Genomic DNA, 62,273 nt, shown 5'->3' with positions numbered 1-62,273 from the left:
AACATAGAGAAGGAACAAACAGTCAACCAATGCAGAGACAGGAAACGGCAAGCAAGGAAAGTGAGAAGAGGATCAGAAACCTCTGGGACAGCTATAAGAGATCGAACATAAGAATTATAGGATTGCCAGAGCGCGAAGAAGAAGAACTAGAAATTGAAAAATTAAGTGAAAATATAATAAAGCAGAACTTCCCAAACTTGGGGAAGGAAATAGACTTACAGGTCCAGGAAGCACAGAGAATTCCAGAAAAACTGGACCCAGGGAGAACCACTCCAAGACACATTATAATCAAATTGTCAAAAGTTAAAGATAAAGAGAGAATCTTAAAAGCAGCAAGAGAGAAGAAAAGAATCATGTACAAAGGGGTCCCAATTAGACTATCAGCTGACTTCTCAAGGGAGACCCTGCAGGCAAGAAGGGACTGGCAAGAAATATTCAAAGTAATGAAAATCCCAAACCTACAGCCACGAATACTCTATCCAGCGAAATTGTCATTCAGAATAGAAGGGCAGAGAAAGTGCTTCCAGGACAAAGTAAAACTGAAGGAGTTCATCAGATCGAAACCACTGTTATATGAGATGTTAAAGGGACTTGTTTAGGGGAAGGAGGATCAAAATTATGAACCTTAAAATGAAAACTGCAACACAAGAACCAACAACAGAAGGTAGGGAATTGAAACAAAGGCAAACTAAATAGGCAACAAGAGTGGAAAAAGAACTATAGGTATGGGGAACATATTGGGGGGAGGTCGGCAGGGAGGGGTAAGGGAGGGAGATGGTGCAGGAATTAAGAAGCATAGTAGGAGGGAATGCTGTAGACAGGAAGAGGTTGAGAAGAACTATATGCACAAACAATGGGCATGGACTAAAAGGGGGGGACAACTGGAGGGAGGGGGGCCACCGGGTGGAGGGGAGCAGAGGAAAGAGAAATTGGGACAACTGTAACAGTATCATCAATAAAACATATTTTTAAAAAAAGATATATGTACCTCTATGTTCATTGCAGCATTACTAGTAACAGCTAAGATATGAAAGAAACCTAGATGTTCAACAATAAAAAAATGGGTAAAAAAGATATATATACATAATAAAACATATATATCTTTATATATAATAGAATGTTATTCAGCAATAAAAAAGAATGAAACCATGCCACATGGGAGAGCTTGGATGGTCCTATAGGGTATTATACTAAGAGAATAAAGTCAGACAGAGAAAAACAAATACTGTATGATCACACTTACATGTGAAATTCAAAGAAAAACAAAATAAATGAATAAACAAAACAGAAACAGACCCAGAAATAGAGAGAACAAGCTGATGGTCGTCCAAGGGGAGGGGTGGAGAGGTGGGAATTAAACAAGAGAAAACATAAATTTGTACAAAAGTGACATGGAGTAAAGAAGTCATACACAGATGAATAAAAAAAACAATGAAATAACAAAAGAATTTAACCTTAAAAATGCATCTTAATTAGCAACTAAGAGAAAATAAATCTCAGAATGATAAACATAAAGTTTCCTCTCACTGACCTACAGCAGTTAAGATCAATACCATCCTGAATTATAATACCAGGTCATAAATAATAAGATGTGGTTTAATAATATTATGATAAGGCATAAACTAAAGTTCGACAAGAATATCAATGATTTCTCTTGGGATTTCTGCTTTGTGTTAATATATATTTCTATGTGCACAATGGATCTTTTTAGCCCCACCTTAATTTCAAATGGCTGCTGTTTCTGTGAAAGTAGTGTAAACCTGAGTCTATAATTCTGCTTCTTAGTTGGTCATTTTATTGTGCTGATGATAATATTTTAATTAACATTTGGTATTCCTAAACACTATGAAGAGTCATAATCTTCTCTTTTCAAACCAGAAGATAGTTATTGTCACCTCCCAGTATGCAACATGCATCAGGGAATAATGATGTCAAATTATTGCATCAATTTCTGTTTTAAAAAACTCTGGTTAAAGATAGCAGATTGAAGAGAAGCATTTGCCTTAATTTTTTATTGAAACTGTCGCTACAATGATAATTAAAAATTGGCTTCAAAATGACAAAAAGGATGGCAGGGGAGAAAATAAAGAGATTTCAACCAAAATCTATAGAACAAAAATTAGTGAGAGAAAGAATAAATTGCTATTTTAGGTGGAGGTTGCTCCCAGAGATCAGGAAGCAATCACGGGCCACCACCAAGCACCCTGGTTTCCCATAGCTATTAGATTATCTATGTTAAGCTTTAACCTCTTACATTTTCTCTCAACTTTATTTTTTCATTTTAATCTCTTTACAAAATTTGTGGGTTATATCCTCAGTTTTATTTTGCAACCATTAAAGTTTTTTTTCTGAAATCATTTTAAAAACATCTAAGACCACTATCTCTTTCTATTGTTGTTCTTTTTTCTTGGCACCATGGGGTACAATCTGGTTACTCAAATCTCTCTAAAATGTTATCTTGGGGAAGGTCTGCTCCTATTTCCTACCTTATCTTTATTTCTCACCACTGTCCCCACCTATGCCACGTAGCCAGTTACATTACTTTACATGCATCCTTCTCTAAATCCCCGTAAGCACGTCATTGCATCCACCTGTATCTGTATCCTACCCACTTCCTCCAGAATATCTTGTCATTACATTATATTATGATATGATGATTTTCTTTTTCTACAGCATACAGTTTTTCTGTGCTCTACACCCTTTTCTTACCCTGGCTGGTTTGGCTCAGTGGATTGAGCGTCGGCCTGCGAGCTAAGTGTCGCTGGTTCGATCTTCCAGTCAGGGCACATCAGAGAAGGAAAACTCTGACTCCAAAAAACCTCCGCTGCCTTGTGGCATACCTCTTCAGGGGAAAGGCTAAGGGAGTAAACCCCGACAGAAAATCCGGAGCCGGAGTCCCTAAGGCGGTTTGACGTTGTAGTCAACACTGGCAACTCCTGCGGCGCACCTGAAGCCAAGCTGTATTGACTCCGTCTTTCCTTTGGACCCTTCAGCTGCGAAGAGAGGGGGGGTCTGCTGCATGGGCAACAGCAGACCCTCCATATCACCCTGCCCAGGCTCTGTAGCTTCAGCTTCACTGGAGAGGACACTCCAGCGTCATCGCAAGATGTCGATTCAACACGGGAGGAGACAGATACCATGTCACTCCCGAGTCGGACTGCACAGCCATTCTCGGCGGTGCAGATAGACTCTTAAGAAGCTACACCATCGTCTCTCGAGACGGACGGCTGCCGCCGCCGACGATACCCTTTTCTGCACCACATTTGTTTTATATATTAATACCTTGCAAATATTTTCTAATCATCTAGTATGGTTTTAGTTTTGTGTTTGTTTGTTTAATGAATGCATAATATTTGACAGAATCCTTATAATCTTATGAAAATACGTTAGGATATGTTCCAGAAAAACAGAAAACTAAACCGGTAATGAGGAAGATATAAAAATCAAAACTCAGTGTATCTCACTCAGGAGATAGTAGAAAGAAGCACAAGAAGACAACCCAGTGGTGGACCAAAGAGCTCAGACTGGAGCAAGTGACGATCAAAGCATATAAAAAAATGGAATGAGTAACAGCCACGTCACGAGGGATGGGAGGCAACATTGGGAATACTCTGCTATAAAGTACAAGAGCTGCAGGTGGAATGGTATAAAATGCATATTGAACTGCTAGACAAACACTAAAAACATTTAAAAAGAAGTAAATTGATATGTCAATAGATGAGATAAAATAAAATCATGGAATATGCTAAATTAAAACCAGAGAAGGTCGAAAAAAGGGGTGGAGAGAAACAAAGACCAAAGACCAAATATGATGAATAGAGAACAGTTACGAACATGATAGATATTAATTTAATTTATTAATATTACTTTCAATGTGAACAGTCTCAATGCTCCAATTAAAAAACAGATTATGTATGAAAGAAGTGAAAGGGTTAACCAAAGAACGTAAATGCATAATCCATAGATACAGACAACAGTGGAGTGATGGCCAGAGGGAAGGGGAGGTAGGAAGAGGGGCAAAAGGGGGACATCTGTAATAGTGTCAGCAATCAAAATAAAGAAAAACAGATTATCAAAGTGACTGAAAAAATTAAGAACCTATATCTTGTCAACAAAATAAAGCTTTAGATGTAAAAACTCATGTTAAGAATGGAGAAAGATATATCATGCTAACACTAATCAAGAGATAGATGGAATAGCTACATTATTTACAGACAAAGACGATTCAGAACAAGAAAAATTATGCAGGAGCGAGAGGGTATTACATATGAAACAGGGGTCAGTTTTCCAAGAAGACTTAACAATCCTTAACATGCATTTACCTAAACACATAACCACATATATATTAGGTAAAAATGGAAAGAACTATGAGCAGAAATAAACAACTACTATTAGAGTTTGATGTTTTCAAACATCCTTTAGTAATTATAGATCTAGCAGGCAGAGAATTAATAAAGATATATCTGATGGGAGTATCACTAACAATCAAATTGATCTATTTGACATTTATAGACTGCTCCATTTCAGAACACTGAATACACATACTCCACATGATCACAGGGAAACTCCCCTTCACCAAGACAGACCACATTTTGGGTCATAAAGCCCACATGAACAAGTGTAAAAGAACAGAAATCTTAACAGTAGGTGCTCACACAGCAAATAAATTAATCTAGAAATCAATAACAGAGACATAAATGGGAACGCCTCAAATGTTTGGACATCAGAAAATATACTTCTGAGTAATATATGGGTCAAAGAAGAAGGCTCAAGAGAAAATTTAAAATTGTTTAAACTAAATGTGATTGAACATACGATTGATCAAAATTTGGTGATGCAGAAAAAGCAGTAATTAGTGGGAAATATATTCTGGTAAATATACATATATTAAAAAAGAATAAAGATCTAAAATTAAAAAAACCTAAGTTTCCCACTTAGGAAACCAGTAATAGACGAGCACAACCATTCTCGGCGGTGCAGATAGACTCTCAAGAAGCTACGCCATCGTCTCTCGAGACGGACGGCTGCCGCCGCCGCCGCCGACGAATAGACGAGCACAAAGAAAGTGACTTAAACCTAATGTGGAAGAAATAAGATGCAATAAAAACTTAATGAGACAAGAATCAGTGAGATTGGAAACAGAAAAAACTAGAGAAAACCCACAAAACCTAAAGCCAGTTCTTGGAAAAGATTAATAAAATTGATAAACTTTAACACAGGCTAATTAACACAAACAGAGGAAAGACACATAATACCCATACTGAAGCCTAGGGAAGAGCATCACAATCAATTCCATGGACATTAACAGCATTTTGAAAGAAAGATCACTGTGATGACAAATCTATGTGTACAATTTTGGTAATTTCAATAAAATCTGTTAAATCCTTGAAAGGTACAAATCACCAAAACTAACACAAGGAGAAATAAATTATTTGAATAGGCTTATATCTGTTTCTTGAAAAAATGAATGAGTAATTAACACTTTGAAAAAAAAAGTAAGCATTAAGCTCAGATGGTTTCACTGGTGAATTCTGCTAAGCATTGAACTAAGAAATGATACAGTTCTCCAAACCTCGTCCAGAAAATAGAAGCAGGGCAAACACTTTTTAACTCATCCCATGAGTCCAGCAATACTGTAACACCAAAAGCAGAGAAAGACAGACTACAGACCCACAACTCTCATGAATAGTGATGCAAAAATCTTCACCAAAACATTACCAAATTGCACACAACAATGTATGAAAAATTATATTCATGACCAACTGGAATTTACTCCCAATATGTAAGGCTGGTCTAATATTCTAAATCAATCAATGTAATCCACTATATCAAGAGGTTGAAGAAGAAAACGTGAATAATTATATCAATCAATGCAGAAAATTCATTAGGCAAAAATCCAACAACCATTTGCTGGAAACTCCTAGCAAACTGGACCTAAAAAGGCACTTCCTCAACTGGAGAAAGAACATCCACAAGAAACCAAACATCAGACTTACTGTTGAGAAATCACACACTACCCCCTAAGATCAGGAACAAGGGAAGATGTTTCTTTTACAAGTGCTATTCAATATTGTACGAAGCACATACTCAAAAAAGAAAGGAAATGAAAACTATAGGGTTTGGAAGAAATAAAACTATCTTTGTTTGCAAATGACATAATTGTCTATGCAGAAAATCCTAAAGAATTCATTAAGAAGTCTCCTAAAACTAATAAGTAAGTATAGCAAGGACACAGGATGCAAAGTAATGTAAAAATGTTAATGGCTTTTATATATACCAGCATTGAAAAATTGGAATTCAAAATTAAATAAAACAATACCATTACCAACAGCATCAATAATGAAAAACCTAGGTCTGTCTGTATTTAACAAAATGTGATAAGAAACTATTTATTCAAGAAGAGAAGAATTTTATTTTGCAAAACAATAGCTATTTCAATGTAAGGCTTCAAAGTATATTAACAAACTTAAAGTGTAGAGGTGAGTGATAAATGGAAATTGGAGTTAAATTATTTGTTTTATTTTTTAATTCACTTTCCATTGTAGTTTTTCATTATCATTTACCCCACTTATAATCCCCACCCCCAATTCATCACACTGTTCTCCATTCCCATGAGTCCTTTTTCCTTTTTGCATGATCTGATTTGGTCTAAATATCAAAAATTTGAGCAATATGGTTTCAAACTCAAAACTACAAAAATACAGGTTAAAAATAAAGCAATAAATTGAAAATAACACTGGTTGATTTAAATTAGGCTTTTTAATGTCTCTTAAAACAGAAAACAGTAAAATAAAAAGAAAATATAGACTTCCAGCCAAGATGGAGGCCTAGACAGACACGCTGGGTCTTCCTCCACAACTAAGAAGGAATACAACTACCTCAAAACTAGAGACAACCAGAAGTTCCAGAAAAACAAGCTGCATGGAAGTCCAACAAACAAAGATATAAAGAAGAACTACTCATCTAGACAGGTAGGAGGGGCGGAGCCAGGGTGAAGAGGACGCGGTGTGGTGGTGGCAGCAGCAGCAGTGGCAGGCCAGGGGAAAGCGCAGTCGCGTGTTTTAAAAAGTTGGGAGGGACACCTGGGGAGCACTTCCAGCACCAGATCAGACCACATAGCTCACGGTCACAGCACCAGGGAAAATCAAGCCTCATTGCTTCTGACTGTGCAGACCAGTGGGGGTTGGGGGAGAGGAAGAAACTGCTGGTCTCTCAGCAGAGTCTGCTTGTTTAAAGGGCCCTCACAGTCCTAGAACGTCCACAGACCCACCCAATCTGGGAACAACGGCCAGGGCAACAGTTAGAGGGGCGCCAGTCCCATATGGAAGTGAGAGAACTGACTGGAAACGGGGTGAGTGCTGAGAAAGTGGCATTGTTCCTTCTCAGACCCCTCCCCCACATACAGCACCACAACATGGTGAAATGGGTCACCCTATATTGATGAATCCCTAAGGCTCCTCCCCTTACAATGTAAAAGGAGTGACAGCTCTACCTAAGACACAGAAGCAAACAAACACAGGAGGCTGTCAGAATGAGGAGACAGAGAAGTATGGCCCAAAAGGGGAATGGATCAAGGTTCCAGTGGGAGAACTAAGTGAGGAGGAGATAGTCAACCTCACAGATGAGGAGATAGCCAACCTAACAGATGCAGAATTCCAAACAATGGTGATAAAGATGCTCACAGGCTTGACAGATATGCTTGAGTACAGCAAACGCATAATGGAAGAAGTGAAGGCTATGCTAAGTGAAACGAAGAAAAATCCACGCAAAACCAATGGTGAAGGGAAGGAAACCGGGGTTCAAATCAATCATTTGGAACATAAGGAAGAAAAAAACAGTCAACCAGTACAGAATGAGGAAACAAGAATTGAAAAAAATGAGGAGAGGCTTAGGAACATCTGGGACAACTTTAATCATGCCAACATCTGAATCACAGGGGTACCAGAAGGAGAAGAGGAAGAGTGAGAAATTGAAAATTTATATGAAAAAATAATGGTGGAAAACTTCCTAAATTTGGCGAAGGAGATAGACATACAAGTCCAGGAAGCACAGAGAATCCCAAACAAGCTAGACCCAAGGAGGACCACACCAAGACACATCATGATCAAAATGCTGAAGGTGAAAGGTAAAGAGAGAATCTTAAAAGCAGCAAGAGAAAAGCAGAGAGTTACCTACAAAGGGGTGCCTATAAGACTATCAGCTGATTTCTCAAAAGAAACTTTGCAGGCAACAAGGGACTGGCAAGCAGTATTCAATGTGATGAAAAGCAAGGACCTACAACCAGGACTACTCTATCCAGCAAAGCTCTCATTTAGGATGGAAGGGCAGATGAAGTGCTTCCCAGACAAGGTAAAGCTAAAAGAGTTCATCATCACCAAGCCATTATTATATGAAATGTTAAAGGGACTTATTTAAAAAAAAGAAAATCAAAACTATGAACACTAAAATGACAACAAACACACAACTATCAACAACTGAATCTAAAAAATAAAAACAATACCCAACTAAGCAAATCAGAACAGGAACAGAATCATAGGTATGTGGACCATTTGGAGGGTTATCAGCTGGGAGGCGGGAGGGGGAGAAATGGGGAAATGGTGCAGGGACTAAGAAGTATAATTGGTTTGTACAAAATAGACAGGGGGATGTTAAGAATAATATAGGAAAGAGTGAAGACAAAGGACTTACATGCATGACCCATGGACATGAACCAAGGGGGGGTGGGATTGCTGGAGGGAAGGGGGTACTGGCCAGAGGAGAGCAAAGGGGAAAATATTGGAACTACTGTAACAACATGATCAATAAAATATACTTAAAAAAAGAAAATATAGCTTGCATTTATAGACAAAAAGGAACAGGAAAACAATAAGGAGTATAAAAGTTAAAACAGGAAAATAGTATGAAAATATATTATTTAAAACCTTAATGTAGTTGAAACAATGGTGATGATGGATGGCACAGGATCAAAAATAGAATTCAACGAGAGACACAAGGAAGACCAAGAGCCACAAAAGTTGGTAGAATCCCAGATGGACAAGGTATGGAATGCAAACATGAACTACAATAGCACCAACAAAAACATGCTCATATCCCCATAATAGAAAAATCAAAAAACAAATCATGGAGCAAATGTTTTATAAATACTGGAAAACATTCACGTCTAACTTTTGACTTTTTGCACAGGTAAAACTTATACAGGTGCTGGAGAAATTAGTTGGAAAGCTATATTACTTAACCTTGTATCCTAAAAACGGGAACACACAATTTTTTCCATTATTTTGAAATGTATGTCAATTCATCATAGACTTGGTCACAAAAGAAGTCTCAGAAAGTTTTAATGGATAGAAGCTGAACATGCTGCATGTGAAAAAAATTAAAACACCCAAAATTGTATAAACCAAAACAAAAAACCCTCTACTGGGTAAAATAAGAAATAGATCTCATAGCCCTGGCTTCTGTGGCTGAGTGGATTGAGCATCGGCCTGCAAGCCAAGTGTTGCCAGTTCGATTCTCAGTCAGGGCACATTACTAGGTTGCACATCAAGTCCCCAGTTGGGGGTGCGAGTGAGAGGCAATTAAAAAAAAAAAAAGAAAAGAAATAGATCTCATTATGAGAGGTTATTTTGAAAAACAAAAAGAAAATATAAAAGGAAAATAGTGGAATGAGATTTAGTAAAGATAGTTACGTATTAGGAAACCTTTTATGTAATTTATTACAACAATAAACAAAAGCAGAAAAACTATTTAGTTATATCCATAAATTATTTTTACAAATTTGGAAACACCTAGCCACTATTTTTAGAAAGACTACATGAAATAGATGAAAGCTGCCACGATATAAAAGTCTCCAAAAATAGCAAATATATAGTAAACATTAAAATGATGAGACCATTCAATGTTGCCTACCATTACCACATATATGTTTTAGTTAATGCAATAGTATAAGAAAAAGAATTCATTGGTATAAATACTAAAATAAGATACAATATTATATAATATATGATTATATATAGAGAAATGATAGACCTAATTAAATTCCCTACGACCTAAAAAAAGAATTTGCCAAGAAGCATTAATTTTTTAAAAAGGTACATAAAATGAACAGATTTTATCTGCAACAGCATAGATTAAAAAGAAATAAAATAATACTTCAAACACAATAGTAAATACACATGCATATATATAAACATCTGAAAGTTACAAACCTATATGAAAGGAACTATAATGTTTTACTGAAGAAAATTAAACAAGATCTAAATAAATGAGGATGTAGAAGGTGCCTCCAAATAGGAAAATGTAACAATTTTAAAACGTCAATCCTTCTGAAATTATTGTAAAAGTGTGGTGCACCTGCAATTTTGTAATCCTGTTGAAAGTGGATAATAAGGTAATTTAAAAATATATATGACAGAACAAATATCGGAGTCAAGCAAAGTATAAAAAGAAAGTAAGTAGAGGAATATTTAATAGGTTGAAATGTTAAAAATACAGCCAGGTATTAAAAAAATGTAGAAAAATATTTTCAGCACACATGTCTAAGAATTGTACAACTGATATACAAAGAATGTAGCCTATTGACAAAATACGACATATTATTCCAAAGAAAATGGACCTGAACAGTCACTTGGAGAAAATAAAATTAAAATGTCCAATAAACATATGAACACATACAAACGAACACATCAGTGAGAGACCATTTCTCCCCTATTATACTGGCAAAACAATTTCATACGTGACAATGCCACGTGGAAAAAGATTCAGAGAAGCAGACATTCATTGCTGGTGTGAGCGGGAATTGCAACAGCTGGTACTGCGTAAAAGTGAAAATGAAAACACTTTGTGAGAAACAGCTAGGAGAAAATCTTTGTGACTTTGGGTCACAGACAAAATGGTAGCTAGAACCCCAAAAGCTTGATTCATAAAAGAAAAGAACTGATAAATTAGTAAAAAATATTTTACCTTTTGTGCTCCAAAAGACACCATTAGAAAAATGAAAAAGCTAGTCCCAGAGCAGAAAAAGAGAATCTGGGCTTGGTCAAAGACAAGGAGTTCTGCTGGGAGTGAGGAAGACAGGTAAGTTTGTAAGAATCAGGCAAGGCTGGAGGGAGGGGTCCCAGACACACTCAGTTCCCCGCTCAGGATACACAGTAAAGTGTTTCAGGCCCAGCAGCTAAAGAAACCATGTCAGATGTCTCTGAAAAGTGGAGTAGAACTACCTGCAGGCTCACCATTCAGAAATGACAATGACAATTATGATGAGGTCTAAAAAACAGAGAGAATGCAGAAAGCTGGGAAGTCACTTTGTCCTGAGAAAGCAGAGCTCAGCTCTGGGCACAGCTGGAGGCTAATTACCTGGACCTGATCCAGGCAGAGGGGTATGACAAGGAGATGAAGAAACTCACAGAATCAATAGTTTTAAAAAAAATTAGTAATAACATACAGCCACAAGAACTACTAAAAATTAAATAATTGTCATAGAAGAACATTTGAGACAATCATTAAGAACAGAAAGTAAAAAGCTAGGGAGGTGATTTATTAGGACAAAGAAGGCTGTGAAGGCTAAAGTTGCACCCATGAAAGGAGAGTTTTACCCCCACTTGTGGGGGTAAAAGAATACATTTTTGGAGTTATTAGAGAAGAAACGTTCCCTGAAGTAAAGGTAGAGTAGAATCTGCCACCTTACAAGCGCAAGAACTCTGGTTAAGACAGTGTTCATGGAACTCACCAGTAACTTTCAGCATCACTTTTATTTATTTGTGATGAAAAGGATGCAGCTATCTTATAAAATCAATACGATAAGTTTTTACTCTAAATTTGAAAGCTTTAATAAGATAGAAGTTGCCGTCAAAAAGTTAAAAGACAAGGAAGCATATTTATGAAGTTCAGACTCCGTCGCAAACTCTCCCTTATTAAAGGAAGAACAATCACCTCAACTGATGGCATTGGCCAAACAGGAACCAGCGAGTCACAGAAGGGACGGACGATCTGAAAGGCCAGGAGGCCCCGAAACCGGCTCCCCCCCCACCCCCATGCAATCAGAGAAGGCGAAGGAACAGGCTGCGCCCCTGCCTCAGCACCGCTGCGAAGTCTGGGTGTGGGGAGAAGGCTCGGCAGCCAGTGTGAGGGGTTCACTGCGGTTCAGCCACTGGGAAGGCAATTTGGGGGGACCTACAAAGCCTTACATATTTGTATCCTTTGCCTGAAAAATGGTAGTTTTTGTTTTCTCACACAAGACAAATACCTGTATATGTGCGAAAACAGAAAGGAATCTGTAATAGTTCCCATCGTGGTTTGTTGGTAACAGGGCACAACTGGAAACCACATAAAAGGTTTAAATGGAATGTAATTTAAAAATTATGGAATATCGACTCCATGGAGTAGTATGCAGCTTTAATAAGAAGGAGGCAGATCCATATGTTTATTAACGGGAAAAAAAAACCCTCTAATAATTTTAATATTTAAATTTAAAAACATGTAAAATATAGAATGGGACATACAACATAATCTCATTCATTAAAAAACAAGATACAAACTCTCTGTTTAGGAAAATAAGTTACATAAAATTCTATGCCCACAACTCGCAACAGGCCCAGGACTGGAAGCTGCGTGGGGTGGGCGGTGAACAGGCCTTCTTCCCTCTATACACATCCACGTCATTTGAAATTTTATGGCCAAGAATGTATGATGTATTTTTGTAATAAAAATCAAACAATTAAATTTATTAAGCAAAATATCAAAGTAGAGATGAAAACACCAGGCTGCACTAGTCGTCGGGGTCTTGATCCTTCCTCTTCCTTTTACTTCCTTAGAGCAAGGTCCTTTGAGGAAGAACTAGACCCCCAATCAGAGATGAGACCAAGGCACCCAGATTTGAAAAGTCTGAAATTGAATTTTATAATTTCTAAAGTACTCTCTTTGAAACGACCTAGGTGAAGGTAGAGGGGGCTTGAGGGAAACGAGAGAGGTCAGAAGTTATGAGAAACTAACAGATCGCTCCCTCAGAGCATCAGAAGGACAGTGGAGTCCAGATGGGTCACCAGCTGAGCAGCAGGTGTGAGACCACAGTCCTGTGGGTTGTGGCAGCTGCGCTCACTCCAGCGGCTGTCCCTCTGCAGGCTAAAGATCCGATTTCCTCATCATGTCGCATATCCCTGCATTTCATCACACTGCACGTGAGTGTTCTCATAAAGCAGGGCAGAAGCCAAGGTTTAGACGAGTGTCTAATGACAGGCACTAAAGCAGCAGCACAGCCAGAGAGAAAGTTACAGGAAGAAAGACAGACTGACCTGGTCCTGAGGTCGCCGCCCCCATCGGCCATGGTTCTGCCCTGGGCCCTGCCAGGACCTCTGATCCGTCCGATGTCCCCTGCCTGGTTTCAGTGTGGCCGTCCAGCCCTGAGCAGAAATTCTGTAGATTGACTCAGCCTCAGATGGCCCCACCCAAATGGGGAAAATAGAAGTGAAAGTAACTTTCTGAGTGTTGGAAACACTGTCTCCCTCCTGCAGCCCCTCCGTGATCCTCAGCCATCAGGACGGGTGGCAGCAGGAAAGGAGTTCAGGGAGTGTCAGTCAGGACCTGGAGGGCCAGGGGAGGGAGACTTTCAGCAATGAGCAGGACCTGCCCCCAGGAGTCCCCTTGTTGGGGCCAAGATACAAAAACATCAGTGAATCCCACTGTTCTCACGGCTCCAACTTTCTAAGAGGGCGCAGAGGAGCAGAGTTGGGTCTCCGCGTTGGGACACAGGGCTGGAGGAGCTACGTTCTTAGAGCGATGCTTTCCACGTTTGTTCCCTGGGTCTGACTAAGGGTTCTCGCCCAATTCCATTTAAGACACAGGGGAAGGTTCTACCCTCTCTCCACCTCTGTTTTTTTTTCTTTTTCTCAAACGAACAAACAGCAATCTGGACCGATTCCGGACACTGATGAGGACATTTCCTTTCCAGAGCGCTGGGTCTCAGTATGTCCCGGATGCTGCACACGCGAGGAGGGGTGTCTCTCTCTCTCAAGCCCTGCTTCCCGCCCTTATTGGGGGTAGAAAAATTAGGAAGCTGAGCCTCGGCTGGGCACAGCTGTGCTCCGCTCCTAGTTTCCATGGTTCATGGGACCCAGACAGTGTCTGACACAGATGACACCAGCCTTTCCTGGTGTCCCCTCTCTCTCTCCCCTGTCCCTGGGCAGCAGCTAGACTAGGCCACCACCGTGGTGGGTGTTGGCATAAATGGGCCAGCTTTTCCTCGAGTCTGCTTAGAGCCACCAAGGTCACCATATGAACGAGAGGCGGACAGCAGTCAGCTGGGTGGGAAATGCACAGGGGCTGGTCCCCGAGTGGGCCATCCCACACTGGAGCTGCCCTGACTGAAGAGAAGGTGACAATACCACGGGGCCAGAGAAAGCTGGGCATGCACCCCACTCTGTTAACCGTAGACGTTTCTGTGGGATTGGGAGGCCTCTGGGGAGAAAACAAAGGTTTTTGATCCAGAAAACAAGGTCAGACCTGCCCGGGTTAGGAACCAGACGAGACCATCTTCAAAAGCAGGCTGACTCCCTAACAACCCAGCTGGGCTGATCTGAAGGAAAGAAGGGAGTGCCTGGGGCACTTTCCATGGTGGCCAGGAGCACCAACAACAGGGACCATTCCTGTTTCAGGGACAACGCCAGAGCTAGGGCTCTGGAAACCTGGAAAGCAGGAGAGGCAGCACCTGAGGAGGGACACGTGGTGGAGGACGCAGCGAGGGGATGGGCTTCCTGAGCGTCACCAGCAGCTTCCCTTCAGATGTCAGTAGTGGGCTGAGTCTCCAGCCTAGGCGACCCTGTGGGGACAGAGGCTTGTCCCTGAGACGAGAAAGGGAGTCTGGACCAGAGAATTCAGGGGCAGAAGGAGGCAGCAGCAGCTGCCACTGGGCCAGAGCATGGAGCATCTTGGCAGCTCTGTGGGTGCACAAACGGAGAGGGAGGGGCACCTGGGCCTAAGTGGGAACCCTGAGGTTGTGAACCAACATCCCCTTCCAGGAGGTGACCCACTAACCAGCAAGCCTCTCAGTCCCCCTGCCCTCCCTTCTTTCTGGGGACATTCTCAGGTTGAGAGTTCTGTGAAAGGTGAGTCCGCTCCCTGGTGAGTCACCCTGGGCTCATCCTGCTGGAGCGGCTGGGGCTCTGTGCTCCTCTCAGTTCTGGTGCACAGGGGACATCAGACTGTGTGTGTGTGTGTGTGTGTGTGTGTGTGTGTGTGTATCCTGGGGGTCTGTGCTCCTCCCAGTTCTAGTGCACGGGGACATCAGACTCTGTGTGTGTGTGTGTGTGTGTGTGTGTATCCTGGGGGTCTGTGCTCCTCCCAGTTCTAGTGCACGGGGGACATCAGACTCTGTGTGTGTGTGTGTGTGTGTGTGTATCCTGGGGCTCTGTGCTCCTCCCAGTTCTAGTGCACGGGGGACATCAGACTGTGTGTGTGTGTGTGTGTGTGTGTGTGTATCCTGGGGGTCTGTGCTCCTCCCAGTTCTAGTGCACGGGGGACATCAGACTGTGTGTGTGTGTGTGTGTGTGTGTGTGTGTGTATCCTGGGGCTCTGTGCTCCTCCCAGTTCTAGTGCACGGGGGACATCAGACCGTGTGTGTGTGTGTGTGTGTGTGTCTATCCTGGGGGTCTGTGCTCCTCCCAGTTCTAGTGCACGGGGGACATCAGACTCTGTGTGTGTGTGTGTGTGTGTGTGTGTGTGTGTGTGTATCCTGGGGGTCTGTGCTCCTCCCAGTTCTAGTGCACGGGGACATCAGACTCTGTGTGTGTGTGTGTGTGTGTGTGTGTGTGTGTATCCTGGGGGTCTGTGCTCCTCCCAGTTCTAGTCACAGGGGACATCAGACGGTGTGTGTGTGTGTGTGTGTGTGTATCCTGGGGGTCTGTGCTCCTCCCAGTTCTAGTGCACGGGGGACATCAGACTCTGTGTGTGTGTGCGTGTGTGTGTGTGTGTGTATCCTGGGGCTCTGTGCTCCTCCCAGTTCTAGTCATGGGGGACATCAGACTGTGTGTGTGTGTGTGTGTGTGTGTGTGTGTTTGATTGGGGCAGCCTGAAGTCTTGTGTAAATCCAAATCTGGGGTTCAGGTTAGGGATTATTTCTTGGCACACGACTAAGCCATGCCCCTCATCCGGTTTTTAGGAGCACGAAGCTGGTATGTTGATCCCCATCTGTCTCATCTCGGCCTGTCAGTTGTTTTAGAACCCATGTCAGGACACCTGGGGAGAGTTTACACACAGAAGTTGAGTTTCTTATCTGTGACGTGCTTCCTTCTGGGATTTCCCCCTTCATGGTTGCCACGGTTTCTTCTCTGGATCTACTGGTTGGACATAAAAAGAACTTTCTACCAGCGTTTGGGCCACTCACACAAGTCTGGGGCTCCTCTCGGAGTCAGGTGAGAGTGCCCAGGAAACATCTTGGGCTGCCTGCCTGCGTGGTTCAGTTTCCCTCCAGAGTCACTCACTTCTGTTCACTTCCCAGAGTCTCAGACAGTTGTGCTGTGAATATTGTCCAGAGTGTCTATGTGTTTTCTGCAAGCAACAGGTTGGGTAGGAGCTCACTGCTATGTGTCAGAAGCAGAACTCTCTGGCCCCATGCCTCAGCGGCAGAGCAGCCCCGCCCACTCCCAGGCCCAGCCCCGTCCTGGTTCCTGGAGACCCCCACGGGGCCTAGTGCCCCTGCGCCCCCGCCCCCACGAGGAGGAGAGATGCTGCTGTGCAATGCATCAGAGGCAGATATTTGTTAGGAGACACACAGCCGGGCTAGACACACTTTGTCCTTCTGTGCTCGCGGGAGCACAGACACACGCCTACTTAGAGTGGGCTTGTTTCGTGAGCAAAATAACAGCAAATTATGTACCTGGGGGGAAACTTGGTTTATTTGCAAATTTCAGTTGGAGTTAATATTGAAAAGCCATCCACACCTATGAGACATCTAAGTTGTTGCTGAAAGCTGAAGATTAGGTTTTCAATATTAAAGAAGGAGGTTGAGTTTGTGCTTCAAGGGCTTATAATCCAGCCTTCCCTCTGCCTCCTCCCTGTCCCAAATGCCCTGTGCCGGTGACAGAGGAAGAAAGAGCGCCCAGCTGTGCACAGTGGAGCGTTCAGGTCATGGTTTTGCTTTTGTTTTTAATTTACAACGTTAGTTACAGTCTTTTTCTTTTAGCTTGAAGAACACCCTTTTGCATTTCTTTTTTATTTTATTTTTTTAAGTATATTTTATTGATTATATTGTTACAATAGTTCCAATCTTTTCCCCTTCGCTCCCCTTCGCCCAGCACCCCCCTCCCCCAACAATCTCACCCCCCAGTCCATGCCCATGGGTTGTACATACAAGCTCTCCTGCCTCACCCTTTCATATATTCTTCTTCTTCTTTTTTCTAAATAATTAATTATTTTAACAATAAAAAATAACAATCCCTCCCTCTCAGACTTAAGATGCGTTTCTTTTTTAAAGTATAAGTTTACTTTTTTTTAAACATTTTTTTGTTATTTATTGATTTTAGAAAGAGAGAGGAAGGGAGGGAGAGACATCAATTTGTCATTCCACTTATTTACATTTTCTTTGGTTGATTCTTGTAAGTGCGCTGACAGGGGATTGAACCCGCAACCTTAGCATATCGGGATGACACTCTAATGAACAGAACTACCATGCAGTTCCAGGGGTGCTGAACTCCCTCGGCTTGCATTTGCTTGAATAACCCTATTTCTCCTTTAAGCCTACAGGACAGCTTTGCTGGCACTAACTTCGTTCACAGTTCTTTGCTTTCAATATATCGTTCACTCTCTCAGAACCCGCAAAGTGCTCAGCAATTTTTTGGTAGTCTTATGGGGGCTCTGTTGTATTTGGCGAGTCACTTTTCTAGTGCTGCTCCCAAAACTCTCTTTGTTTTCAAATTTTGGCAGTTTAGTTATAAAGTATGTTGGTGTAGCCCTTTTCAAGTTCAACCCATGGGGCTTTTGGGTTGAAAGATTATGCATGCCTGTTTCCCCACATTTGGAAGTTTTCAATCATTATTGCTTTCGATAGACTTTTTGTTCCTTTCTTTTTCTAATGAATTCTTTTTTTTTTAAATTAATTTCTTTATTTATAGAGAGAGGGGAAAGGAGAAAGAAAGGGAGAGAAACATCACTGTGCGGTTGCCTCTCACTCGCGCCCATAACTGGGGACGTGACGTGCAACCTAGTCATGTGCCCTGACTGGGAATCGAACCAGCGACACTTGGTTCGCAGGCCGACGCTCAATCCACTGAGCCACAGCAGCCAGGGCTCTTTCTTTTTCTTTTGGCCTTCTAGGAGTCCCATGATGCATACGTGTTTTCCTTGGTCATGGCGCCTAAGTCCTGTGGGCATTCTTCACTCTTTTTCATTCCTCTTTGCTCCTCTGATGGTATAATTTCAAATAACGTATCTTCTAGCTCACTGTTTCTTTCTGAAGGGTAACTGATTTTGCTTTTGAAGCTCTCTATGGAATTCTTCAGTGCAGTCATTGTCTTCTTCAGCTCTACGATGTCTATTTGCCCTTCTGGTAGTTTCCTTTGTGGCTGAAGTCCTAACTTTGTCTGTGCGCCGCTTTCTAACTTAATTGTGCTGTCTCTGGGTTCTTGTTTTACTTCCTGAATAGCAAACACATTCTTAAAACTCTTCTCAAATTTCGCCTCCAGGCTAAGTCCCAGCGGGAACAAATCTTTGCACTGGAAAAAAAAAAATAAGAAGACAAAAATAATGACACTTATTACCACTGTCATTAGACACCATGCAATTGAGAATGATCAAAAGTCTTGCCCACACCCATAAATTACATTAACCAAGTTAAGATTAAAAACTCACATGGCTAAGATTAACCAGGCAAAAATGGAAAATCATTACTATGCTTGGGGACTGTTACTCATTTGGTTTGGGTTGTTTACTTTAGTGATAATTAGAAAAGTAATTCAAAGCCTTTGTAACAATAAAATATTACAGATGTGTAAGTATAATCAGTGATTTTCCTCTCACGTTGTTACTCGTATTTATCTCTGGTGACACCTGTTAACGATATGGTCCGTGTACATACAAAGGAGCCTGGAGTTTGAAATTTCTGAGGAGACTGATTAATAGTATTTGGGGAGTGACTAGAAGCACCATATGATTTCAGGACACAATTCTCATCCCACTTTACTTGGAGCAGGGAGGACCCCGTGTTCTCAGCGGGCACCTCTTGCCTTTGAGGACAGGCATGACCTCTCAGGGGCCTGAAATTTTGGTTGTGGGGACATCTAGTGACTCACTGCTATGCTCTATCTTGATTTTTAAAGTCACTCCCTTTTAGAGCAATTGCTTCTATAAGCTTGTGATAGGGTAAGATAAACTGTAAAATTCACATCCAGGCAGAGTGACCTGATGGAGAAAAAGTGAAATGGAAGCAGGGAGAGCTAGTTACCTTATTAAAGGCCCTGTGATTCTGAAAGATGAGGCGTATGTCCCTCACAAACCCCTCCACTTTGCGGTAACATCGCTCACTTAGCTTCTTCTTGATTTCATTCAACGGCATAAGATGTTTCGTGTATTGAAAAGTCTCTGGTCTCTGGGGAAAAAAATATTATTACTGAGATAATTTCTGATACAGTGCAATGTCTGCCTTCTGTAGATTCCTTCAAAAAACAGCCAAAATACAAGACAAAGGAAACAGTAGCTCATGCTCTCCCTCCCATGAGTTTCAGATCATAAATTCCACAAGAGTACCTGCCATGGTCAGGTAATACCACAGTCACTTGTATTCATGGTTTGTTATTGTTACTCACAGCATTATCATGTGGCTTCTCATGAAAATGGTTGTTCTCTGAATGACAATAGATCTCCAAGAGGAGGAACTCACATTTCTGCAAGAGAGGGAGGATTTGAATGAAAAGTAACTTAGAGTGAATTATCCCATATGTGTACCCAGGCGGAGGCTTGGCCATGCTAGTTTTCTAGAAGTTTCCTCAAACAGATAGGGCTCTAGGAAACAGACATGTAATGGCAGAGCCATTTTTTCTGAAAACCAGTCCTAGTGAGACTTCAGTGTGGTTGAGACCTGATCATCAATGCAGATACTTTTTGGCACCCTCCTCCTCACCCTTTGGCTGTTTGACTTCTCACATATGAGTGGAGAAAAGAAGTTTTGGGGTTCAAATCAAACTCACCTGCCGCTCCTCAGGCCCCATCCACCTCGCCAGGACCTCAGATTCCCTGAGACATGGCTGACTTCCTGAAGACGCCTTTATCCGGCAGAAGGTGCAACTCCACGGGCTCCTGAGATGTCGGGCATAAGTGAACAAGGCTGAGTCTCAGAAACAGCCACCGTTCCTACAGCTGTCACTGTTCTCCTTTCAGGAATGACCAACAGACACAGCCTGAGGGTGAACAGGACACTCCCCAGTCTCGAGGTCCCCATGTGGGACCTGAACCAATGACTCTCCTGACATCAAGGGAACAGTGAGCGGGTCAGTAGGTGGAGGGCAGTGGCAGGGTGAGCGGTGGGATCTCCTTTCCCTATCGGAGCTTCTAGGGGCACAAGGAGCCCTGCCAACTAGGCCTGAGTACCGGAGACTGGGACTTCACCCCTAGCAGCCTTGGGCGTCAATTAACCAGGTGAGAAAATGGCAAAAAGTTCATTTTTCCTGCCTTTTCTGAATAGGCACAGAACACAAACCGCTGGCTCACCCACTTCTGTGAACATGAGTCCATGCCTAGAAAGTTCTGGAATGGACAGTAGCATTATGTTGGCAAAGGACCCAGCCACTGGCCTCTGCCTCCCAGAGGAGAGAGAACATTACCCTCCTGCTGCCAGCATCTTTCAACAGCTCCCAGCATCATACTGTTGGACCCAGTACTTCCAGCCCTGCTCTGTCCCATCAGGGCATAAGGAACTCCCCGGGGGGGTGGGGGTGGGGGGGGTGGAGTGTGCATGGCAGGATAAAGGGCCCCTAAAAGGAGAGGGAGCCAGCAAATCACAAACCTCTCAGTCTCCACAGGTGGGATGTGACAGTTCTGATGAAAGAATCTTGGACAAGTACCACAGCCGAAGAGGTTTTGTCCATACTGGCAGACTGCACATGTATCTGACTTTACAAGCTAGAAGGTAAAACAATGTACCCACAGTGAGACCCCAGAAGGCCACCACTTTTAGATTCTAGAATGCACAGCCTTTTGTGATCCTGGAAGAACAATTATGTGCTTCTGAGTGCAGATTTCAGAGGATAAATTCTTTGTCTGCAGTGAAGTTTAGGAGGAGGGACCTGTGTCAGATTGCAAATGTTTGTCCTATAAACCAAGAGAATCTAACAAAAACAAAAATGAAAAAATAAAACACTAGTAACAAAACAAGAGAATGATTTTTATAAAAATGTGTATCATTTATTAACTTGCAGATAAAACAAGGTCCTGAAATAAAGTGTTAAATCCATTTCCTGCAACACAATGACTAACATGACTCATGGAAATATGGTATGTTGAGAAACTAATACGACAGAATGAACTTCTAAGAAAGTACTGCAACCTGTTTTCTTGGCTGTAGGCTCCCCATGAGTTGAAGGACCTGGTAATGGTCACTGCACATTGGATTCTGTGCCCCTGGACCAGTGACAATGCCTTTGGAATGGAAAGACAATTGGCTCAAGTGACCAGATGGTGCCAGGGAGGATGGAGCTCTTTGGCTCTGGAAGCCAGAGGAAGATGCCCCATGACTCAACTTGGCATGTAAGGTGTGGAGGCTCCATCTCTGAATGGCCAGGGAGTGGGGCAATATCTTTGTTGTATAAACAGAATGAGCCCCTTCACACACATACAATCAGATGACACTGGATTTATTACCAGTCTCAATATGTGGCCTTTAACCAGATTTAATTTCATTTGGGCAAAATAAAATTTGATAGTATTTCCACCAAAATCTTACTCTTACTCATTGAACCCAACAAAATTTATAGAGCAGTTATGAAGATGTGAGGTCTGTCCAGAAAAAGTCCAGCCATTGCTAATATAATGAGAATGGTTTGCATGACATCGATGTAACCTGGCAGCCAAGGAGGGTGGACTGGCATGTGCATGTGTGAACAATGATGACTTCACTGTACTGGTCAGTGGGGGCAGTAGACGCCTTTGAGTGAGCATGTGTGCTGTGCGACCATCACATTCAAAATGACTGAGCAAGTAGAGCAACGAATCTGTATCACATTTTGTGTTAAGCTTGAACATCCCTCTGCAGGAATTATTCGGATGATCCAGGAGGCCGCAGCTCACGACAACACACCCACTCATGCATCACATCTCGTGCAGAGTTTTTTGGTGAAACATCAAATCACCCAAGTGAATCATCCCCATACAGCCCAAATTTGGTGCCCTGTGACTTCTGGCTTTTCCCAAAACTTAAATTGCCTTTGAAAGGGAAGAGATTTCAGACCATTGGTGAGACTGAGGAAAGTACGACAGGGCAGCTGATGGCAGTTCATGACGTATGAGAGGTCCCAATGTGCCCGTTCTGAAGGAGACTGAGGTGTCATTGTCCTGTGTACAATTTTTTTTTTTGTATCTTGTATTTTCTTCAATAAATGTCTCTATTTTTCACATTACATGGCAGGATACTTCCTGGACAGACCTTCATACAATGTGTTATATACAAACACATGTATTCATGATAAAAACTGGCCTGTGACCGAGCCCTTTGCTAATGTTAATGAAGAAAATGAGTGTAAGCAGTAATGCTAAAGCTCAGTGTCAGGTGCTACTGGGACATCAGCTAACATTGAGATGGCCTCAGATGGCCTCTCTGGATGTTCCCCTCCCCACTCTGCTCCCCTGGATAAGGTCCCACAGCTAGACAATGCTCCTTGTCAAGGGACCGCATGTAACCCTGCCCATCCTGGAATGTCAGGTTTCAGTTCCCTGTCAGCCATGGAATCTTTCACGCAGGCCTGCCACAGCCTCCCATGGAAACCAGGGCCACCCCACGTCCCCAGCCCCTGGTGTCCTGTCGGTTCCTGAGGGCAGCCGTGGTGAGGCGTGCATGGCTGGCTCTGCCCTCCGTCCTCGGTCTGGGGGTGTATGTGACTAAGAACACCTGTCAGTCCATCTGTCCAGCGACAGATGCCATTACCTGCCACCTCCCCAAACAGTCCAGTGGACATCCTTCCATTATCAATAGGACGAAGAGGAAGTGATTAAAACAGGAAACTGGTCATTGAAGTCAAGATAAGTTATATAATATGAAACTCTAACCATGAGAACTTTGCGAACCATTCTCTAAAGGCCACCAAGACACAGGTCAGTGAAAACCAAATGTTAATCCTAAAGATTCAGATATGGTAATATTAAAGTACCCCTACAAAAGGAAGAATAAAGGCAAAAATTTTTTAAAATAAATGAGTAAATTAAACAGGAAATCATATTTTTAAAAAGATAATCACCTGGCTGCTGTGGCTCGGTTGATTGAGCGTCGGTCTGTGAACCAACTGTCGCCGGTTCGATTCCCAGTCAGGGCACATGACTAGGTTGCACGTCAGCTCCCCAGTTGGGGGCGCGAGATAGACAGCCACACAGTGGCTCTAAACAAACAAACAAACAAACAAACAAACAAGAATGTTTAAAAAAACATTTAAAAAAATAAAATAAAAAGATAACCAACATTTACATATGAATCAGGAACTATTAGGAAATATATCTGCCCCTGGTTATATTTCTGGTTCTGTCTTCTGACAGAATCCAGTTTAAGAACCACTTGGGGGTAATTCTATCCCAGATAGAAACATCATGTCTATCCCATGGTCTATTGGAAAAATTCCTGCATTTTTGTGATCATCTGAGGTGACAGAAATGAGATGGGCTTGGAGACTGGCCCACCCGCTGATGAATACCAGGGAGAGGAAAGTGGCTTATTGAGGAGCAGGAGGAGGCAGGGATGACAGTGTCCACTTTTTGCTGCCATGACCCCTTCTGCTTTCTCTGAACACGTGTAGTCTGTGCCACTGTCATTATAAAACAGTCAGTTGGAGCGCTGGGGAGCCTCCCCCAGTGGCCAACATGGTGGTAGTTGGAGATTCTTACACGGGCTGTGTGAAAAGCTAGCAAGATAATTGGAGAGAACAAAAGCCCTCTCCCATGAATTTCTCCCTAGTCTTGTACCAGGTTGGTGGTGGGACAAGGGGAAGGAAGGCAGGCACATGCACCACAGAAGTTAAAATGGCACAGGGGGAGGTGCTGGACCAAAGATTCTTGTCACTCATACCAAGGGGAAAGAAGGGATTGGTTGGTAGGTGGACCCACACAAAGCACGTGGAAGTTTGGGAACGTAATTGGTCATTTTGAAGAAGCACCTGGTCTATTCCACACTCAAGCTAATAAAATCCCAAGGAACGAAGAAACTCTATTGTTCTCTCTCTTGCTCTTGACATGCACTCACAGGGTGGACTCACCTGTTCTCTCTAAGGCCGTGTGGCCTTAGCAGCCACCTTGCCCAGTCTCCATGAGGGAGTCTATCTCTACTCTCTCTTTCTCCTTTGCCCACCTGGTGATGTACTCACTGGAGCATTAGCACACTCTCTCCTGGGAGTATGTCACCATGCAGCCCTAGCAGCCACATGGCCATGGCCATGTGGGCTCTTCATGTAGGCTACTAGAGGGAGAGGGGAGGGGGGGAACAAAAGAAGGGGAGGGGTCTAGTCAAGGAACTAGTAAAAATGACCCATGGACGTGGACAACGGGGTAGGTGGGGAAAGACTGTGGGAGAGGGGTGGCAGTGGGCGGGGATGGGGAGAGCAATGAAGGAAAAATGGGGCAACTGCAGTAGTACAACAATTTAAAAAAAAAAGAAAAGCAGTCTGTTTATCAAGGTTGTATTATATCTTGGCTAAATACACAAAGTTCAGAAATGTCTGTCTTGAAGCAATTTGGCAGAGGAATTTGGAACATAGCTCTGTTATTTCTCTTAGAGCAGAAAGTAATAAAAGATAAAAAGCCACTATTAATTATTTTGAATTGTGTTCTGGACTTTTGGGTGAAAATCCTTGTGTTGGGAAAATTTAGATTCTGGTCATTTCTTTTGCTTTTAAAAATATCCATATATGACAAAGATCAAGCCAAAGGAACATCTTGCCATAGCTCCCATTCAGTGATCTGGGGTCATCCTGAATCACATACCCAAGGGGTACTGAGACTGCTCTAGCATGGAGGCCTGGGGATACTTTCCTTACTCTCACTGTAGGGACTCACAGATTACCATCATTGGTCTCCAGAAAGTGGTGACTTTTCCCAGAAGAACAAGGAAATAAAAAAGGTAATCAATGCATAAGTATCTTGAATCCTTAATCATTAATCAAATTCAGGTCCTTTTCTCTTTGGCTCCTTGTTTCTTATGCCAGCTGCCCTTCTCAATTGCCAGAGGAGAGTATATAACATACAAGAGTCCTGGTCCCAATGTAAGAAATTGTGAATCAATTGGTCTGGGTTGAAGTACAGACATTGGTGTTCTCCTCATGACAGAATGAGCAACTTGTGTAACAGAACCAACTAGAAAAGTTTTAAACAATGATAATGTCCGAGTAATAATTCAGACTGATTAAATAAGAATTTCATAAGCGTGGGATCCAGGCAATGCTATTTCACAAAGGTCTTCAGGTGATTCCAGTACAGCCTAGGTTGAGATTTAGCCTGCTCAAGTGAGGTTATTAATGTATGAGAATATTATAAGTTAATGTTGAATTGGTGTGTGATATCTATCCTAGGCGATATTATTAACATGAGTGAGGCTACTCTTGCTGAAACAGCTGCCTTCTCCTCCCCACGGACTCTTGGCCATTGGTGGTATAACAGGACCCTCTGGGTCTCCATCAGTCATTTAGGGTCCTGGGAACCAGGCAAGTGTCCTAGGGAAGAACTCCACCACCTGCTGCTGGTCCAAGGCATCATAATAAAGAAAAAATGAATTCAAAGTCCTTGGTACTGCAATTCTTCTTCCATAAGGTCACCCTCCTTTCCCTTCCATCCAAATCCCAAGATGGCGCCTGGCTGACTTCTCGCAGGAAACGGACCACTGCGGACCGCGCCTGGCCTGCTTGTGTGCACTCAGCAGAATGACCCGGCCTCCTTCCCGCCAGCGGCCTCAGCCTTTGTCCCCACCCAGGGCAGGGAGGCCACAGACAAGTGTGATCCGCAGGAAGTGACCCGAGAAATGGCCATGTCACTGCCTGCCGCACGGTACCCTAGAGTCCCTGCTCCCAGTAGTTACTCTTTCATGGTAGACAATGAAGGTGAAACAGTCCTTGAGGTCGGGGATATTATTTCAATCTTGTTTAATGGACGTTGAGCATTTTTATGTGCTCAGTAACTGTACGTTGAGTGAGTAAATTAATGAGTATTGTTTCACTTGGGAAAGAAGATTACATGCTATCTCTTAAGCAAATATGAGCACATAATAAATGATTGTTCTGGCTGAATATTTCAGATTATATGAAAACATACAGCAGTTGTCACCAGAAAGTATAGGTGGCCCTCCTCAGGAGACAGGAAGCTGGCATGTGGCGCCTAGTGATGCACTAATGTCTCCAGAAACCAGGGGCTCCATCAACAAGAGAAACCATGGGAGGCACATAGGATGCACCAAAGTAGTAATGGTGCTGAGATCGGCCACTTCCGTTCTTGATCAAGGAGACACAAAATATATGCGTAATTGCTCCTTGTTGCTGCAAAGTGTTGCACCCATGGATAAGGATATGACCTTGTAGAACTGAGCTGCTAGTTCTTTTAGGTAATGCAGATTAAGTAACTTCAGATACATGTAAAATGGTAGAGACACTGCTCTTTAAAGTAGTCACTAAATGAAGTACGCTAAAAATATTTTATCTTCAGTAAACCCAGTGTATGAAATGTCCCAAGGACTGATAGTTCCAAAGACGCAGACCATGAGATAATATAAAGGCCTGGACCTCACACTCCCAGTGGAAGGTGACGTCCCAGTGGCCAGCTCTGTGTAACCGAATGGAGAATTCTGTGGAAGTCTTTTGAGGCCATTTCTACCTGAAGTGTATACGATGGCACTTCTCACAGTCCCCTCCTTCTCAAGTTCTCACTGATCCTCAATCTTGAAAAAACTCTGACTTGGTGCTGAATCTGCACTTACATTACATATTTGTTTGTTGCCCCCACAGCCTTCTTCCACCAAGGGAGGGACCACTCTCCCCGACAGAAAGAGGCCTGCACAGCCCCTGAGCTGGAGCCAAGGGGGGTGGCATCAGAGTAAACAATTTTCCAGGTCATCCCCTCACGTAAGGAACGTCCATCTCATAAACGCTCCCTCCCCAACGGCACCATCCTCATGGGAAGTTTGCCAACAATTTCTGCTTGAGGGAGAATTCTGTAAGTCTGCGTGTATATTGTATTGAATCATGGAAGAGGATGTAAAAAATATGAACAAAACCTGGAATTGTGTTGAAGGTGACCCCATGACTTTAGTAAGAATGGTTTTTATGTATTCCTTAATCATGTTGGTGTTGCATTTGACAGTCTTACAACATTTACATCTATAATTAAAACTCTTCGTTGAGGCTATTTTAATGGCTTCTTATTATTCCAATCTCAAATAATTTAGCATTCATGATAACCTTGCATACAACGTAATGCTCAATGGAACAACCCTGATGGCATGCAAAATAAATAAACAAACAAATAAATAAAGACAGAGAGAGGAGAAGAGGAAACTAATGATCAGCACACAATTGAAAAAACATAAAAATGATGTAGTATATATCAAATCAGTTATGTAATAAGAACATGTATGAAGTAATACTCACCTTGTTATTTCTGCTATAATTTGTTGGCGGTGTAGGTAGTTTTCCTTCCTGAAAAATAAAAATATCTGAGTATACGGATAGCCTGTGTTTATGTTTTGTGAGTATGGCATTAACTGCCTTGTAAATATTTCTTCTTGGGCATCATACTGTCAGCTCACTGAGTAACCATCTCCCTCTCCTCACCTGTACTTATTCTAGGATTCATTAATTGTACCCAGAAAATCATCTTCAGAACCTTTCCCCTTGTTCTTGTGCTTTTTCCTAAGTTTTCAGAGGTATTCCTTATAAAACCTAGATGGGTCTAGAGACAAAGGAAATGCATGAAAAAATAAATATAAAATACTGTGAGAAGGGCCTTAATAGAGAGGTCAGGGAACCCAGGGAAGGAATGATCAAGGCAGGTCAGCCAGGAAATATTCAGACAGAAGTTACATCTGAGCCTGCGGGCTGAGTGTAGGTTTCTTGGGCTGAAAGATGGTGAAGTCATTTCATGGCCCCATGTTCTCTGAGATACTGTTTTAAATATGTCATATCGCAACTCAGGAGACTCCCTGGTTCTGCACTGTCTGTGTGATGAGTTTAAACTCCTTAGCCTGGCATTAAATCCCTGTGCACACAACCCCAATTGATGAATTTCGCCATATCACACATAATCCATCTACCTCAACCCATGGAGTCACATTAGCCGTGGTTCTGGTTTTCACACTATTCCTTCTCTGGAGTGTCTTCTGCCCACTTTTTTGACTGCAGGCTGTCTTCTTCCCTTCAGTGCATACAGTTGTCTGCAGGTATCTGAGTCAAAATGACCTTTCCCTCCTCCAAGCTGCTGCATCTACCCCAACAGAGCCCCTTTGAGAAATGGATGTGCTACCTTGTCCTGAGGTAGGAGGGTCAGACACCTCTCCTCTAGGGAAGGATGAAGTCAGGGGCTTCAGGGCTCTCGTGATAATTCAGCATATATTGGGTGATCACTAAGTAACCATATCTTTGACTATAAGTGAAAAAATAGGTGTATCCCCTGCCCGTCACTGGAATACCTTCATCAGTATATCTAGGGGTCTCCCACCACAGCGCACAGTTTTCTTCCAATGAGTTGATTTTTCATAGCCTCCTGCAACTTCAAATTCCCTGGGAGTGAACCATTTTCCATCTTCTGTCTCTATACACTTCACTGTGGATCCTGTAAGACCGGCACAAGGTGATCCTGAAACCTCTGTGTCCTCATAGTTCAGTCCCACCACCTTGGACATGGAGTGACCCAATATGGGTTCAAGACCAATATCAGGAGAGCCTGGCCTCCCCTTTCAAACATCAGAAGCCCCAAACCCAGCCTATGGGTCCCCTTCATGGAGACTTCCTGCTTTGTGCTTGCATTTCTTTCACCTTTCACAATAAAAAAATATGATCCTTAGCATCAAATCAACATTATAAAAGTATTCCAAAATCACCTGCAAGGAAGAACTGGTTAAACAATGAGAGGATTTCTATTTGCTATTAAATTCTGGAGACAGAGTCAGGCCAGACTCTCTGATAGCCCTGGAGCAATGTGGGGGCAGAACCTCAAGTTGGACTCAGATCTCAGGAGGGCGCCCTGAAGCTCAGAATGGCACCATGACAACATCTGTGCCCTCTACTGCACCAGCTTTCATCTAAGTTTAATGACATCGCTGAACAGAGAGTTCCCATCCCTGACATCGTGGGGAGCTAACATGAAAACAACCGGGGAATAGTTGTCAGGGGAAAATTTAAGTTATACATAATTGACAGTCATGACAACATTAGTCATTAGGGAAGTGGAAGTGAGACACTGCATTATAAACACTGGGATGGCCACAATGAGAAAGACAGACAATAATAAGTGTTGGTGAGAATGGAGAGAAATGGGAGCCCTGAGACTTGGCCAGTGGGAACATAAACTGGAGCAATACTGTGGAAAAGAGTTTAGTTTTTCCTCAATAAGTTCACCATAGAATTACCATAGGACCCAGCACTTCCTCTCCTGGATATATGCCCAAAAGAATTTTAAAAATATGTCCACACAAATACTTGATATGAATGCTTAAAACAGCACTTTTCATAGGCAGAGAGTGGAAAACTCCGATGAATGGCTAAGTAAACAAAATATGGCCTATCCGGACCATGGAATATTTTGTTATTTGGCAGTAAAAAGAAGGAAATATAATACATGCTACTACATGGGTGAACCTTGAAAACACAATGTTGTATGAAAGAACAAGTCAGAGAGAGGCACATGATATATGAGACGGTCGACATGAAATGCCTAGATGGGGCATTTTATAGGCCAGAAAATAGATTAGTGATTGCTTCGGTCAAGGCAGTGGGGTGAGGTGGGATTGGCACTGACTACTGAGAGGCATGAGGTTCCCTTCAATGGGGGACGCAAATGTCCTAAAATTAGATTGTGATACCAGTCGCATAACCTTATGAACATATGAAAGAAACAAACAAAAACCCAACAATGAACTCTACACTCTAAGTGCAGAATTGGATATGTGAGTTATATTGCAGCAAAGCTGTTAAAAGTTAGTTATAATGCAAATATTTCTAGTAATCGGTTTTCACTATCCATTTTAAGAGAAATCGCTTATGAAGTTCATTTTAATAGATAATCATTATAGAGCTTAATCAATGGATATTTAAAAATCATAGAACACTTTATATTCATTTGGTAAATTCATTCTGCCAGTCACACTAGGAGGCAGGTTTGTAATTATTCTCCATTTCTTAGATGAGACATTTCAGGCTGTCCCTCTGAACAGAGCTGAGGTGGGACTCTGGTTTTCTGATTCTAAACTCTGTGACCTCCTCACAACATCAGACACCCCACCCTGGTGGTGATTATCCAGATGGGATACAGGATGTGAAGGTGGACGCTGAGGGCCTCTATTGTGTTATGTCTGATTCTGTATCTTCCACCTGTAGACTGATGTTCCTACACTTCTCTCTGGTTCTCTGGGCGTCCTCATGGGCGCTCCCACATGGGGGTGAGCACTCGATATGACACCATTGCTCAGAGTGTAAAAATATCATGTTAGGGATCCCTTCCTTCTTCTTTCAAGCCACAGTAGACCTCAATGTCTTGAATGACAGGAAATTCACACGGGTAATTCCATTACTTCTTGTGATTCCTTTCCATGACGTTACAACTTAAAATAGACCGTTAAACCCACCTTGCTGCAACTTGTTCTTATACAGCATGCCTTTCATCTCCCTGCAGGTCACTGGAACTCTTTCCGAGCAAAAATCTACATATTCTTCTTTCTGCTTTTTTGACCCTGAAAGAGAATTTTCTTCATTCTATCTCATTTCACAAGTGGGCAGGGACACCTTCCTCCCATGTTAAGATCATTTCTATAAAGTCGCAGGGGTACTTAGGAAACTTTATTCCACAAACCTCCAGAGTTTCAAAGTCTTTCTTTCAGTGGCATTTTTGATACAACAGAATATCTTCCTTCATTTCCCCTCTCAAACCTCTGCTTTAGCAGAGGCACCAGGTGTCAATAAAACTATCATAGATCCACACACAGTTGGCCTCCTTGATTCTTTTTTTTTTTTTTAAGATTTTATTTATTTACTTCTTAGAGAGAGGGAAACGGAGGGAGAAAGAGAGGGAGAGAAACAACAATGTATGAGCAATATATCGATTGGTTGCCTCTTGCACACCTCCAACTGGGGAACCTAGCCCACAGCCCAGACATGTGCCCCAACTGGGAATTGAACCAGCGACCTTTTGGTTCTCAGGCCAGGGCTCAATCCACTGGGCCACACTAGCCAGGGCAGCCTCCCTGATTCTTACGTGACAATGAAACACACAGCTTCTGTCCTGGCAGAAGGGAGCCGTGCAGCTCTGCTACTGCCCTGTACTTAGGTCGCTGGAGACCAAGCCCAAGACTGTATGTGCCTCTCCCTGTTTGAGCTCCGACTCAGGAGCAGAAAGGACAAAGCTGGGGTGACCTAATGTGGATGGTGTCTGCCTGCTATTTGTTTGCTGCTTTGCTGCATTTCTCCTCCTCATCAGCTTTCTCCAAAGCTGAAAGGGGAGCTCAGGGAAGCTCTAGATCAGTCTGCAAACTGCATGGCTGGCTGGACCATTTGCAGTCTGACAGTGTTGTGCCTTTTATCTAAAGCTACTCCCAATGTTCTGATCATCTAACTCTGTGACCCCGTCTCCTCCTGTCCACACACTTCTGTCTCTCTGGGCTCTTTGGTTCCTGAAGGCAGCTGTCCCCAGTGAAGGCAGAAAGGGGTCAGCTCCTTCCTGGACTGTGATCAGGACAAAAGTGGTGCTCGAATAATGGCACTCTAGAGGTTAATTCTGAAAATTCTGGATTCTGTTATGACCCTTGCTGGGAATGATGTCTTGTTCTTTCCCCATCAACCCTAAAATGTACTGCTTTTGGAGTCTCTAGAGGATTCAGACTTAATTTTGGTTAGTTTAAAAAAAAATGCCTTTTCTCCACTTGTATCTGACCCTTCTGGATGGGAAGTCTGAGTAACAGTAGGAGAGTACTGGAAAGAAAGATGAAGTTAGAGCTGTGGAATGGTATGCACAGGTTTCCTGGCAGTGAAGGAAGAGCAAAGGTCCGGAAGGAAACCACTGGTCCAGGTCTTCCACCACATGGATGCTGAGTCTGCCACTCTGCATCAAATGTGAAGAAAGTGGGGCTTGCGCCAGCATCTGACATCCCATGCAGAATGTCTCTGGACAATGTCCCCACACTGATTCTTAATCATTCTTTGGAGGGTTATGGGAGAACAAATGCCATCTGGTTGGTGTCATGGACATAGAGGGCAGATTGGATAGACTTTCCTTAGGCAGTGTCCTTCCCAGGATAAAAATGGCCCTGGATAAAAATCAGAAAGGATACCTTGGGAGTGAGTGATCCCAGCCCCAGTCTAGACCGCACAGCCGACGGTTTCAGCACCAGGAAGATAAATCCCCATAACTCCTAGCCGTATAAAGCAGTGGGGTTTGGGGTGGCAAAAGAAACTGCTGCTGGATTTACAGGGGACTCCACTTAAAGGGCCTGCGCAGACTTAGAACACATGCAATTCCACCCACTCTGGGATTCAGCTCCAGAACAACAGCTGGTATGGCACCAGTCACATACAGAAAGTGGGTGAAGTGACTGGAAATGGGGTCAATGCCAGGCAAACTACCAAAAGTCAAGCAGTGGTATTGTCTCCTCTCTGAGCCCTCTCCCAACACAGAGCCACAAGTTGGTGAAGGAGGTTGCCCACCCTGGTGATTACCTAAGGCTCCACCCCACAACATTTACAGGGGTCTTTGCTACGTAGGACACACTATTAAGACAGGGAGTCATGGCAGTGCTACCTAATACACAGAAACAAACACAGGGAGGCTGTCAATTTGAGGAGACAAAGAAATAAGGCAAACTGGAAGAACAGAATAAAACCCCAGAAAAAGAGCTAAACAAGATGGAGATAACCAATCTGTCAGATGCAGAGTTCAAAACACTGTGATGAGGATGCTCAAAGCACTCACTGAGTATGGCAACAACATGAAGGAAGAAATGAAATAAAAAGAATCTACAGGGAACTAATAGTGGAGTAGGGAAGCCTGGATTCAAATCAATGATTTGGAACATAAGGAAGAAATAAACATTCAGCTAGAACAGAAAGAAGAAAAAATTATTCAAAAAAGTGAGGATACCTCAGGGACATCTCCAAATGTGCAACAGCTGAATCACAGGGATGCCAGAAGGAGAAGAGGATGAGCAAGAAATTGAAAACTTATTTGAAAAAGTAATGAAAGAAAACTTGCCTTATTTAGCAAAGGAAATAGATATACAAGTCCAGGAAGCACAGAGAGTCCCCGAAAAGTTGGACTCAAAAAGGACCACACCAAGATACATCATAATTAAAATGCCAAAGGTTAAAGATAAAGAGAGAATCTTAAAAGCAGCAAGAGAGAAGCAGAGAGTTACCTACAAAGGGGTGCCTATAAGACTTTCAGCTGATTTCCCAAAGGAAACTTTGCAGGGAAGAAGGGACTGGCAAGCAGTATTCAAAGTGATGAAGAGCAAGGACCTACAACCAGGATTACTCTATCCAGCAAAGCTATCATTTAGAAAGGAAGGGCAGATAAAGTGCTTCCCCGTCAAGCTAAAGCTAAAAGAGTTCATCATCACCAAGCCATTATTACATGAAATGTTAAAGGGACTTATTTTAGAAAAAGATCAAAACTATGAACCCTAAAATGGCAAAAAACTCATAACTATCAACAACTGAATCTGGGCCCTGGCTGCTGTGGCTCAGTGGATTGAGTGTTGGCCTGCGAGCCAAGTGTCGCTGGTTCAATTCCCAGTCAGGGCACATGACTCGGTTGCACGTCAGGTCCCCAGTTGGGGGCACGAGTGAGAGGCAACCACACAGTGATGTTTCTCTCCCTCTCTCCTTTCCCCTCTCTCTAATAAAATAAAATAAACAAAACAACAACTGAATCTAAGAAAACAAACTAAGCAAACAACCGGAACAGGAACAGAATCATGGATAGGGAGATAATTTGGAGGGTTATCAGTGGGGAGGGGAAAGGAGGAGAATGGGGGGGAGTGCAGAAATTAAGAAGCATAAATGGTAGGTACAAAATAGACAGGGGGAGTTAAGAATAGTATAGGAAATGGAGAAGCCAAAGAACTCACATGCACAACCCACGGACATCAATTAAGAGGGGGTATTTCTGGAGGGAAGAGGAGTACTGGGTGGAACAGAGCAAAGGGGAAAATATTGGGACAATATTAATAGCATAATCAATAAAATATATTTTAAAAAATTCTTACGGCACACTAGTATGCTTCTTGAGGCATACTGGTTGAAAATCACACTTCAACCCAGTAACTCCCAAGCTTGTTTCTTAAAATTTTAGCTCTTTTAACTCAACAAAATAGACATTATCATTGTTTTGTAGTCAGCATGCCTTTAATCAAAAAATTTCTCCGTCCTGACTGGTGTGGCTCAGTGGGTTGGGCATCATCCCACTGACTGAAAGGTCACCAGTTTAATGTTCAGTGAGGACCCACACCTAGGCTGCAGGCCAGGCCCCCATCTGGAGGTGTGCAAGAGGTAACCAACTGATATTTCTTTCATGCATTGATGATTCTCTCCCTCTTTCTCCAACCCTTCCCCGCTCTCTAAAGATAGATAAATAAGATCTTAAGAAAATATTTTAACTAAAAATTTAAACAACAAGTAAAACCATATTAAACACTTACATCTTTTTCTCTTGGCTTTTTGTAAGGTAGGGGCTTTTCCAAGATCCACAGGAGCTAGAAAATAACAGGTGGTGGTGAGAAGACAGAAATGAAACACAAGTTACAAATATTAGGATGACTAATACTGCAGGAGGACTGAGTTGACAGAATGTTTGATATTTTGTTTCTCTTCCTTCTAAAGAAACTCAAAGCCCTACTGAATTGAGAAGTAGGAGTCCAAGACTTTAGAAAACACCTTACATATGTTTGTATTTCAGTTTATGCAGGGATAGGAATAGGTATATTGTCCTGTCCAGGTCTTAAGATTTTTGTGAGTTATCAGAGCCCCCTCAGCTGGGCCTTCAAAGAGCAGTGAACTATACTCATTGTTTTCAACATCCACAGGATTTGAAAGTAAATGAAAACACAGTCAGTAAGTCTATAACCAAACAAATTGTAAATCTCATAATTCCTCGCATTGTTGAAAGACTTAGAACATAAAGACATGATGATGATCATTCCTGTCTCATCTCATCTAAAGGAAAGAGATCACTACCAAAGGAAGCAAACACCCACAATCCTTTAGCCCAGATGCAGAATCAAAAAGTTTTGAAAACCAACATTTTTTCAAAGGTTTGCAGCTAACTACTTTGGGAGGGAATCTGCACTTAGCTGCCGGGAGTCTACGTAAATTTTTTATTTCTCATACTTGGGGTGAATTCACACAATTACAGAAACATTGATATTTGAGAATGTAATTCTGCCCTAGACCCTGTTGGGGTCTTTTGTAACACACAGGATATAAACCAGAGTGTCTTTCTAAAACAATAAAACCTTACTATTTTACATGTGGCTTCAGAGGATTAATAAAGGATTTGGGGAGTTTACTAGGAGTCCAGGTGGTTAGTTCTGCCTCTTCTGGTAACTTTCCATGTGATGTGTAAAGATCCCCCCAAAACTCATAGATGCAGAGAACAAACTGATGGCTCCCCAGCTGTGGAACAAGGGAACAACAGTTACCTGGCCTAATTTTTAGGCTGTTGTAAACATAAACTGATGTCATAATTTACAAAGACATGATCAAATATCACTAAATAGGCCAATGTCCTGTTGGGGGTCATTTTTCAAAAGCTCTACATAGAATTTGATAGTAATAACCAGAAGCTTTTCCTTCTGTCAATAAATAAAGAATAATTAGTCTATTATACTTTGAACAGGTGTGTGACAAAGGTGACCAATAGCGATGGTCCCACTTCCTCTGCTCTCTGCAGAACAGGTGCTGAGTAGGTGGACATCACTATGTGAGCCGCCACCCTGGGGAATGACATGTCTCCGAGCAGGTAGCAGGTAAGATGGCGCTGCTGCCGTCCAGAGCCACCTTGTGAAGGCTGAATTTAAGTGATTTCTTTCTTCGCAGTTTTATCTATTTTATTTTTATTGAAGTTACTGGGGCAACATTGGTTAATAAAATTGTATAAGTTTCAGGTATACAATTCTATAATATATCATCTGCATATTGTATTATGTGTTCACCACCCCAAGTCAGGTCTCCTTCCATCACTGCTTATCCCACTATTATATTACTCTCTTCTCCCGCTCCAGCCCCCTGTCCCCCCAGTAATCGCCACACTGTTGGTGGTATCTATGTATGAGGCTTTGGTTCTTAATTCCTTCCCCTTTTTCACCCTGCCCCCTACCTCCTCTCCTCTGACGCCTGTCAGTCTGTCCTCTGTATCTATGAGTCTGTTTCTATTCTGTTTGTTAGTTTATTTCGTTCTTTGCAGTCTTCAAAGTGGCCACATGAGATCAAGGCAGGAATGGGCTCCCAGGCCGTGGGCTGCGCTCAGAGGAACAGACTGAACTCAGACTCCTGCTGTCCCGGAGCCCAGCGATGGCCGTCCTTACCCTGTCCATCAGCGCCACTCCTCAGTGCAGAGGTCCCGGCTCCCGGGGCCTTCTTCTCCGCACTGAGCCCTGAAGAGCCTTCATGACTTATCTCTGCGGAAAGAGCAAATGTTTCTTGAAGGTCTCAGTGTGTGACAAGAAACTCAGATAGGAAAAAGTTGGGTAACCCTGAGAACCCAGGGCTTAGAATGTCCCTCCCTCAGACCTCCATGATCTGCCTTTTGTAGTCACGTGACCTGTAGGTCAGTATTTTATCCCTCACTGTCCCCTGAGCCTGTGGCAAAGACACTTCACTCTCAGGGGGCTCCTCTGCGCCCTCGTGGCCCTCCGCATTCCGCACTGCATTCTCCTCCTTCCTGTACATGTAGCTTTATGGATTGGTGTCGGTGTCGGTAATTGTATTAATTATTAGCTCTGCTCCTCTCCCAAGGTGGTCTTAGAAATCTGGTCTTGAAGAAGGCAGACCTGTCACTTGGCTGCTTTCCAGAGCGGCTTTGTGAAGTAGAGCCCCTCCCCTCCCTTCTAAATTCTACTGTGTTCAAGCCATTGACCTCTTTGGGTGTATTTGTCACGGCCACTAGCTTAATTAACACAAAAGTTAAAATATGAACTATCTTAAATTAAAGCAAATTTGAATTTTACTATAAAGGACATAGCAAAGAATGAAAAGGAATCTTTTGTAGAAAATACTGTTTATTTGTAACCATGAAAAGTTCTTTGGTCTTACCACTTTTGCAAAGTATGTTTCCAGATGTAAGTGATTTTCTTAAGTCCATAGACTCTAAAGTAAGAGGGAGAAAACAGTTATTTGCTTGTAGTAGTCTTACAAATTCTAGGACAACTCACATGGTAGATAGTGTTTGTGACAATCTCAATGCTGAGATGACCATTTTCCTCTTTCTTTCAATAGCACCCAGTTCTGGTGCCCAAGGTCATACTGCCGGGCTCCTGCCCGGCTCTCCCTTTCACTCTCCGTGTGAATTTGTAAATGACCTTCAAACATGACTACCTCCAGTGTCCTCACCTACAATGCTGGGATAACCTAGTTACCCCATCTCCCTGCTAAGGTTTTTGTGAAAACAAAATGAACCTTTATTTATAAAAGCCCTGTGAAAAGTCAAAATGTAACCCAATAGTGCAAATATCATTTGGGTTTGAGAGCCGCGGGTCTGAGCCAATTTTTCCATTAGTAATTAAATATCAGCACAAATTATTTTTTGAAGATGTTCTAAATTTGGTACTAATGACAATATTGTCCACAAATACAAAAGTACTGTGTTCCTATGCTCTATGAAATATAAACCATGTTTGTAGAGACTAAGTATATTATTTTAACTCTTTAGCATTAATAGATATGATAGCGTGTAATAAAAGAAAAACTTTCATTTACTAGTGTAGTGTGTTATTGCTACATTTTTAATATATCAGCCGATTGGGCTCATCCAGTAAAACAACAGTTTATAATGCCTCCTGCTTCATCCTATTTTTGAATTGAGTCAAAGAAGTTAAATGCTCAAAGTGGTGTCCTAGAAGTAATTGAGCCAACATATATGGAGAATGTCAGAATAAGATTCAACAGGAACACAGAGCTCTGGATTTAGACTCTGGATTTCTGTTGTCCAGAAATACAATGTTGATATTCTTATCTGGTGCAATTCAGAATCATGAAAAGGTGGCTCCTTCAGTCTCTCCTTTGCTTGACTTTAAGGAGTTAAGGTTTTGATCACTGCAAAAGGAATAGGATTCTTCAGGTATCTTGGTGTGTGACTAAGGAACTGATCAGCAGGAAATTCCCTAATAAACCTTGGAAACATCTTGAAGTCCCATGTATATCACAGCCTCTACATAGGCCACCTGGTCTGCCTTCTAAGTCTCCTGCCTTGTAGGTTAGTGATGCTCCATTCCCTGTCCCCAGAGCAGAGACCAGTCCCTGGCAAAGGGGCCCCTCTGCTCTGTTTCAGCCTTAGCTTCCTACACTTCTCCCTCTTCCTCTTCTTATCTCTTCTACTGTCATTTCACCCCTCCTTCATCTGCTGTTTCTTTGTGGGGGGACCTTGGAAATCTTGTGTTGAAGGTAGAGAGCCCTCTTCCCCCTGGTGCCCCTTGAAATAAACTTCTCTGGCGTCTCAGCCCCAGACCTTATTTCGGGATCACGCCTTAGAGCACTTTGCCCGTGCTAAGACACGAGCCAGACGGCGCACACCCTGAAAACCGAAGCAGACTTACATTTTACATTGATATGTGTAGTGAGCTACTAGAACAAAAGTATCATTTGCCATATTGTTCTTTTGTAACATCAACATCAAGTTAACAGTTTATTTATTTTTTAGGTCTTACCTCGATATGTTTTCCTAAATAGGCATGTTACCAATATCCGCTGAGAAAGGAGGAAGGGAAAGCCAACCACCGTTCTGTGCGGAGCTTATGGGTGCTCATGCTGCCCCATGACGAGGGAAACAACATCGTGGTACACATTTCAAACTGCAGTTTTACTAAAGAAATAACATAGAATCCAGGATGCTAGTCTCGTCTTTCCCTCTATCTCCACGAGACTTTGAGGAAGGCCTTGAAACATTTATGGGATTATGGTTTGTTTTTTTTTTAATTTAGGTTCAAGGTTGATCCTGCTTTCCCCTCAGGGTTGCTGTACAGGAAAAAGGAAGATACTATTTGCAAAGGTCCTTTGAAAACTCATTAAATATGTCATGACTTGCTGAGGAACTCTGTCAAAAACAATACATTGGGATTCAAATACCTTACCCATTTCTGCGAACACTAGATAGCTGGAGGAATTCACCCTTGACACTGTTTGAAGTTTGTGATCAGATGACAATATGACTTTCCAATAAAGAAGTATTTAGCTTCCTTTTCTGTATAGAAACCACTATATAAGTCCAACACTTTACAGTCACAGGATTAGTTTTCAAAGAAATTCATTACTTTGCTTGCCTATTTCTACAATATAATCAAGAGATGGGTGCACAGGTGGATTAATAGGACCTATAAATTAATTGGCCTCCTCTTCAGAAATGTAAATATAATGATTTCTTATCACCTTGAACATCCTCATAAGGTCAAGTAAAATAAATGCAGAGAAGGGGATTCCAGGAGAAAGTGGCTCTCTGGTGCACCAGGAACTCAGAACCGATGCCTCGGGAAACAGGAGCTCTTCAATCAGGTCCCTGCAGCCCAAGCCTTGAACTCCCAGCGCCTTACCAGGTTGCCTCATCAGTGCGGAGGTGGAAGCTTTGGGGCGCTCTTCTCTATTTCCGCATTCTGCGGAGTCCTCACTGCTGATCACTGCACAGAGGACAAAACCCCGTTAGGGTCTCAGGGAGGTGCCAGGAGCCCGCAGACAGGAAACGCCCTTAAGAGAGAGCACTAGGAAGACCCAGCAGCTCAGTTAACTCAGGTCTCCCTGGTCTGTGCCCTTCATGTATGTGGTCTCAGGCTCCTCCAGGTCCCACACAGAAGGTGGTGAAATGCACGCACAGAGGGCAGCTCCGCCCATCGGCAGCTCTTCGGACCCCCACCAGCACCCTGACTCCCCCCTCCATCTTCACTCTGCCTCCCGCTCCGCCCCCCGCCCCGATTCTACCTCCTACCTTCGCTCTATAACATCCACCACCGTTCTGCCTCTTTCTTTCATTGTGATTTAAATTCTTCACTTTCCTCTTGGTTTAGCTCATTTTTGCTAATCATGCCTGTTTCTGGTGATGGTATCTCTATACTTTTCCATGTCTTTCTGTTTTTTTTGCTTTGTTTTGTTTTTGCTTTTTTATCTCCTTTTGTAAATATCTTGACCATTTCTGTTTTTCTATTTTACCAATTACGGGGACATTTTTCTGCTGAACTCACTGCATAAGGCGCTGGTTCCCTTCCCTTCCTACCACTAACCCAGGCCACCGGGACTGCCTCCTTGGGCCCTATGAGGTGTCCCAGCCCCTTGCCCGGCCCCGTGATTCACGTCACAGAGCCTTTCAATCAGCCGTACCTATTACGTCAGGTTCCTGGTTCCCGTCAGTCCTTGCCTGAACTCCTGAATTAAAAAATGGCTCTTCCTTCTTTATGTCCACTGGATCTACAGGGCAGGAATTCACAGGAACTCCATGGTGGGGTAGCTCCACTCCTGGCCCAAATTGCAAAAATGAAGAATTTCATTTGTCCCCCCAAAGAGAGTGAGCACCCCCACTACAGTGAAGCCCTTCTCCCTGCGATTCCGCTGCTGGGAGAGCGGCCCCCACGCTCTCATTCCTGCTGCTCGGCTCTGTGCTTCCTTTGTGGCCTCTCAACTCTGGGTTTTTGATTTTTACTTTTGTTCCTACTTTTCAGAGAGACCTATTTTTATCTGAGAGGCTTGCAGGGCCATTTTGATGACTGTGGACACCTGACTTGTCAATAGTGCCGGGGACAGCCCCTGTGCCTTCTCTGTGGTGACCGTCTCCCCAAGTCAGACAACGCGTGGTCCTCTCTCTACCAGTTCTTCATTCACTGTTCTTTACTGATTTCAACATAGTTTTCTTTGTGTCTCCCTATTTTTGTTTATTGACATTCATTGCCCGCTGTGTCTTTCTCTCTTCATACTATTTCTTTACATTTCCTGTCACTGCCCGCCACACAGCAGGGTCTAAGGGGAAGCAAAGGAGGAGCCCAGGACACAAGAGGCCCTGAGTGAGCTCCTCCTCACGCGTGTTCCAGGGTCTCCCTGCCTCACCTTAGACCTGGCCCTGCTGCCCCACCGGATATTTCAGTTTACCCATTCTTGTTGTGTTTCCTGCTCTCTTCTGTTCTATTTCAGTCTCTTAATAACTTTTGTGACCCGTAAAGCCCTCTTCTATATCAATTTTGTCTTTCTTTGTATTTTCTTCCTCTCTAGCATTCCAGTCATCACCACGTTCTCCCCTGTGCCTTTACCCACAATGGAGGGTCCCTCTACCTGCCAGTTCCCCCCACATTCACCAAAGCCAGCCACTCAGTCTTACCTGCTGGCTCAGACTCTTGGGCACATTGTTCACGTGCTTGCTGGCTTTCTAATGCAGCATGTCCATGGGCTGCACTTGTATCCATTGCATCTACCTCTTCTGTTTCACAGAGGTACCCCGAGAGTCTGTTATCAGGTGGAGCTGTACCTAGACCACGCATGAGTCATAGATATATTATTTGCTCCCTGTATCAGCACGGTCCAACAGGAAAATGGAAACCTCTCTAAGCTTTTGGAGCACAAGGAATTTAATGCAGGGAATTAGTCATACAGCTGATGGAGGAGCTGAGAGTCCCAAACAGAAGGATGCAACCCCAAAGTAGTAAACAGGAAGCTGTGGGAGGGACCGAGGGTGAGCTCGTGTGCCAAGGTTACTGGGTAAATAGCAGCGGCCCATGGCTGGCCGCTTGGTGGGAGGTAGGGTCACCAGAGGTGCAGCTACTGCCAGAGCTGCTGCCCAGGACGGTGACCCGGTAATACCCGGCCTCTCACTTGCTCCCACCCTCCAGTCTCTTGCTGTGTCTTCCAGGTTAGGAGCCCGGCAGGAAGCAGTAGCAAGGGGGCTGGCACGCCAGTGTGCCAGGGTCTGTGGCCAGAGACAAGGGCAGATGGGAGCAGGAAGTGACAACCAGCAGGAGCAGCGCACCCTCTTCCCCAAAGTACCAGGCATGACTGGATGCTTTACACGACATAACTTGTTAAAAATCTACCACCCTGTGAGGTAGGTATCATTATCACCTCCATTTTATGGATGATGAAACCGAGGGACAAACAGGGAAAGTCAAATCTCTAAGGTCACAGGGCAGGATTTGGAGTCACCTGTGGGTCCCCAGACCTCCTGCTCTGACACCGCCCCACAACAGAGTTCAATCTCTAGTCTCAGTGGCTGAACCTGCACAGACGGCCTAAGTCTCTAAGCTCATTCTTTGTCCTCTGAAATAGACGGATGACATACCATCATTTTAAGTGTCTGAGAAGATGAAATAAAATACTGCCTGTATTACTATAGGGATACGGTGACTGATCAGAAAATTAACTCTTCAGGGTTAACCTCCTAAATTTATACCATCTTACATATTTTAATAACTTTAGTAAGACTGTTATAGATCAAGGGAAGGTCAAGAGTTGTCAACATTGGTCATTGGTTGCTAAAGTACCAAGTGATTTTTCAGAGGCCCATTTGGTGCTTTTGGAGCAACTCTGGCCTGTGGCCCCGGGGATGATAGGAGAGGGTTTGCACGGGAGGCACATGGTCCTGTGTGAAGGATTCAACAAGTGAGGGACTCTTCCCCCAAGGAACACAGTCATCACGCTGGACCTCTCTCCCGCAACGCTGGCCACCACTGGATGTAACGTCAAATAGCTGAAGCCACAGCCTAATTCAAGCAAGACGGACACAGAAAGACATGACATCAGGCACATGCGTGAAAGGTCCCAGAGGTCTGCACGGTTGGCACCAAGTGCATGTGAGAAAGAGAGGGTCAACCCTGCCAGGCAACCCAGTGCATGAAGACTCTGCCGTCTAAATCCACAGAGAAATTGCCCATGACAAGATAGAGAACTCTGGGCAATCCATAGCAAAAGGAGCAGCCCTCCCACCACAGCACAGGCAGAACGGGACCAGAACAGCAAAGGATCACAGAACAGACGGAAGGAACAGACCTTTGTAATGCAAGGGATCCGGATATAACCAGGTTGGGTATTGATATAAGTGTTCACCAAGCCCTGGGGGAAGAAATTCAAACCTTATTTCAGAAATTCAAGTATGGGCTGTGCCATTCTCCTCCAGTCCCATTTTAATATCAATATTTACAACGTAGGCCTTGATAACCCATTCCCCCAGGTATCAATACAAAGTTGCACCCCTGGACTCAGTCAGGCCATATCATATGTCATCCATGATGCATGTGTTAAGTGGCAATGGCTTTTATTGTCACCTATGGCTCCAGGGACCTGGTTTCGTCCCCTGTCCTACCCCTGACAGGTGGCCTTCCCTGACTGCCCACCCCCTTCACATATACCCTCTCTCTGCACTTCTGTTCACTCTGCCTTGTCGGCCTTCTCATCGGGATTCGGTGCCTGATTTTCCTTCACTTCCTCCAGCTCTTGATACTCTTCTTTCTGTATATATTGCCCTATTTTTGTCTCAAGTGTATGTCTTTTCCAAGATATTATCTAGACATGTACGAAGCTAAGACACAGGATCTAAGTTCAGAACGCCTGGGTTCATCCTACTCATTTGACCCCAAGCCAACTACATACATGGTTTCTCTACATTTGAGTCTCCTTTTCCCCAAACGGGCAGATAGTGATACTACCCCCCAAGGGCAGCTGTGAGCACTGACCACACTGCCGGAGTAAATGTTCAAATAGTGAGCTCTTAAAAATATGTTTGTTTTATTGTGTCCTTCACCCCTTTCTCTTGTCTTTTATTTCCCTTCCTTCTTTCTCAAAATGCCCACATCCTCTCCTCCACAGCTTACCACTTCCTCTCCTCCCTTCCTCTCCTCTCTCTCTATATGACGACCTGTCTTCTTCAATATTTCTGCTCTTGAACAACATCCCTGACACTTAATCAGTTCCTTAATCTGACATCATGAAGGGTCAGGTCTTTGATGCTGACCTTGGGCCCAGAGAGCTAGCCTCTCACAATTTCATACTGATCTTCTCCCACACGGGTCTTTGTAAGTCACAGTTACTTCTGGGTCAGCATTGTCTTTAAGTATAGTTTACTGACACGCTGGGTTCCTAACCTTTGTCTTGGATAATGGGCCAATGGTCTCATGTCAGAACAACTCCTGGGGATCAGCTTTTAGTCAAACTCTCCTATGAACACCCCTCCCTGCCTTCTTCGGGCTCCTCAGAAGTTCTCCCCTGATTCTCCAAATCCACTCAGGACTCAGGGCCCACCTCCCTTTTTCCTTTCCTCTTATTTGGTTGCAATCACCTTGTCCAAGGCTTAATTGGATATTATGGCTTTCCGCACTCTCCTCTTCATCACTGGCATGGTGACAAATTTTCTTTTTAATAGCTAAAGAGAGAGAGAAAAGAAATTAGAGATCTCTATCAGAGCCCAGGGACATCATCTCAAATTTGCACATTTAATGACTTCTGGTCAAGATCAAGGTGTAGGTACACATTGCTCACCTCCTCACACAACCACATCAAAATTTCAGCTAAACTATAGAACAGCCATCACTCAGAACTGTCAGAAATCGAGTTGAATAAAAGTCTGACAACCACATCCATCCGGACTGGTAGGAGGGGAGGAGACACAGAGATGCAGAATGGGTGAGTCTTACACCCATGTGTTGTATATAAAAATTTGGAAAAGTTATCAGTGGAACAAGGGGCCCCAGTCCCACACCATGCCCCCCAGCCCAGGGTTCCAGTGCCAGGAAGATAAGTCTCCATAACATCTGGCTGCAAAAACCAGCAGGGACTGAGTTGGTGAAAGAAACTTCTGGAGTCCCAAGCAGTTCCTCTTAATGAACATGCACCTGAACTTACTCAGACTCACTTCCTCTGAGCTCCAGTACCAGGTAGCAGCTTGAAAGGCACCAGTGGCATAGGGGACAAATGAAAGTGTTTGGCATCAAAGGCAAGAGCTGAGGGACCAGTTTTCTCCCAGACAGAAAGGTGGGCAGAGGCCACTGTTACTTTTCTGACCCCTCCCCCCACAGAGCCACAGAGCTGACAGGCAGGTGCCATAACTGAGACTCCCTCAACCTGGCTAACACTGTTTGCCCTGTCCTAGTGATATCCTGAGGCTCTGCCCTACCCAGCTATGGGCCCAACCAAGCTGTTGACAGTGGCTTTTGCATGTAAATGGCTGGTCTTGGTTCAACTTCTAACATCCTAAATCCTCTCAAATAACAAACAGCTGGTCTCGGTGAGCTGCCAGCCCCCATACCTCTCACTAAGTGGCCCCAGGCACAGCACTAGAAACAGTAGTGTAGGTTCACACTTGGCTTCACTAGGGAATCTCTAAGCCCAGTACAAGTAGCAGCCATCTCAGATTGCTTTGCAGCTCATGCAAGGTTGCACCAGACAGATCACAGGCAGTGGCTGACCTTGGCTTGCACCACCCAGGAAACCCCAGAGCCTGTGACCCAGTGAACAGCTACAGACCACATCAGAGCACCACCCTGACTCTGCATGGCTGATCCTCCACAGAGGGCGGAGGTTGGTGGTCAGTGGTCACAGAAAATCCTTGCAGCTGACTGGCCTGGGTAAATCCCTCCCATTGACCTGCCAGAAGCAATCAAGGCTCAACTACAAGAGGAGGGTGTGCTCAGCCCACACGGTCACTGCACCTGGGTACCCAGCATGAGTGATAGGGGAGGCTGTTCCACTGGACCCTACAGAACACCTGCTACATTAGGCCATGCTACCAAGACAGGGAGTCACAGAAGTTCTAACTAATACATAGACATACAGGGAGGCTGCTGAAATGAGGACACAAAGAAACATGGCCCAAATGAAAGAACAGATCAAAACTCTAGAAAAGAAACTAAACCAAATGGAGATAAGCAATCAATCAGATGCAGATTTCAAAACACTGGTTATAAGGATGCTCAAGGAACTTAGTAAGGACCTCAACAGCATTAAAAAGATTCAGTCTGAAATAAAGAATACACTAATTGAGATAAAGAACAATTTATGGAGAATCAACAGTAGAACGGATGAAGGAGAGAATCAAATCAATGATGTGAAACACAAGGAAGCAAAAAACAATCAATCAGAACAACAAGAAAAGAAAAGAATAAAACACACACACACACACACACACACACAAGAATAGTGTAAGGAGCCTCTGGGACAACTTGAAGTGTTCCAACATTCACATCATAGGGGTGCCAAAGGAGAAGAGGAAGAGCAAGAGGCTGGAAATCTATTTGAAAAAATAATGAAAGAAAACTGTCCAAATTTGGTGAAGGAAATAGACATACAAGACCAGGAAGCACAGAGAGTCTCAAATAAGATGAATACAAAGAGGACCACACCAAGATACATCATAATTAAAATGCCAAAGGTTAAAAATAAAAAGGAAATCTTAAAAGCAACAAGAGAAAAGCAGTTAGTTACTTACAAGAGTGTTTTCATAAGTCTGTCAGCTGATTTCTCAAAAGAAACCTTGCAGGCCAGAAGAGATTGGCAGGAAATATTTAGTCATGAAATGGGGGCACCTACAGCCCAAATTGCTTTACCTAGCAAAGCTATCATTTAGAACCAAAAGGCAGATAAAGAGCATCCCATATAAGAAAAAATTAAAGGAATTCACCATCACCAAACATTTCATTATATGAAATATTAAAGGGACTTACTTAATAAAAAGGTGATCAAAACTATGAACAATAAAATGGCAATAAATACATATCTGTCAATGATTGAACCTAAAAACAAACTGAGCAAACAAGAAGGACAGAATCATGGATACAGAAAATATGGGAGCTGGGATTGAGGGAATGGGTGAAGAGGTGAAGGGATTAAGAAGCAAAATAGGTAGTTATAGAACATCCATGGGGATGTAAAAAACAGTATAGGAAATGGAGTAGTCAAAGAACTTATACACATGACCTGTGGACATAAAAAATGGTGGCGGGATTGCTTGAGGGAGTAGGGGGTGCTGGGTGGAGGAACTCAAAGGGGGAAAAATTGAAACAACTATAATAGCACAATCAATAAAATATAATTGAAAAAATTTGCATGTTTAGGAATTTTTACCCTTCTAGTCACTAAGAACTCAATGAGTCCCAATCCTCAAAGTCAAGTTCAGCAACCTGGGACAGAAAAGAAAACCCTGAACAAAGGATCCTCTATGTTTCCAACACAGAAAGGAGCCACTCGAATATCAGAATAAAGAAGTCATGGAAACACAGTGAGCTTGTTATTTATGTAAAAAAAAAAAAAAATTAAAGATGACTGGGAAAGTATGTATCAAATAAATAAGGGAAGTGAAGTATGTTTTCTGACTTGCTCAAACTGTAAGGAAAAAACACATGCAAAAGAGGAGCAACTGATGCTACCTTCTTTGAATGCAGTGTGTTTTGTCATTTGTACTTCTAAGGAAATCTGATGCAACTGTGAATCTGATTGTTCTGTTGGTTTAAATAAATGCCTAGGTAAGCAGACCTCCATGTGGGTGATGTACTGTAGTCATTATACCAAAAGCTTTGAGAAGGCTCATATGTCAGTTTTGTTAGCTGCAATATCCCCAATGCTGAGCACCAGGTGTGACACATGTTAGGTGCTCAATATATTTATCAAGAAACAATTGGTCATGGACATCGAAAGGTAGGCTCTAAGCCTAATTACCATTTCTGAAGCCTTCGCAAATGCCATTTAAATCAGGGTAGTTCTTCCGGATGACCTTGCTGAACAATATTCCCAGAAGTGACAGGTCAAATTTCTCTTCCAGTTCATTGAGAACTTCATACACCACTCTTTGTACAGGTGACAGATTTTCACAAGATTTCTTACACTCCTTAAAAAATAGTGAATAGGGAACATATGAATACAAAGTTACATGTTGCAAAAGCTCTAGAAAGTGATTTTGTTTCTGATGTATTACAACTTCCCTCCGTAGGTATTTTCTCATGTTCAGTTTTAAAATGGCTCTATATCTGCGTGGCTCTGAAGTGAAATAAGTGAATCTTCCCTCCTTAAAAATACTCATTTGTGCATCTGATCTCCTCACCCTCGTTTACATTAGAGGGAAGGAGGAGCAATTTAAAGAACAAAAATGGGTTCAAAGTTAAATGATGAGCAGCCCTTTCACAGCGTGGCCAGATGTTCTAAGAAGCGATTTGGCAGGTGACAGGATGCTGTTCTACTGACTGGAAAACCCCTGTCCCTTCCCCAGGACGACTTGGCCTGCATGGGCTTTCATTTCCCCTTCCTGTGGACTGCCCTTAAGTAAGCCTATTCATCGGGAAAGGGAAGCCCTGCATCTCTGTATCTCCGCCTACATCTTTTGCCAAAATTAACCTCAATTCCAAGACTCCAGAAATGCCAAAAGAAAAGAAAACTGTTGAAGAGAGAATGACAAGCATCTACTTTCCAAGTTAACAAGATATTAATTCTCTGCGGGTTTTAATATTCTCAGCTCTAAGTATTTAAATTGATGTTCATTGAAATGAAATGTTGTGCATATTATTCTATTAAGTCAATTCATTAAACCTATTCATCCATGAATTACTTCTAATTCCTAGTTTATGTTATATTATATGTCTAACTCTTATAAGGCATTATACATCTGTGGAGCCCACGGGCTTCAGATCCAGCCCATTTCCAGTGCTATTCACCCACACTCTAGGGGGAATCATGCAACACCATCCCTTCATTAAGAAGGACTGTCTCCAGTGATACCTGCTTCTCTTCTCCCTTAGTACCTTATTGGAACACTAAGGGAAGTACATGAGAAGGTCCCCGCTCATAGGAGACTCTTCACTTGTCTAGTTGCCCTGACATTTGATTCCAAACAATCAAAACATAAGTAATTTGGGGCTGGTTTACCAGACTGTGACATAACAAACCTCACTTACTTTATACTTTTCATCGGTGATGAATCCACGGTCACGAAGAATCTCAAGGAAAGGAAATAATGCTTTTATGGCATCTGAAATCTCGACCTTATGCTCCTTGAAGAGTTTCAATGCAATCTTATACATACATCTGTTGTCTTCTGCAGACATCCTAGGGAGAAAGGATACCGTGATAAAATGGTCATCAAGATTTGAGATGCTTGTGGAGGGTGTAACATTTTATATATGAAGGATAGAGTGTGAAGATCCAACATGTATAAAATGAGTAGTCTTGAGTAGTTACCAGAACAAATGGAATTGATGCTATCAACAAATAAACAAATATATAGTACAAGGAAGCATGGAGGATTAGCAAGACATACATATTATTGAAAATGTCCAGAATGCCCCAATCAAAGCCATTGTATACATGTCTTCTCCTAAACATATCTGGGGTATGTTTTTATTAAAAACTTCTATTCAACATAGTATTGGAAGTTCTAGCCACAGCAATGAGAAAAGACAAAGTGATAAAAGGCATATAAATTGCCAAGGAAGAAGAAAACTCTTGTTTTTGGAAGATGACATAATATTCTATTAGAAAATCCTAAAAACTCCACCAAAAAACTATTAGAACTAATAAATGATGTCAATAAAGTTGAAGGATATGGACTCAATTGTGTTTCTCTAACAAATGATCATAAGACAAAATTAAGAAAACAATCCCACTTACAGTTGTGTCAAAAAGTGTAAAATACCTAGGGATAAATTTAACCAAAGAGGTGAAATACCTTCATTCTGAAAACTATACGATATTGCTGGAAGACATTGAAGATAGAAATAAATGAAAAAATATACCATGCTCATAGATTGGAAAGATTAATATTGTTAAAATGTCCTTACTACCTAAAGTAATATACAGATTCAGTGCAATCCCTATTAAAATACATTTTTCTGAGAATTAGAACTAATCCTAAATTTTATAAGGAACCACAAAATTCCCCAAATAGCCAAAGAAATCTTGAGAAGGAACAAACTGAGAAGTATCATGGTCCCTGATATCAAACTATACTATAAAGCAATAATAATATAAATAGTATAGGAGTGGCAAAGAACAGATATATAGATGAATGGAATAGAATAGAGCCTAGAAATAAATCTCACTTGTATGGCCAAAGGAGGCAAAGATATATAATGAGGTAAAGACAGTTTCTTCAGTAAGTGGTGTTGGCAAAACTGGATAGATACATGTGTAAAAAATGTAATTTGACCACTTATACCACATACAGAAATAAACTCAAAACAGATTAAAGACTTAACTGTAAGACCTGAAACCATAAAAATCTATAGAAGAAAATATAGGCAGTAAACCATTTAACATCACTCTTAGCAACATCTTTTTGGATATATGTCTTTGAGCAAGGGAAAGAACAAAATAAAGAAATGGGACTACATCAAACTAAAAAGATTTTTCACAGTGAAGGAAACCATTAACAAAATGAAAAGACAGCCTACTGAATGAAAGGAGATATTTACAAATCATACATCTGATAAAGGGTTAGTATTTAAAATATATAAAGAATTCATGCAGGTTAATACCAAAGAAACAAAACAATCCAATTGAAAAATAGGCAAAGAGACTTCCGGCCAAGATGGAGGCTTAGACGGACACGCTAGGTCTCCCTCTACAACTAGAGAGGAATACAACTACTTCAAAACAAAGGATAACTAGAAATTCCAGAAAATAAAACTACACGGAAGTCCAACACATGAAGTTATAAACCAGCGGTGCCATTTGGGCAGGTAAGAGTTAAAGAGGGCAGTGCTGTTTGCGGTCGCACCCGGAGCGGCGGGCGGCGAGGAGTCCCGGTGGCCAAGCCCCTGGCGGTGCGCGACCCCGGCGAGGAGTCCCGGTGGCCAAGTCCCTGGCGGTGCGCGACCCCGGCGAGGAGTCCCGGTGGCCAAGCCCCTGGCGGTGCACGACCCCGGAGCTGGGGAGAGCGGCCGCCGCATCGCCTTGAACAGTGAGGCCCAGGGGGGCGGGAGGACGGATCCCGGTCTCCTGGCTGAATAACTGTGTGAATCCATCTTGGACCCCCGCCCCCAAAGAAAGCACCACAGGGCTGCGAAATAGGTCGCGGACGGGCAGGCGCCGGTCGCTGATTTGTGACGCGTACACAGGCACTGCCCCCGACAGCCAGCCCAAGAAAACAAAACGCATCTGTCAAAATGAGGCAGACAACTATAGAAATCCCGGTGACACAGCTCACCAGGCAGCAGATAGAGAACCTGACAGATGAACAGATAAGAAACCTGTCAGAGGCTCAGTTCTGGGCCATTGTTATCAGGTGGCTTACAGAATTCACAAAAGAGCAGGAAAAAGATAAGAAAGAAGCGAAAAACTTTCATAACGAAAGGAACAAAACCGCATACGAGATAGAAGGAAAGGAAATAAAATCCAGAGTTCATTTCAACAAACTGGAATATGGAGAAGGAACAAGCAGTCAACCAATGCAGAGAGAGGAAATGGGAAGCAACAACGAAAGGATCAGAAACCTCTGGGACAGCTATAAAAGGCCCAACATAAGAATCATTGGTTTGCCAGAGAATGAGGAAGATGAACTAGAACTTGAAAAATTGAGTGAAAATATAATAAAGGAGAACTTCCCAGACTTGGGAAAGGGAATAGACCTGCAGGTCCAGGAAGCAAGGAGAGTTCCCAAGAGACTGGACCCAGGGAGAACCACTCCAAGACACATTATAATCAAAATGTCAAAAATTAAAGATAAAGAGAAAATCTTAAAAGCAGCAAGAGAGAAGAAAAGAATTATGTACAAAGGGGTCCCAATTAGACTATCAGCTGACTTCTCAAGGGAAACCCTACAGGCAAGAAGAGACTGGCAAGAAATATTCAAAGTAATGAAAATCCAAAACCTACAACCACGAATACTCTATCCAGCGAAATTGTCATTCAGAATAGAAGGACAGAGAAAGTGTTTCCAGGACAAAATAAAACTGAAAGAGTTCATTAGATCCAAACCACTGTTATATGAGATGTTAAAGGGACTGGTTTAAAAAAAAAACAGAAGCTAGGGAGATGAAACAAAGGCAAACTAAATAGGCAACGAGAGGGAAAGAGGAACTGTGGGTACGGGAAGCATATTGGGGGGAGGTCAACAGGGAGGGGGAATGGGGAAAGGGAGGGAGATGATATAGGAATTGGGGATCAAGGTAGGAGGGAATGGAGTAGACGGAGAGAGGTTGGGAGGAACTGTATGCACAACTAATGGACATAATCTAAAAGGGGGGGACAACTGGAGGGAGGGGGGCCACCGGGTGGAGGGGAGCAGAGGGAAGGGAAATTGGCACAAATGTAATAATTTAATCAATAAAACACATTAAATCATTTAAAAAAAAAAAAAAAAGAAAAATAGGCAAAGAACCTGAAAAAGATATTTCTCCAAAGAGGACATGCAGATGGCCAACAGAAATGAAAAGGGACTCAACATCATTAGTCGAAAAAACATGAAAATTCAAACCACAATGAGATATCACCTCACACTTGTTAGAATGGCTGTCATCAATAAATCAACAAATAACAAGTGCTGGTGAGGATGCAGAGAAAAGGGGACTCTTGTCATCTGTTATGGAATGGTGAATTAGTGCGTGACTATGAAATACAGTATGGAGACTTTTCAAAAAATTAAAAATAGAGCTGCCATGTAATTCAGCAATTTTACTACTGGGCATTTATCTTAAAAAAACAATACTAATTCAAAAAGGTATGTGTACCCCTATGTTTATTGCAGCATTACTAGTAACAGCCAAGAGATGGAAGCAACATAGATGTTCATCAATAGAAAAATGGGTATAGAAGATGTGATATATATGCATATAATATGTACACAATGGAATATTATTCAACAATAAAAAATAATGAAATCTTGCTATTTGTGAAAACATGGATGGCCCTAGAGGGTATTATATACTAAGTGAATTAAATCAGACAGAGGAAAACAAATAATGTATGCTCTCACTTATATTTGAAATGAAAAACAAAATAAATGAATAAACAAACAAAACCACAGGTACAGAGAACAAGCTGATGGTTGTCAAATGGGAGGGGGTAAAGGGATGGGAATTATAACAAGAAAAAAATTAAATTGTATAAAGGTGGGATGGACTAAACGAATCATCCACAGAGGAATAAAAACAATAAAATAACAATAGAATTTAACCTTTAAAATGCATCTTAATTAACAACTAAGAGAAAATAAATCTCAGGAGGATAAATATAAAGTTTCCTCTCACTGACCTACATCACAGAGAGCATTGGGTTGTGGCCAGAGTGAAGTGTTGGCGGGGTTGGGTAAAGGTGGGCAAAGGCGGGAAAAATAGGGACCTCTATAATAGTGTCAACAGTAAAAATACAGTAAAAGAAAAAAAAGATTATCAAAGTGACTGAAAAATTCAAAAAACAAATAATGGGACAAATGTTTTATGGATATTGAAAAACATTCCCCTCTAGTTTTTGACTTTTCACAGAGGTAAAAATTACCATATTTTTTGCACTATAAGACACACCTGACCATAAGCCACAACTAGGTTTAGAGGAGGAAAACAAGAAAAAAAATATTCTGAACCAAATGGTGTACTAAAATATTTAATAAAATATAAGAGAATAATATTTCAACCATGTAAGTGAACAGCAGTCAACCGCGGTATTAATAACTATCATCACTGTCATTAACAAATGAGGAGAGACTTTAAGGTTCATGTACTCTTCTAGTTTTCTGGGGACCCCAAGAACTCATCATCACTAGTGTCAGAATTGATGAAGCTCAGCTGCTCACAATCACTGATATCACTTTCTTTGCTATTGTCATACTGACCAGACCAGACGCCGTGAGATTCAGCAGTAAAGTGGGACATTTAAGCGTCCCCAGGGGTTTCGTGTGGGCCCATCGCTTCCTCTCCTAGCAGCTGTCACTGCCGCTGACAGGTGATACACATGGTCTGTGACACAATATTTGTTTCATAAGACGCACAGACATTTCCCCCTCACTTCTGGGGAAAAAGGTGTGTCTTATGGAGTGAAAAATACCATATCATATAGGCTTTGGAGAAATTAGCTAGGAAGATATGTTAACTAATCTTGTATCCTAGAAACAGAGAACACACAATTTTTTCCAATACTTTTGGGATGTATATCAATACATCACAATCTTGGTCACAAAAGAAGTCTCAGAAAGGTATAATTGATGGAAGGTAAGTAGGCTGCATGTGAAAGAAAATAAAAACACCCCCAAATTTTGTAAAACCAAACAAAAAGCACTTTACTGGGTAAAAGAGGAAATAGATCTTGCAGTGAAATACTACATTGAGAAAGAAGAAGAAAACAGGAGATAGTGGGATGAGGTCGAGTAAAGATGGTTAAATATTTGGTGGGGTAAGGGTGGTGGGTCAAGCAAAAGAAAAGATAAAGGGCTCATGGACGCGGACAAGAGTGGGGCGACTGTGGACGGGGGCGGGGAGTGGGTGGGGTACGTGGGAATGGAAAAACTACAATAAAAACTGATGTTTAAATATTAGGGAACCTCTTTATGAACTTGATTGCGACAATAAACAAAAGCAGAAAATGCATTTAGTTATATCCGTACGTTATTTTAAAAGAAAATTTGAAAACACCCAGCAGCTATTTTTAGGAAAACTATATGAAATAGAGGAAAGCTGACACAATATAAAGGCTCCAAAAATAGCAAATACTACAGTAAACTTTGAAACGATGAGACTATTCCAATAAAAAAACAGTGATGCTTACCATTACCACAATTTCTGTGATATAAATATGCACACACACATATACATACACACACACACATATACACACACACACACACACACACACACACACATATATATATATATATATGTTTAGCTAATGCAACAGGATAACAAGAAGAATTCATTGGCATCAATACTAAAATAATATATAACATTATACAATATAAAATTATATATGGAGAAATGATAGAGACCTAACTAAATTCTCCAAGACTAGAAAAAGAATTTTCCAAGAAGCATAAATTTAAAAAGTGGTACATAAAATGAACAGGTTTTATTTGCAAGAATATATATTGAAAAGAAATAAAATACTACTTCAAACACAATGACAAATACATATGCATATATTTATAAACATCTAAAAGTTATGAACTTATATGAAAGAAGCTATAATGTTTTACTGAAGAAAATTAAACAAGGTCTAAGAAATGGAGATGCAGAAAGTGCCGCCGATTAGGAAAACATAGCAATTTTAAAATGCTGATCCTTCTGAAATTATTGTAAAAGTGTGGTTGCACCTGTCATTTGTAATCCTATTGAAACTGGATAAAGAAATTTAAAAATTTATATGACAGAAGAAATACCTGACTCAAGCAAAGAGAAAGTAAGTAGGAGAAGACTTAATAGGTTTAAATGTTAAAATACAGTAAGATATTAAAAGAAGGTAGAAAAATATTTTCAGCACACATGTCCAAGGGTTAACATATCTGATATACAAAGAATGTAGCCTGTTGACAAAACATGACATTTTATTCCAAAGAGAATGGACCTGAACAGTCATGTAGAGAAAAGAGAACACAGTGAGTGGTTCAGCCACTAAGGAGGCAATTTGGTGGAATCTATGAACAATTAAATATTAGGACCCTTTGTCTTCACAAGTTTACCTTTTGGTTTTTAACGCAAGACAAATACTTGTATATATGCAAAAAATAAATAAATATATAATCATTATTATGCAGTTTGTTGGTAACAGTGAACAATTAAAAGCAACATAAATCGTTTAAATGGAACATAATTTTAAAATTATGGTATATTGAGTCTATGAAGTAGTATGCCTCCCTTAATAAGAATGAAGTAGATCCATAGGTTTATTAATATGAAAAAAAACCCTCTAATAATTTTAATATTACAACTTTCAAAATGAAAAATCCAGAATGGTGTGTGCAATATAATCTCATTTGTTAAAAAAGACACGAATTCTCTCTTTAGGAAAATAAGTTACATAAAATTCTATGCCCACAACACGCAACAGGCCCAGGATTAGAAGCTGCATGGGGTGGGCAGTGAACAGGCCTTCTTCCCTCTCTATATACATCCATGTCATAAAAAATTTTATGGCCAAGAATGTATAATGTATTTTTGTAATAAAAATCAAACAATTGGGAGACTTCCAGCCAAGATTGAGGCCTAGACTGACATGCTTCGTTTCCCTCCACAACTAAGAAGGAATACAACTACTGCAAAACCAGAAACAACCAGAAGTTACAGAAAATAAATGGAAGTCCAACGTATGAAGTTATAAAGAAGTGGTGCTTGTCTGTACGGGTAGGAGGGGCGAAGCCTGGGAGAAGAGCTTAAGCTGTGCTGGCAGCGGCAGCAGCAGTGACGGAGGCAGGACAGCGGTAAGCACAGACACCGTATTTAAGGGGAGGCGAGAAGCGCCTGGGGAGCACCCCTGGCTGCAGACCAGACCCGTCAGCTTGTGATTCCAAAGCCAGGGAATGCAGACCCCCATTGCCTTGGACTGTGAGGCCCAGAGGGGGTGTGGAAGGAGGAGGAGGCTCCTGGTCTCTCAGCAGAGAGTGAACAGCAGGAATCCATCTTGGACCCCCACCCCCACAGAAAACGCCACAGCGTGGTGAGATGGATTGCCTGGCTGTGACGAGTGCATGGGGCTCTGTCCCCTATAGTGTAGGAGGTGTGACAGCCCTGCCCGGGAAGCAAAGATAAACACAAAACTGTCAGGACGGCACAGATCATGATAGAGATCCCGGTGACACAGCTGACCAGACAGCAAATATCTGATCTAACGAAGCAGCAGATAGGAAATCTTTCTGAGGCTCAGTTCAGAACTTTGCTTATAAAAATGCTTACAGTTAACAGCAGATCTTAAACAAGATGGGGAAGGAATGAAGGCTAGTCCTGCTGAAATGAACAAAAACACATACGAAACTAGTGGTGAGGGAAAGAAAACCAGGGATCAAATTAACAAATCGGAACACAGGGAAGGAACAAACAGTCAACCAGTGCAGAGAGAGGAAACGAAAAGTGAGGAGAATGAGGAGAAGCTCAGAAACCTCTGGGACAGCTATAAGCAGGCCAACATCCAAATCATAGGGCTGCCAGAAGGTGAAGAAGAAGAACTAGAAATTGAAATATTATGTGAAAAGATAATGAAGCAGAACCTCCTTGACTTGAGGAAGGAAATAGACTTACAGGTCCAGGAAGCACAGAGAGTTTCAAAAAAAACTGTACCCAGGGAGAACCACACCAAGACACATTATAATCAAAATGACAAAAATTAAGGATAAAGAGAGAATCTTAAAAGCAGCAAGAGAGAAGAAGAGAATTACATACAAAGGGGTCCCAATAAGACTCTCAGCCGATTTCTCAAAAGAAACTCTGCAGGAAAGAAGGGACTGGCAAGAAACATTCAAAATAATGAAAATCAAAAACCTACAGCCACAATTACTCTATCCATGAAGCTGTCATTCAGAATAGAAGGGCAGAGAAAGTGCTTCCAGGACAAAGTAAAACAGAAGGAGTTCATCAGATCCAAACCACTCTTTTATGAGATGTTAAAAGTACTTGTTTAGGGGAAGGAGGATCAAAACTATGGACATTAAAATGAAAACTGTATCACAACCAACAACAGAAGCTAGGGAACCAAAACAAAGGCAAACTAAGTAGGCAACGAGAGGGGGAAAAGAATCATAGGTATGGGGAACATTTGGGGAGGAGGTCAGCAGGGAGGGGGAAGGGGGGAAAGGGAGGGAGATGGTACAGGAATTAAGAAGCATAGTAGGAGGGAGTGGAGTAGACAGGAAGCTGTTGAGAAGAACTATATGCACAACCAATGGACATGGACTAACGGGGGGGGGACGACTTGAGGGAGGGGAGTCACTGGGTGGAGGGGAACAAAGGGAAAAGAAATTGGGACAACTGTAACAGCATAAACAATGAAGCATATTTTTAAAAAATCAAACAATTAAACTTATTAAGTAATGTAATTTCTGACCCATTACTAAAGAAAAAGATAGGATTTTGAGCCTTTTCCTTGTGAGAGGTATAACCCCCTCCAGAGCAGAATATCAAAGTACAGATGAAAACACCAGCCTGCACTAGTCTTTGGTGTCTTGGTTCTTCCTCTTCCTTTTACTTCCTTAGATCAAGATCCCTGGAGGAAGAACCAGACCCCCAGCCAGAGACAAGACCAGGGCACCCAGATTTGAAAAGTCAGGTGTTTACCCTGAATTTTATATTTTCTAAAGTACCCTCTTTGAACCGACCTAGGTGAAGGTAGAGGGGGCTTGAGGAAAGTGAGAGGGGTCAGAGGTCATGAGAAAATAACAGATTGCTCCCTCAGAGCATCAGAAGGAGAGCGGAGTCCAGATGGGTCACCAGCTGAGCAGCAGGTGTGAGACCACAGTCCTGTGGGTTGTGGCAGCTGTGCTCACTCCAGCAGCTGTCCCTCTGCAGGCTAAAGATCTGATTTCCTCATCATGTCGCATATCCCTACATTTCATTACACTGCACGTGAGTGTTCTTGTAAGGCTGGACAGAGGCCAAGGTTTAGACGAGTGTCTAATGACAGGCACTAAAGCAGCAGCACAGCCAGAGAGAAAGTTAAAGAAAGAAAGACAGACTGACCTGGTGCTGAGGTCGCCGCCCCCATCGGCCATCATCCTGCTTTGGGCCCTGCCAGGACCTCTGATCCGTCCTATGTCCCCTGCCTGGTTTCAGTGTGGCTGTCCAGCCCTGAGCAGGAATTCTGTGAATTGACTCAGCCTCAGAAGGCCCCACCCAAATGGAGAAAATAGAAGTGAAAGTAACTTTCTGAGTGTTGTAAACACTGTCTCCCTCCTGCAGCCCCTCCGTGGTTCTCAGCCTTCAGAGGCACATACATATTTATTAGGAGACACGCAGCCGGGCTAGACACACTTTGTCCTTCTGTGCTCACGTGAGCACAGACACACGTCTACTTAGAGTGGGCTTGTTTCATAAGCAAAATATCAGCAAATAATGTGCCTGGGGGAAAAATATGGTTCATTCTAGAACTTCAGTTGGAGTTAATACTTACAAAGCATCTATACACAGACATATGGATTGTTGCCAAAAAGCCTAAGAATATATAATATGTTGAGGTCTGTCCTGAAAATGTTCAGCCACTGTTAATATAAGGAGAGTGGTTTGCACAACATAGGTTGGCGGCCAAGGAGCGTGGACTGGAATGCACATGTGTGAACAATGACGACCTCACTGTACTAGTCAGTGGGGGCACTAAATGCCATTGAGTGAGCATGAGTACTGTGTGGCCGTTGCATTCAAAATGACTGAGCAAGTAGAGCAACAATTCTGCATCAGATTTTGCGTTAAGCTTGAAGATTCCTCCACAGAAACTATTCAGATGACTCAGAAGGCCGCAGCCTTGGGCAACTGGTGATTGGCAGCTTCATCATGACAATGTGCCTGCTCATGCATCAGGCCTCATGGAGAGTTTTTGGTGAAACATCAAATCACCCAGGTGACTCAGCGCCCCTTTACAGCCCAGATTTGGTGCCCTGAGGCTTCTGGCTTTTCCAAAACTAAAATCACCTTTGAAAGGAAAGAGATTTCGGACCATCGATGATATTGAGGAACATACGATGGGGCAGCTGATGGCGACTAAGAGAACTGTGTGAGGTCCCAAGGGGCCTACTTTGAAGGGGACTGAGGTGTCATTGTCCTATGTACAATGTTTCTTGTATCTTGTATCGTCAATAAATGTCTCTATTTGTCATAGCACATGGCTGGATACTTTCTGGACAGGCCTTGTACGTGTATTATTATTGTTGTTGTTGTTGTTGTTAAAGGAGGAGATTGGGTTAGGGTTGTTGAATCTTCATTTTGTTTCAAGGACTGATATGCAGTTGTCTCTTTCCAAGGGATCTGGGCCTCAGCCTTCCCTCTGCGTCCTCCCTGCTCTGAATTCCCTGTACACGTAACAGAAGGAGAAAGAGCACCCGACTGTGTATAGTTGAGAGTTCAGGTCGTGTTTTTGCAACGTTAACTACATTCTGTTTATTTTAGGCTGAAGAACATCCTTTAGCACCGTTTATAAGGCAATTCTAGTGGTGATGAACGTCCTCTGCTTTTGTTTGTTTGGGAAAGTCTACTTATTCTTTATTTCAAAAGGACTGCTTTGCTGGATGCTATTCTTGGTTAACAGGTCTTTTAGTTCAATATTTTGAATGTATAATCCCACTTTTTTTTTGGCCTGTGAAGTGTCTACTCAGTCATTTGTTGGTAATCTTATAGGGGCTCCATGGCATGTGAGAAGTCACTTTTCTCTGGCTGCTTTCAAAATTCTCTCTTCATCTTCAAATTTTGACAATTCAATTATAAAGTATGTCGGTGTAGCACTACTCAGGTTTAATCTGTTGGATCCTTTGAACAAGGCCATTTCCATGCTCTGAGTTTGAGGGGTGGAAGCTGGCTGAGCTGGGGGGTTGACTGGGCTCCCTGACTGTGTAGGGCTGCTAGCTGTGCACTGCATTCGGAGGGGCTCCCTTGCTTGGCTCTGCTATCACCTCTGGGCTGGTGAGGCTCCCGTGGTGGGGCCACTGGTTAGACTCTACGATTGGACAATGTTACAGGGTGGACCCTGCCATAGCTCCTGTTTCTGTGAAGTTTTGGGCTATACTCCTCACCTGATTTTATCATAGGCTGGACTCCATGTTGAGGTGGGGCCACTGGCAGGACTTCACTGTCAGATCTGACCCCATACTGTGGTCTGTTATAAGGCAAAGCAGAAACCTGTTTCCTGAATTAGGAAGGGCCACAGGTTGGCTACACAATCAGTTAGGTGACTGGCTTTGTTCTGCTGTTTGGCATGATTCTTGGCCACTATCCTGAAGTTGGTGGGGCTAGAGATTGCTCCACTGTTGGGCAAGATTGTCTTCCAGACTCCCTCATTGGGTGGGGCTTAAGCTAAGCTCTATGAGTGAGTGAGCTCCCTAGTTAGGCTGCTGCATAGGCGAGGCCACAGGTTGTTTTGGCAATTGGACAGGGCCTTAGGCTGCGCTCTGCTGTTGGGCAGGGCTACAGACTGGGCTCTGCGGCTCATCAGTATCATAGGGTTGTCCCTTTGGCCTCCGGGTTCCCTGGCCTGACTTTCTGAATGGCCAGGACTGAGAGCTACTTTCAGTAAATGGGCAGAGTTGGAAAGTTGCTTTACCACCTGGGTGGGGTAGTAGAATGGACTCGACAGCTGGTATTACCTGACAGAGGACACAAATCAGGTAGAACTGTCAACCAAGATTCCTGGCCATATGGGATCACTGGCTCAGCTCTGCAGAAGAGCAGAGCCCCTGGCTGGGATATCTGCTCAGGCATCACTACAAGCAGGAACGCAGTCCACCAAGGCCTCAGTGCTGGTTGCTATAAGCCCACTCCTGCTTAAGTTTCTATTAGTCACCTAACTTCCATGAATCACCTGGCTTTTTCAGAAGCCAGACTGCTGAATCAAATGGAGATGTAATGGGATTCGTCGGCAGCCGTCCGTCTCGAGAGACGATGATGTAGCTTCTTAAGAGTCTATCTGCACCGCCGAGAATGGCTGTGCAGTTCGACTCCGGAGTGACACGGTATCTGTCTCCTCCCGTGTTGAATCGACATCTTGCGATGACGCTGGAGTGTCCTCTCCAGTGAAGCTGAAGCTACAGAGCCTGGGCAGGGTGATATGGAGGGTCTGCTGTTGCCCATGCAGCAGACCCCCCCTCTC

General features: G+C 42.6%; 1 protein-coding gene across 1 annotated transcript; it reads right to left on the bottom strand.

Annotated features, from left to right (window-relative positions):
- Nucleotides 1-14,659: 14,659 nt before the first annotated feature.
- On the bottom strand, nt 14,660-59,304 carry LOC150022760 (nuclear body protein SP140-like protein). Its single transcript, XM_090288464.1, has 18 exons — nt 59,162-59,304; nt 49,469-49,619; nt 48,240-48,408; nt 44,869-44,952; nt 43,584-43,646; nt 41,923-42,069; nt 40,935-41,069; nt 40,157-40,240; nt 37,668-37,721; nt 35,057-35,110; nt 30,995-31,099; nt 28,841-28,983; nt 20,984-21,099; nt 20,169-20,277; nt 19,788-19,865; nt 19,427-19,570; nt 18,618-18,698; nt 14,660-14,809 (listed from the first exon to the last, which is right to left on the bottom strand). Exons 1-18 carry the CDS (start codon nt 59,191-59,193, stop codon nt 14,660-14,662), a joined length of 1,899 nt encoding a protein of 632 aa, XP_090144590.1. The 5' UTR covers nt 59,194-59,304.
- Between the last annotated feature and the right edge of the window lie 2,969 nt (nt 59,305-62,273).

Source organism: Furipterus horrens, unplaced genomic scaffold (genome assembly GCF_987537825.1).
Source record: "Furipterus horrens unplaced genomic scaffold, mFurHor1.1.pri manual_scaffold_1, whole genome shotgun sequence".
NCBI classification, from domain to species: Eukaryota; Metazoa; Chordata; class Mammalia; order Chiroptera; family Furipteridae; genus Furipterus; species Furipterus horrens.
This window is presented reverse-complemented; position numbering and strand designations above follow the sequence as displayed.

Coding starts and splice junctions, on each gene's coding strand:
- LOC150022760 (XM_090288464.1), bottom strand. CDS start 59,193: ATGGCCGATGGGGGCGGCGACCTCAGCACCAG. Junction 19,571..19,787: donor AGAAGCCACATGATAATGCT/GTGAGTAACAAT, acceptor TTTTTTCCCCAG/AGACCAGAGACTTTTCAATA. Junction 14,810..18,617: donor ATGTGTTTGCTATTCAGGAA/GTAAAACAAGAA, acceptor CTGTCCCCACAG/GGTCGCCTAGGCTGGAGACT.